We start from the raw sequence: 68,035 nt of genomic DNA, 5'->3' as shown, positions 1-68,035 counted from the left end.
TGGTGACCAGAAAATGTTCGGCGTTCTCATGATCTTCTTTCTGTAAGCCGTCGGCCTCGTTACGCCATAAATTGCAGATTAGCTGACCAATGGATAGGCTTTGGGTGCTCATTGCCGGCTGAGAGGCAATTATTGACGGCGGTTTGGGGAGTTAAGTTGAAAGAGCATTGGCTTCTGTAACACCACAGCGGATAGGGATACCGCTAATTGTACGATGACATTGATGTGGACATTGACATTGACCATGGGACGACGGCGCGGCGCAGCTATAGAGCTTCTTCCTTGCATATTAGATCTATTAATCACGAAAGAGGTTAACTTCGGCGAATAGTAAGAGCTGCCATCTGCGGTGTGTTAGCACCCCCTCTATGCATTTGGGGTGCTCCATGCATTTATGTAGACGCCTTGGCCAGATCCCTCAGCCAAAGATTGCTGAATACATGTGGTTGGGATCATCGTCGGGGTGGGTTCCCGTCGAGGACGGCTGCACCTCCAGATGAATGGCAGGGTACAGGTACAGAGTACATTTCACACTTGTTGGTTTGCTGGTTCATGGCATTCACACTGTGCTCAGGCAGCCGGTGCGAAGAGGCGTGGGCTCGGGGTTGGTCCCGGAATGTTTTCCCGCACTAGGTGGAGGGCCTCAAGCGGAAGCCAGCACCTACCGCAGAGAGGCAGCAAAAAAAAAAAAAGGCAACTATCAACGAGACCCGCCGGAAATCGGCCGCCGCCCCGCGGGCTTAACAACCACCTCACGGACCACGACATCGCCCACAGTGTCACAGTTGCACAGTCAGTTGCACTCACCAGGTGAGGTATGTACTGCATAGTAAAACCAAGCCAAATAGCGGGTCCTGTCTTCATGACTCGGCCCAAAACTGCCCGAGGCATACCCTCGTTGACTAACGAATTATCCATGAATGGAACTCCCATGGCCCACTGGAGACGAGGGGAACAGCACAAAGTTGGACAAACCGGGGAAGTCCACACCCCAGATACAGCTGCCAGAGTAGCTAGACCCGGTGGCCGTAGCATCCTAGCCCGAGTGTGACATGCAAATCGCGGCCCCTTCACGGGCACCTTGGCTGCGAGGAGACGATGCAGAGGGAGGGGCGTGTGGTGAGAGATAGCTCTCCTGTTTATCGAGCATTTACCCGGCTGTGGTCAAGCACCGCGACGCAGAACCCTGATTACATTTATTTCCAATTCGGGTTGCAGACGATATATATACCGAGAGTCCACGCCTTTTCCCGGACTGTGTGAGTGACGTCTCAAACCCCTCCTCCTCCCATTGACTGTCCTCCTCTCCCGCACTAGAAATACCATACACAAACTACCCCGCCCCCGCCCTTCGAACCACGATCATTTTGGTTAACCTCGATACCCATCATCCATCCGAACGCTCACCATGGCTGCGCAGACGTTCAAGCTCAACTCGGGACACGAGATCCCCGCCGTCGCTCTGGGTAAGACATGCAAACCTCTTCGTCCTCCTGCTCAATGGCTGATGTAGACCCCTCAAGGCACATGGCAATCTGCTCCCGGTGAGGTCAAGGAGGCCGTCTCATACTCTCTTAAGATCGGCTACAAGGCCATCGATGGTGCCTACTGCTACGCCAACGAGGACGAGGTTGGCCAGGGCCTCAAGGAGGCTTTTGCCAATGGCGTCAAACGTGAGGACATCTACGTTGTCACCAAGCTGTGGGCCACCTACACCACCAGCGACGAGAGAGTTAAGCTTGGCCTTGAGAAGAGCTTGAAGAGCCTGGGTCTCGACTACGTTGACCTCTTCCTTGTTGTAGGTTGCCGCCACCTGTATAATGCCTTGGTTGCGTTGAAACTGACAGGATGCGCAGCATTGGCCCGTTGCCATGAACCCCGAGGGTATGTTCGTTTTCTCAACCTCGTCGACGAATCGTCGACGAAGTTTCCGCAGCTATTGACCAACTAACATGAGCGCCTCACAGGAAACCACGACAGGTTCCCCACCAAGCCCGATGGCAGCCGTGACATCCTCCGCGACTTCTCCCACGTCGACACCTGGAAGTCCATGGAGAAGCTCCTTGATACCGGCAAGGTTCGCTCTATTGGTGTCTGCAACGTAAGTTTGTTTGCCCACGGCCTGACAAGAGGCCCATGGTTCAATGTACTGACGAACCATACAGTACAGCGTGAGATACCTCGAGGAGCTTCTCCCCCATGCCAAGGTCGTCCCCGCCGTCAATCAGATTGAGAACCACCCCAGCCTTCCCCAGCAGGAGATCGTCGACTTTTGCAAGGACAAGGGCATCCACATCATGGCTTACAGCCCGCTCGGCTCTACCGGCGGGCCTCTTATGAGCGCGGCTCCCGTTGTGAAGATTGCCGAGAAGCGCGGCGTCAGCGCCTCCACAGTTCTCCTCAGCTACCACGGTATGCCCACGAGTCCAGCTCCCGCTTTTAATCCAGTCTGCTAATATTTCTGTTCTGTTTAGTCGCCCGTGGCAGCACTGTTATCGCCAAATCCGTCACCCCCGCCCGTATCAAGGCCAACCTCGAAATTGTCAAGCTCGACGACGAGGACATGAAGGAGCTTCGCGCCTACTCGGATGATCTTACGGCCAAGAAGGAGCTGAAGCGTTACGTCTACCCGCCATTTGGCATTGACTTTGGATTCCCCGACAAGTCTTAGGATAATGCCCACAGTTTGCATATGAAATAAATGAATAGAATAATTGAGAGCGCAAACTGGAACAATAAACCCACAGAGACTGTGACGTCGAAAGTTCTAAGAAATTGCGCGCGCAGAAATTCGCGATGGCGTCAAGTCACAGTCTGGGTTACCACATGATACCAAGCGAGACCGCCTATTTTTCTTGAGCTAGGACTTCTTTTTCTGTAGTAATACACTCTACCTTACCATCGCGCTGTCGTCGTTGGTATTATTTTACTACTTCTACTTCCGTCTTCAATAGTGATAATTTAGTACGCACGAAATGTAGCCGCATAAATATGGGAAAATTTCGCGGTCTCTACCAAGCCATCAGCATAGACCTCTGTTACGGCAATCACTTTCCCACAGGCAATGGTGATTGCTTAACTTGTGTGATCAATGAGGTTACTCACTCGCCCTTGTGAATGCTATCAAGTGCAATACGCAAATCCAAAACTATACCTTTATTTCAGTCTCTAATTAGATGTATCCACAAGAACCTTCAATACCAAGTTGCCGCTTTCATCCTTCACCTTGGCCGCCATGTCAAACGCATCCTTGATGGTGCCCAGTCCCTTATAACGGTGTGTAAACAGCTTCTCCAACGCCGGCAGACCCTTTGGCTTCGTCGCAATCAGGTTGATGGCCTTGGGGTATGTGTTGGCGTAGCGGAAGACGCCCACAAAGTCAACCTCACGCAGAGCGGCGGCGGAAATGGGAAGAGTCTGGATTGGGGTGCCCATGCCGATAATGAGGATCTTTCCACCGGGACGAGTGGCCTGCATACATGGGTTAGCGCTGAAAAGCTGTGTGACCTAGACTGAGGATGCTCACATAGATGGATGTTTGCATGCAGGTCTCGACACCCGTGCACTCGTAAGTCGCGTTGACTTCGCCAACCTCGTTTCCGTTGATCTTGGCGGCCTTTACCAACCCTGCGACGTCCTGGGCGTAGGCCAGCTTGTCCTCGATCGTTTGAGGGCGCTTGGCCGGAACGACAATGCCAGCATCGGCGAAGCCGTTGTCAAGGGCAAACTTGACGCGGTCCTCTTGGATATCGGCAATAACGACCTTCTGCTGATCAGCCTTGCTGACGGCGGCACACAATAGACCAACAGCACCGGCGCCGAAGACAAGGACGGTCGACCCGCTAGGGAGGTTGCCCCGGTCCCGGGCGTGCATGGCAACAGAGAGAGGTTCGGCAAGAGCACCGAACTCGAGGGAAACTTCTTGCGGGAGCCTGCGCCGTCTCGTGTTAGCATGTAGCCCTCTAGACCTTTCAATGTCACGGGTTTTATATCTTACTTATGGCACCACTTGGCAGGGTGGTTGACGAGCTCCTGAAGAGTTCCCTGAGCGTGAGGGAAGGCCTTGGCAGAGCTGCGGAACTTCATGCCCTTGCAGATGTTGTATCGCCCAACGGCACACAGGTCACAGGCCTCACATGGCTGGCCGACCTCGAGCGCAACGTGATCTCCGACGGCAAGGTTTGTGACATCAGAGGCGACAGCAGTAACGATACCGCTAGATTCGTGGCCAAGAGTAAGGGGCTCCTTGACGAGAATGTCGCCGTTGCGGAAGTGGTTGTAGTAGTGCAAGTCGGAACCGCAGAGTCCCGTAGCCTTGACAGCGACTTGGACCTCGCCAGCTGCAAGAGCAGGCAGAGCTCTTTCTTCCTGCGCCAATTAGCCTTCAGAATGTCGATTGTCAGCTGAGACGGGGATGTCTGACAATCTTGAGATCCCTCGCGCCGTGGAGCACGGAGGTCTGAACTTGAACGCTGGACATGATGATTGCGCCCTTATGCGATGGCGGCGAGGATAGTAACTAGATTGAAGATGGATACGTGAAGCGGAGGCAACCAGGCTTAGAGAGACGACAGCAAGAAACAGCAGTAGCAGCACGTTGGAAAGGCACAGAAGTGCGAGGGTAGTGGGGGCAATTATCTGATTGTTTTGTTGAAAAGCCGAGGCGATGAGGGACTCAGGGAGCACGGCGACAGATCCGATGTCGACGGATCGGATAACACGATTGAAAAGAAGGGCACGACGCTAGGGGGCGATTGGAGGCGGACGCGACGAGCGGAGCGATGCAGGTCGGAAATGCGGGTTCGTGTCGAGAAGCTGAGGAGGCAATTCACTTGTCAGTGGGGGAGCAAGGCCGAGGGTTACGGGATTCCAAGGCCGAGTTGTGTCTGAAGCTCGAGTACAAGAACTGCCGCCGAATCGCTCCCCAACTTCTCAGACACAGCGTCGACCACGACACTACACTAGCCCCTCGGACGTGGGGAGTACGGCGACAGGCACAAGTACTGGGTACGAGTGGGCAACGAGTGTTGGGGAGAGCAGAGACGCAGACACACCGCAGTCATAAACCCAGTTTGTGTGGGGTGGTGGAGACGTGGAACTTGGTCAAGGCCAGTCGAACACTGGGCTAGGTAGGTGTGGTCATTGGCTCGGCATTCTGTCCGGCAGCGAAGACGAGGAAGCCATCGTGAATACCTGACCTTGCCTTACTTTGCAGTAAGTAGGTACCTATGTGCTGGGAGTCGGGACCTAGTGGAGGGGAAGAAGAGGGGGAGGGGTAAGTGCTCGTGGAGAACTGACCCCCATCCATTCCAGGCAATGCCCGCCGAAACATGAGGGTCTACGGATACTGCGTACCCTCAGGTAGCGGCGTTCGAGGAGACGCTTGAGCTGGAGAAAATGGCCGCGAAGACCCAAGAGGGCAATTATGTCCTAAAGCTTTGCGCCAGGTCAGTGTACATGCCTTCCATGTTGCGTTCCATTGCCTGCTTCAGGGCAGCCCAGAGCTCGTCGCGTCTTGGATTGATGCTGACAAGAATTAGACCGCCGGTGATTCGCACAAGACTCGGCTTCTGTTGGCTTTGCTGAAAAGCACAAAAGATTGTAACGGACCATGACCGACAGTTGCCGTTGACGGTTTCTTGTGTTTCCCCCGCTCTGAAGCTCCGATATGCGGGGAGCAGACCGGGCAGCCCGTCACATCCTTACGTGGGGGGCCGGAGAGCCATGCACCTGCCCTGGGGAAAAGAAAAAACAATTCCCACCTAACCAGAGCCGAGTCAATCGAGCCGTGTGATGGTGTTCGCGGGGCTTCGCACAATCTTTGGTATCAGGAGCAACCCAGCTCTGACAATTACCCCGACTCGTTCACTATGCCGCGTGCTCATGAGACATTCCCACAGTAAACAAATGTCGACGACAAGAAAAACTGCAAGCGCATTGTCCAAACCAAACGACGTCACAGGGCGACGTGGTTGGAGACGACCCCTGCTGTCGCGGATCCCCGCAGCTGAGGGGTAATGACTGTTGTAGTCTTGACTTCAACGTTTGCTGCCGCAAGCTGCTCATGTGCAGTGTACATGTTTCATGCCGTGTGGTTGAATCATGACCCATTCCGCGGGTTATGACCATCTCTAGCCGTCTCAGCCATTCACCGAGCTAATCCGTCGCCTTCAGCTCCTTCTAGAAATAAACGTCGCTTGAATCCGTTAACCACCCCGGCACAGGCGAGTAACCTTTCTTCCGTCCAAGCATGGCCCGTGAGGGGCACCTCGCGGCCATCGTCACAAGCTCATCCAAGCTTCCACTGTGAATCCCCATCAGTTACGGTCTGAATTAACTTGCCCGAAGACCATTGACCCTGCTGCCTACCTACACGACGCCGCCCCTTCGTCCAATAAAGTCGCATTCATCTTCTCCATCCCCCCACCCCAAGCTAGCTGAGTGTGCTGCGTAAAGCCTCTCATCACTCAAATACCCCTCGTTGGACACGCTCTCAGCACAATCTCCCTCCCTTCCCACCCATGTTTTCGTGATATCCGCAGAACGCCTACATCGTAATCTACACCATGGCCTCGCCATTCTTCTCCCTTGAGGGCCACACCGCCCTCGTCACTGGAGGCACTCGGGGCATTGGTGCCGCCGTCGCCATTGGTCTCGCCGAGGCCGGAGCAGACGTTCTTCTCGTTCAGCGCGACGAGTCTAACACCTCCACCAGAGACTCAATTCTGAAGCTAGGCCGAAAGGCTCAGATCTACACGGCAGATCTCAGCTCACAACAGAGCGTTGCTGCTCTCGTACCCAAAGTTCTCAAGGACGGCCACCAGATTCGAATCCTCGTCAACTGCGCCGGCATCCAGAAGCGCCATCCGTGCGAGAAGTTTCCTGATGATGATTTCAATGCCGTAGGTCAATTGAGCGAAGCAATCGCCTCGGTGCATGTCTGGAAGCTAATGGAGCTCGCCAACGCAGGTTATCCAAGTAAACCTCAACTCCGTCTTTACCCTGACCCGCGACGTCGGCGCCCACATGCTCACTCTCGAGCCTTCACCCGTTACCGGCCGCAAAGGCAGTGTAATCAACTACGCCTCCCTGCTTTCTTTCCAGGGCGGCTTCACTGTCCCGGCTTACGCCGCCTCCAAGGGCGCTGTTGCCCAGCTGACCAAGAGCTTCGCCAACGAGTGGACCTCCAAGGGTATCACAGTCAATGCCATCGCGCCCGGTTACATCGAGACCGAGATGAACACGGCCCTGCTCAATGACAAGGAGAGACTGGCCAGCATCAGTGCGAGAATCCCCGCTGGTCGCTGGGGCACGCCTGATGACTTCAAGGGCACTTCAGTCTACCTTTCCAGCAGGGCCAGCGGTTACGTGAGCGGCCACGTCTTGGTCGTTGACGGTGGCTGGATGGGCCGATAAGCGTGCGGCCACTGCACGAAAACAAGACTTTAATTAAAGGTGGTTGAAGAAAGGGAAAGAAGGAAAAACATCCAGAAAACACTCCGTTCACTTTCGCTTATGATCACCGTTCTCGCTGACGACAAGTTTCTGGTGTGCCCGCATAAAATTGAGTGTTCTTGTTGCAGCCACCGGTGCAGTAGCCGTATTTACATCTTGCTGTCCATGACGCTCTCCATCCAAGGATACACGGATGCATTGGCCATGGGGTATCCCATGTGCAAGGCTCCCGAGAAGAACCTGGCCTCCTTAGGCGTACCGTACTCAAATAGCATCATCGAGTCTTCAATAGGCATCAAGCCGTCAAGTGTACCCTGATTTTGTTAGTCGAAGAGATCTCTCCGGCAAGGTGTGTGGACGTACATTGATCAACAACAAACGGGTGGACGGCTTATCGATAATCCCGGTCTCGAGCAAAGAGAACTTCTTTTGCACACCCGCCTTGTATTCAGCAACCGTCTTGTAGCCATGTTTCATGGCCATCGCCGGAGTTAACCTATGCCTCGTCAGTCTCAACATTCGCAATGTTTGATACGTCTGTCCACTCACAAGAACGGGTATTCGTGTCCGTCAGCCTTCTCCAACCATTCCTGGTCGAAGAAATAATGGCAACCGGCCCCTTGCGCAATCGATCCGATCAGGCGGTCCTTGTGAGTGTGCGCGATGCGAATGGCGTAGTACCCGCCGGAGCTAAGGCCCCAAACCAGGACCCTGTCCATGTTGAAGCGGCCATCGGCAGCCATCCAGTCTAGGACGCTGCTCCACAAACGGTCAGGACTCTCCGGATCGGCGGAGTCAGCGGGGCAGTCGGCGGTTCCGGGGATCTCGACAATCACGCTTCCCCAGCCGCGCGCGAGGAATTCATTTGAGCGAACCGTATTGTCAGGACGGTAGCCGTCAAGACCAGTCATCAGAATGACGACTGGGCTAGGATTGCTCTTGGAGGCGCCGTGAGGAACTCTGACGTAGGACGGAATGGACTTTCGGTCACCACCCTTGGCATGCTTGTGCGGAATGGAGATATCAATGATGGGGCAATCCCATGACTGGGCCGCCTTCATGTAAACCTCTTTCTGAGCCTCCCACGCCTTCCACTTGACTGGGCAGCTGACTTCAGGGTACGCCGTGATGTATGGGAACCGCGCTATGCGGTACACGGTGCATGCTCGGAGGTACAGATCGCTGGCTTCGTCTTTCTTGCCTGCAGCCGCCGCCCTGTCGCCTTTGGCTGTCAGAGCCTCTGCGATCGGAAAGAAGGCCTCAGTGTATGCAGTAGAAGTTCCGTCATTGATGTTTTCCTAAAATCTCCGTCACAATTTGAAGGTCACGATATCTAGTAAACATACCTTGATCAAGTGCTCGAATATAGGCTCAAAGTCCTCATACTGCCCGTCATGGAAAGGGTAGACGCTCTTGGTGCACTATGATGGTCAACGGAAAATTTGTGACGATTTGCCACGGGAGCGTACCGGAAACTTCCATTTGGTTTCCCAGAGAGCCTTAATTCCCTGGTGGTGAGGCATCTTGCGCTCGAAGGCTTCAGTGCCCATCACCCATTGCCGCTTACCATCCATCTCAGGAAGCTTGTGCGGCGACATGTTGGATTACTTTCAAGATATTACGCGGACGGTTCTTTGCTTCGTGAAAAGTGGTGGTCGACCCTTGGCGATGAAGATGGGTTTCACTTTGTTGCTTCTTCGACGTACGACCTCGCGACTGGCCGATTTATTAATGACTCTATAATTCGTGAGTTACAACATCAGTGGGCCGGCCATGTCTGTCAGTAGCCGGGGTCGATTGCCGGCGTTGGATATACAGAAGACTTACTCTGACTGTAGTGAAGCAATTCGCACGCGAGCAATGGCACAATGCAAGTCTTCAATCATGACGAAAACCAGACCAGAAAGACGGGCGCAAAGAGCTAATTTAAGTAGGAAAACGTTCGATCCGCAGTCGCCTTTTCGGGATCCAATGAAAACGCGCTCGGAGTTTTAAGGGGTGGACTTGCAGGCTTGATATACTTCGGTAGTGGCTTCTCGGACTGTTGTAGTTGGGGATATCCGTTGTCCGATCGAGAGACCAATAAAGGGGACATGGAGACCGGCGCACGTCTTATACGAACGGGACGGGCGGCGCATCGATCAGGATGGGTTCTGTCAGCTCATCTGCGACGGACAGCGCTTTGGCCACGCATGTGAAGATCTGTGAGGCGCTTCATGTCCTGACTCTGACAATTGTGCAAGCCCAGAAGTGTCAGGTATGGTACGTCAGATTCTTCAGGCGTCCAAGGTGGTGGACAAAAGCACGGGAGCTCCGAAGGAAGCGGGAAAACTGGGTTGATGACGGAGATCCCCCGGACTGGTGCATTGTGTTTCTCAGCCGGATCCGGACCCTCCTTTGTCCTTGTGTCTTTGGATCTCACTGTCCTCGAATGAACTTTGAGTCAATGTTCTCAAACCACAACACACGAAGGAAAGAAAAAAGCAAGCGCAGTTGAGGTGCCGAGTGAACCATGTTCAACACGCTGTCTGCGCGACGCTGGTGTGCCTTCCTGTTTGTACATGGCATTTCTGGTGAGTCTGATCCGACTCATGGCAAGTGAAACGCGGGGCACAGCGCTCTTCGACCAAGACGCGATGGTGGACGCCCCGACCAGCTGCGACAGACAGACACAACGGCTAGACCCTGAAGGTGGTCTTGGTGCGTGGGTAGGCAACCTCATCCTTGGCGACGGTAGGACCAATCCTGTCTGAAGCAGCCAGTACTCAGCAGCGGTCTTGCTGATTGCGTATTACGACGGGCTGACCAGCCACTCATTGCGAGCAGCCATGTTGGTTCCTCACATAGAGTCACAGTGAGGCAGTGAGGCAGTGAGGCAGTGTGGCAGTCATCCGAAGGTAGGAACGGACGGGCTAGAAGCGCTTGAGGTAGCGCGGTCGGGACCAGCTGATGTGCGGTTTACCTTGTTTTGATCATTGCGCTGCAGCCAAGGGATTGCAACTAATAGTAGTATTAGGTAAACACACGAGGCTAAGGAAGGCATGATCCGTGAGCGAGCATCTATCGTTCCCATGTCTCTGTCGCTCTTACTTGTCGATCTCGTCATCCACCGAAGCAAGTTCGGTGCACTTCGGTGCTCGCATGATCTAGAGCTTCAGTCCTGCGGGAACCCATCATCAGCAGTCACCGATGCAATCCGAGTTCGCCTTGGCACAACGGGGTAATGAGCCGGGCTGCACTGACAAGGCGCGTCAAGTTGATTCGATCCCAGCGAAGAGACTGCACGGCGGGGAACGACGCAACATGACACCCCAAGATGTCGGCGATCGGAGTCATGAATAGGAAAGTGGCAGGCTACTGGGCCTTACTCTTGTCTCCCTCGTAGTAGTGGGCCATCTCCAGGCCGGCTCTCCTGAACCCACACTTGACATAGAAGCCTTCGTTTGCTTCGCTGCAATCGAGAATACTCTTGTAGCAGCCCACCTTTTCGGCTATGAAATCAAGGGCCTGGATGATACGCAGACCAAGCTTCTTCCCTTGCTGGTCCTTTGCCACGGCAATGTCCTCGATGTGGCCAACCAGACCCAGGCTGTGAATGCTACGCGGAGGGGAAATGTGCGGTCAGCAATCATCTTCTGCGGCAAGCGCGGAGCTGAGAGGCGGCGGCTACAACTCACAACTTGCGCTCGACAATCAAGGCACCGGTTCCAACAACGGCTTTCCTGCTTGTGTCTTCAATGACGAGGATGTAGTAACCGTCGCTTTTGGATAGCCAGTTGTAGCGCTCGGCGAATTGGGACTCGCTGATCTCACCGACGGTGGTCAGGACGCGGAGGCAGTCGAGAAAGCCAGCATTGTAGTCGGAGAGGCGAAGAGCGCGAACTACGTAGCCTTCGGGCAGCGCAGAGGCAACAGCGGGAGAGATGAGGTTATCGGAGAAGAGGCCCGTTTCAGCCATTGTGAAGGAGCTTCTGCGCGTTGCAACCTCCGGAGACTCGGCCTCGATAGCAGGGGGGCAGTGATCGGGTTGGATCGAAATCGAAGTTATGCTGCGCAAGTTGAGGGCTTGGTGGAAGACGAGTGAAGCGGTGACGAATTTCGTTGGGGGGAGGAACAGAGTCGAGAAGCAGACGTTCGTTGTTGGGTCAGCGAGGGAGAAAGACAGCGAAGCGGTGAAGGCCACGCGATGGAGGGGCTGTAAAAGAGGATGGGAGGAAAGTAGAAGGCGAAAGAAGCGAGAAGGGGGGAGATGTTGTGGTTTATTGACGCGATGTTTGCAGACTTAGTCCCCTCTCCGCCGGACTGGGCGACATCCACATTGGATCGCAGATCTCAGGCAACCTGGTCAGGTACGGTAACGTAACCATACCTTGGGTAAGGTACAAATACGGGGACTGGATGTTGAACCCTGGTGCTGTGCTGTGTCGTGCTGTGCTGTGTCGTGCTGTGCTGAGCTTCCAAGCTGGCGGGGAGGTGTGACGGGAGCCTGAATCCGTACCTCTAGGTGCCTAGGTGCCTCGCAGCTCGCTTTGCCGGGTCCTGAAATGGTCAACTGCGCCCCTTACCACAAAAGCCGACTGCAGACTGCAGATGTCTGCCATCCTCCGCCTTTGCAGGCCGGCAATTTGTGGCACCTCATTGGCTGTCAAGTGCCATGGCATACAATCAGCTGCAGCAGCTGCAGCTTATTTCCACCAAAGGTACGAGTACTAGAATATCCGTAGAGCAGCACAAAGCAATCCATGGAAAAGGGGGGCCCATCAGTGCTGATGGGCCCCCCCCCCTTGCCCCCAACCCTCACTGGACGGGATGATCTGGCGGCTTAGCCTGCGCGCATCTATTCATAGCACCGTTCCCGGCTCGTCGTGGACAGCAAGGTATTTGAAGATAAGAGGGCCTTCGAGAAAAGGATGACAGATTCACATGAAGGCAGAGAAATAATCAGGCCTAGCGTTTAGGCACTTACCCACTTATATAGGTACACAACGTGGAGGAACGCATGCTGGAGAGCATCAAGGCAGGTACTGCAATAATGGTTGCATGAGCCGCACAGATGATGCAAGGATGGGGAGAAGAATGGCCAGCCACAAACAGGAACTGCACCGCACTACAGGAAACAAAACATGGTGATCCGGATGGGCTGGGGAATGACGATGAATGCCACAGTTTCAGCTTGTTTTCTAGCGTCCAAGGTAGGAGTGTTTGGATGGCAGCCACACACAGTCTGGTGAGAAACCTCGCCTCGGGTTCCAAGTAAGGCACCGCCTCGGGCAGACGGACGTTCTGCAAGGCACCCAACACCCTGCCTGCAGAAAGAATAGGTCAACTCGGGCTTGGACGTCCATCTATGGTATGGTACCTTAGGTACCTTAGGTATCAAAGAAGCACAGCTAAGGTACTGTACCTTACAACGGCTTGTACTTTGCCATTGACGTTATCGAGGCTTTGTGCCACGCCATGGTCACGGCCGTCCCCTTAATCGAGATGCTTCCGCCAGGCTTGCCTAGGGTGTGCTAGCGTTGGTCGGCGAGCCTCTTGGGGCTGGGCGAATCCATCACGAACGAACTCGAGGAGGCCGCCGCCGTCCCATCCCATCTCATCCCATCCCATCCCATCCTGTACCATAGTAGGTGCATAGTAGGTAAGGTATCCCAACCCCATCCATCACGCTACGCTAAAGTAATGCCCTCCCCTCCCCTCACAACTGCCTCCTCTCCCCCTCCATTTCGCAAGTTCAAACAGTGGGAAGCCCCAATGGCCGCCGTCCCCAGCGCCGTCTCTGTCTTCGCCGCCGTCCTTGCGCATGAACATCCCCCACAAAATGCAATCACATGCTGCCACACCCAACCTAACGTCCCACCTGCTCCTATTGGAGCCCTGGCGCGGCAGCGGCTCAACACGTCAACCCAGCGATCGGGGACGCGCGCTGATCCGCGCAGCCCAGGTCAACACATTTTGCTCCGACTCCCCGTCTCTCCCAAGGAAGGTACCTACGCCAAAACATACCGGACAGGGTCCCTTCCTTGCCTCCTCCACGCCCACAAGGGCTCCCTTTCCTTCTCGCAATAGGTATTACCAATACCTACATACCTTACCTACCTACCGTGCTACCCTGCCCTGCCCTCCCATCTCCTCCATTCCCAGTGCCGCCGTCCGACCTTGTTCTACGCCCCCGCGGTCCTGTGCGCTGGGCTAGGTACTCACGTATGTACTCGACTCTTGTTTCCTGCTTTGCCTATTTGGGCCTGCTGGTTCTCCCAAGCACATTACTTAGTTTTGCTCTGCTCTCTTCTCCCGCCCGTCTGCACACTTGCGTTCGCTCGCATGTTGCCACTGTCCGCCAACCTGCCTCTTCCCTTTCTGCATGTCACATTATCTCGTCTAAACCCTACTGCCGCTTCTTCTATGCTTCTTCTCATTCTTCTTTTATTTATGCTTCCTGGTTGACGCCTGTGTCAAGGCTGACTGCGTTGCGAAGTCTCCCTCTTGCTTTACCTCTCTTTTCCTGACCACGCTTTCTTCGCCATCTTGGTCTATCAGATACCACGCAACGAAACATACTCTTTCAAACTAACCAGAGTTGTGGCAGGGTGCCAAGCATAACATGTCCGCAACATCTGTTCCAACCTGAACCAGCTTGACACCCAGAAACTATACGCCGTTGCCTGTCTTCGTTCGATGCTCATACCTCCGTATGCGAGCTGCAGCGCCCACATTCACATCCGCATTGGCGTCGCCAGCGGCATTGACACCACAAACAATGGACTCAGACGACGAGTTAGACGAAAACTCCCACTGCTTGGTCCATGTTCCTCTCGAGTCCCAGCAGGGCCGGACTGTGCTCCCAGCTCCTTTTGCGAAGGCCGTTAGCTTGGCTACCCGTTCGACGTGTCTTGCCATCCGAGTTGGCACTCTCCTCAGCTCCTATGGCTTTGATGCTGCCAAGTTTACGACCCTTTCCAGTCTGGAGCTAGGGCGCGGTCTCCTCGAAGGCATTCTCAGCAGGGCCGGGAGGGATATGCTCACCAGATCCAACAGCGACCTGGCCAGGGAGGACGCCGAGACCGTTCTGGAAAGAAGCTTAGAGCATCTCCACCATGCCATGTCACAGATCGTCTTCTGGACCACTACCGGCTTTCAGATGACTGGTACCACCTTCTCTGTTGTGTCCGAGATATCCCAGCTGCTGCTGTCATCTCTCGATCAGTTTTTCGGCTCCACCGACTCCTCTCGTGCCATAGCGAGTATCATCACTCTTATTCGTCGCGAGTTTCAGAATCCAGCAACCGGGGTCGAGGGCGAACAAGTAGGGGTTGTCGATCTGGTCATGGGCCTGTGTGCTCTGGCGTACTTGCAACGCAAATGCCGCCGTTTTCTGGAGGAGGAAACTCGCCGTCTGGGTTTTGAGGAGATTGTTTGGGACGTCGTCGTGCTGAACGATGGGGAACGGGTGGATGTACACGAGAACAGTCTATATGGCGTTCACAAGGGTCGTTATCAGAGCAAGGGCCCCGACATCCTGGTGTCAATGCCCAGCGACCAGTCCAATCCCAATGTTCTGGCCGCTCTCGAACGTCACGGGGGCCAAGACACAAGTGAAGATGAAGACGATGATCTCCCGGAAATACGCCTCAAGAACCAAATCATGCGAACCTTGCCGTCGGATACGAGCGTGTCCATATCCACCACGACTCTGACGAGAAAAATGATCACCGTCGACTTCACTGGTCCCGAACCCCCCATGGTCACACCCCCTCCAGGAGTTGAGGTCGTCGAGCGCGAAGTTCTCCCATCGTCCGAGCGCCAGGTGGAGCTGGCACGCCAGACCGACAACCCGACATATCGCGTGGTCTACCGCGTGGACAAGAACAAGCAACGAAGTACAACATACCGGGGCTTCGAAGAGCCAGAGCACGTTGCAGGGTCAGTGGAGTGCATGGACGATACTGAGGAGTCTGATGATCACGGCCGGGAGCTTGATTTCGAGGAGCCGCCACCGGTACCGCCCAAGTCTTTGCCATCACGGAGCCCTTCCTCTATGCCCGGACAGGAGGTGACGCCTAATCCTACTCCCCGACGTGCGAAGGCAGGACCAGGACTATCCTCGCCTACCTCGGCAAACCGAGCCTCGCAGATTCCCACCCCGAAACAGAACCCGGAGAACGCTCCCAACCAGAAGCGGCAACGTGCACCTCTAGCACCTCTCCCTGTCAAACCACGACAAGAAGTGACTGCCCCGTCGCAATCTGATAACAAATACACTCCCAAGAGGGCCAAGAGTGAAGCTGCCTCGTCTGGCAAGCCTTCTGAAAAACCTTCCGAGAAGAAGGGCGGTATCAGACAAGCATTGAAAAGGGGCACAAGTTCTAACATTTCCAATCTTTTCAGCCGGGACGGGCCAGGTCCTGGGAGCTCTCACTCATCCGGGAAGGTGAAGCCAGCAGCGAAAGCCCCTCTCCGAGAAAGGGCCACGCGTACGCCGGCGCCCACCAGCCATCCGTCTCAAAGCAGAGCGATGGGGCCTACTGCCGCGTCGAACTCGCGTGGCCGCAACTACGACGTGCCCTCTCCTGTTCCACGCAGCTCGTCACGGGCTAGTTACATCTCTGTGCACGAGCGTCGGCGCGACTCGGTAGTCTCGCAAACAGATACATATTCTTTTCATACGTTTGACGGATACCGGCCGCATTCTCCAGCCTACGGCCGTCGGGATGGTCAAGGTCAGAATGGCATTCCCAAGTCTAGATCAGAACGGGATATGAATGAGAAGCCCTCTTCCCCCATGAAGTCCCGTAGAGCTCGCTCCCATGTCAACACTCCGAGTTTATACAGCATCGCGACAACGGGCTCGCAAACGTCTTTGGTTTTATCTTCATACTACCAAAAGAGTGCTTACACGGATTCGGAGGCCATCGACACCCTGAGAAGGGCTGGCATTGTGGATGGAGTTTTCCCAGCATTCCATCTCCTTCGCAACGTCACACGGTATATGCGGTTCTCATCAGCATCATATGGATCCAATTTTCTGAAGTTCATGGGTATCTCTAAAGAGATGCCCATTCTGAGAGCTTTAGATGACACCCATCACGAGATACGATCTTTTGCCCACCATACCGAATCCGAAGCCGCGAGCATTCTGCTTGCTTCATTTGTTGATCCCCAAGGTGGCTCTGACACGACTGGCTCGACAGGAACCGGAGTTCCTTTGGTGCACTATATCTCTCTAGACCATGAGTCTAAGGCAGTCGTACTGGCATGTCGTGGCACACTTGGCTTTGAAGATGTCTTGGCTGACATGGCGTGCGATTACGACAACTTGTACTGGAGGGGCAAGTCGTACAAGGTTCATAAGGGCATCCACGCGTCTGCCCGGCGTTTGCTGTACGGTGGCGATGGCCGCGTCTTGTATACGCTGAAGGAAGCACTTGACGAATTCAGTGACTACGGGCTGGTCCTTTGCGGCCATTCACTCGGCGGCGGAGTCACCGCACTCCTCGGAACGATGCTTGCAGAGCCTTCTGCCACCGGCACAGGCTTCGTCACATCGTCCGAGCCTCACCGCCGCCTCCTTGGAGATGGCCGCTTCTTGCAAACCGATACAACGCATGTGTGCTTGCCGTCAGGTCGTCCCATTCATGTATATGCATACGGGCCGCCGGGGACCATGTCGCCATCGCTGCGCAAGGCCACCAGAGGGCTCGTTACAAGTGTCGTCCACGGCAGCGACTTGGTTCCCTTTCTGTCATTGGGTGTGCTCCACGACTTTCAAGCTGTCGCTCTCGCATTCAAGAGCGACAACCACGAGGCAAAGGGCGAGGTGAGACAGCGGATCTGGCAGGCTTTCCAGTCCGGTCTGGCCGACAAGTGGTACACAAATAGCAGCCGCTCAAGCTCTGCCGAAGAGGATAAGTGGAGTGTATCGGCGCTGACGACTCTGCGCTCTAACATGATGAGTCTCAAGCTTTTGCCCCCCGGCGAAGTCTTCCTAGTGGAGTCGACGCGAGTCTTGAGGCGGGACGCTTTTCTTTTGTCCGATGAAGAAGACATAGGCAGGCCGGCTCAAAGAATTGTTCTCAAATACGTCCGAAATGTTGAGTCTAGGTTTAGAGAGGTGCGATTTGGTACGAGCATGCTGATCGACCACAGCCCCGCAAAGTACGAAGAGGCTTTGAATAAGCTGCGTTTTGGCGTTGTTGAGACAGCCTAACGAACCCAAGCGGCTATCGGCCTACCTATCTCATACGGGTTTCTTTCATTTTCCTGTCTTCTTCTCTTCCCTTTGTCATAGGTATTTGCCTAGCTTTCCTATTTACCCCCATATACCCCCCGCAACCCCTTGCTATTAGTATACTATTTCATAATGCCTCGCTGCAAACACCACTTTATGTACTCGAAGTCTGTCAGCATGAGCGACGGGAAATAGGAATTGGAGTCAAATCGCCGTAGCCAATTCTTGGTTCTCTACTGTAAGCCCTTAAGGATATCAGGGTCAAGTAGTCATTTTGGTTGGAGGATTATTACAAGTACTACCTGTTGAGACGGTACAAAAACAAGTATGGTCAAGAGAGAGATCAGAAATTGAAAATCCATTTTGCTTCACGCCACATCTATCAAGGCTTCTCCGTTATGATCCTTCCCTCCGCATCATAAAATATCTCCTTGACCTTGACGGATCGCAGGTGGTTCACGCCATTGCTCAGCTCACAGTCGTGATGAAATAACCACCACTGGCCCTTGAACTCCACGATCGAGTGATGTGTCGTCCAGCCAAGAACAGGCTCAAGAATGCGTCCTCCGTAGGTGAAGGGACCAAAAGGGCTTTCGCTTGTTCCGTAACAGAGGTAGTGAGAGTCACCCGTCGAGTAGGAGAAGTAGTAGAGGTTATCCTTCTTGTGCATCCACGCAGCCTCGAAGAAGCGACGTTCGTGGTCATCACCCAGAATAGGCCTTTTCGTCTCGGGGTCAAGGATGAGGATTTCTTGGACCTCGCCATCAAACTGGTGCATGTCCTCTGTGAGCTTGGCGACACGGGGACCTAAAGCAAAAACCCCCTTGCCGCTGGGCTCCTTAGGGCCTAGCCATTCGGGGTCAAACACATCGTTACCCTTCTGGTAGCATTGCAGCTGACCGCCCCACAGACCACCAAAGTAGAGATATGCCTGCCCGTCATCATCGACGAAGCTGGCCGGGTCGATACTGTAACTACCCTTGATAGGCTCAGGGTCAGGGGTGAAAGGGCCCTCAGGCTTGTCCGACACCGCGACGCCAATGCGGAAGATGTCTTGCTTGTCGCGAGCAGGGAAGTACAGGTAGTATTTTCCATTCTTGAAGGCAGCGTCGGGGGCCCAGAGTTGCTTCGAAACCCACGGAACGTCCTCTGTCTTCAGCACGACACCGTGATCTACGACGGGCTCGAGAGGATCCAGCGACGAGGTGCTAAAGACGTGGTAGTCGGCCATGTCATATTGGTCGCCATTATCGTTGAACTGAATATCCGTCTCACGGTCATGAGAGGGGTAGATGTAAATTTTGCCATTGAAGACATGAGCTGAGGGGTCGGCCGTGTAAATGTGATCGATGAGGGGTGCCATCGTGGAGGATGGGGACTGACACAACAAGGGGACAAGAGGGAGAGGGGAAGTAGCGATCTACTGCGGGGTTGAATGCGGGGGTTTGGGCGGTCGAAGTTTGGGGTTAGTTGTACCCTCTGGTGGCTGGTTCTCTTTTCGAAAGCACAACTTGCCGACGACAGAGATATCCGAAGGACGTTTTCTTCACACGATATCAGCACTAGAGAGAGAGGAAGGGAGGCTCTTAAATATGTTCGTAGGAATCTCGCTCCCCACCCATGGATATTGGGACTGCGGTTGTGGAAGATATGGCCGACACAAGCTGGCCCGGTAAGGTGGAATTTGCGGGACGGCTAGCCAGCGTCCTTTGAATTTATCCAGCGCATTTTCCCGGTTTATCCCATCCTGGACCTTGTCCAGGACGCGCCCCAACTTCACAGCGGGGTCACCGCCAAGCCTGACGGGAGTCGCCCCGACGTCGTGGGATTTGCTCAGCTAGCATACTGCACGCCGTCTATAAGCATATGAAGAGATGAGCAAATTTCCATCACGGCGACAACGCCCAATCCGGGGTGACGCCCATTCGCTCAGCGTAGCATGTGAGTTCTGTCGAGGATTTGAAGATGGTGGACGGGAGGCTACGGCCCGCGTCACGGCAAGACGAGTTTAGCCGAGCTGAATAAGATGAGAATGGAAAGAACGATGGCGCGACGAGATGTCGAATCGGGAGCGGAGACTGTGAAATACGAAAATCTCAAAGTGAATCGCTCGTGGCGGCTTCATCACCCAGTTCAGAAGTCTTGGATACCAGTTTCTCCTCGCTTTTGCGTGCCATGACTGACACGGCCATTTTGGTCGTCTTCCGCGTCGCTAGCCCAACTCGGATCTTCCGCATCAAACCATGCGTCCTCGGCGTCGCGTCTCTCCATGTCGTCGTATTCGTCGTTGTTATCGACTTGTGTGTAGTCGAAATCGTCATCATGACCGTGAACAAAACGTTCAGTCAGAAACTCAGTCCATCTATCCAGCCCATCCTGCTTATTCTGTGTTTTGGAAAGATCAGATTCTGTGGTGAAGCTTTTGGCGCAGTCAATCTTTTCAGCATCACCGCCAATAGCTGAAGACTTGTTGAGGTCGGCAAGGCGGGCCTCTCCCCTTAGCAACGACTCCTCTAAAACACGGGAGTAGCTTTTGGCTCGGCCATCTGCCTCTCGCTCTGCGGGCGTCTGAAACCTGCGGACCAGGGTGTCGTAGAGAAGAGGATCTAGAATGATGTTCTTATGAGCGTCTCGAAACGTAGATGATATGTGGCCGTGTGAACAACGCGATAGACCGACCTGCTAGCTGGTGTTCTGAGTTTTGGAAGTATTGGGGATTTCTGGTGAGAAATTCGCGGCGGCGGTTGTGGGAGCGGATATGGTTGGATTTGGTGGGCGGCCTTGGAGGGCGTGGGACAGGCCTATCATACCGTTGTTCTGTCTCTTGCGGTTCGACGCACATGATGGGCAACACTTGCTGAGCTCCAACGATGGGCTATTGGGATACGAGGCTGAACTTGCAGAACCGATGGATATGTCATTATTTAGTTCAGTATTACCTATGTCGAAGGTGAAGTGGGTCATGTCGGGTAGGTAGGAACCTTAGTGTACCGACAGCTGTGAGCGTAGGTACCTTACCTACCTTACCTTAGGTACATTATACCTTGGCCGCCCAGGTGCTAGGACACTCACTACAAGGTAAAGTACGAACGCTTGTTGTTCGTCTTGGCCAGGAAGTTGTCCTCGAATTTCACATGGCATTCAATCATCGACAAACTCACGAAGTGGTCACATTCAGTGTGGCATGTCGGAACGCCGTTTGGGGATTCGCAAGCACGGGCGCGCTGGCGTGCAAGATCTCGATGAACAACAGCTGGGCAAGTCGGAACTGAGGCGACCAGGGATAAGAGCGCCAATGAGGATAAGGGGGGAAAAGGGGTGGGTCGACTGCAGCACGAAAGATGGCGGCCAGGTGTGGGAAATGAACGAGGAAAGCAGGCTTTTTGCCATTGTATTGACTGTGTCCGTACCGTTCCTATTCGTGAGTATGGCCTAGGGTGCTACTGTTGTCACCTCACCTATGGTTTGCGATTTTCCCCAGTTGCCAACGATAGACCTTGCGTTACTGGCAGATTTGGCATCGTCGACTCGTCTAGGTACCTTAGCAAACTGGGCTACCTAAGGTTAGGTGCCTCGAATTCGTTACCCACGTACGTTGTCTGTCGGGGGTGCCTCGTCCTGGACCTGCTCGCCTTACCTTTGGCCTACCTATTGAATCCAAGGCTTCTGCTTCATGGCTGAAGGCTCTAGTCGAGGTCCAGGAAGGTAATCATCATTTATCCCTTCATATGCCATCCACGCCGTCCTGTTCTCTCCGCTACCCCCAGTGTAAGGCCTGCCATTTCTCCAACTGCATCGTATCGATCCATATTCATTCGCCTCTTTCATTCTTCCTTTTTTTTTTTTTTTTGTCCCTACCAACCCAACAACCCAGCTTTGCGTGTTCCACGCATACGTAGCATTTACATTTCTTTTGTGTCTGTCTCATTGCTACCGCGGTCCTGGACGAAGCGTCACCGAGACCAAAGTCACAAAAGATCCAACCTTGTAACGATTATTATCAATCCATCAATCCACCTGATCACCACCAAACAAGAGTATATCACCCGCCACCGCCACACGCCGCGACGCGACACGACACGACACGTACGGTTTACGGACCCCAGCTGTGCCGCACCTGCTCAACTGCTCACCTGCTCTGCTCATCCGCCATTTCCTATTCTTTGCAGCCCAACGCGACTTCAGCTCTCTCGCCTGGGAGTTGCGCCCTCCCTCGCACTGGATGTGAGCTTCTATGGGTGCTGCTGGTGATATCAGAGCTCGCCTTAGGGCCAAATTCATCCGAAGAAACTCGGCCGCCCCCTCGCTAGCATCCACAAACGGCACCAACGGCGATACTCACAGCTCGCTCACGCGGCAATCCTCGGCCGCTGGAACCGCCTCCAGCTCCCAACATCTGCACCAGCCCCATCACCAGCCCCAGTCTCAGTCCCAGCCGCACACTCCATGTCCTGGCAGCCCTGAACCTGGCGCAGACCACCCGCTGCTGCAGAGATTGAAGGCGGCAATTACGCTTACCACTGCCCACGAACCACATGATAAAGACGGCCATGAGCAGCCGCCACCACAACCATCGCCTTCGCAGCAACAACAAACTGAACACCTACATCATGTCCATCACCTCGGCCAGGACGAGAGCGTTCATGCGCCTGAGAGCAGCCCATCTTTGGTGACGGAGGGTTCCGCTGACAGTACGGACGAGCAGCAGCCCAAAGAAACTGGAGACAACTCGGGTATGGGTGCCCACAAGCCACACACCAACGCTGACTCGGCCGCGCTGGTGTTACCTGCACCTGCACCTGCTGCTGCCGCTGCCGCTTTTGACCGACGTTCAGCTAGCGGCGACCTTGGACCGACAGGAAACGATCTGCGCCCATCAACGAACACTACCGTGACCACCGCTGCCAACACCATCAATCTCCCAAGCATTAATGAAAATCAGGCCTTGCCTGCCGCTGCCTTGTCGGAACCTCACGCCGTCGACGAACATAAGCAAGACCAAAAGCCATTTTCCCTGCCGCCGCAATCCCCACCCCCTCCAACTGTAGTCGTCGAGGCTGACCCTGCCCTTCACCACAACATCGACCGTCTTGGCCCCCTCAGCTATGCCATCGGCACCTCGACGCCACTTGTTGCCGCCGTCCTACCGACTTCACCATCGTCGCCCAGGCCAGACGGTCCTCCTCGCCGCCAGAGCCTCCTGCCCAATCGCCAGACTACTCTAATCCGCACCTTGCTCGACGCCGCGCAGACGAACCACGAAGTCGATCCCTCCGCAGTCGAAGCGTTGCTTCCTATCAACGGAAACATGGTCACCCGAAAGGTTTGGGTGAGGCGCCCTGGTGCCTCTCCTACTCTCATTACCATCAATGAGGATGATTTGGTCGACGACGTGCGCGATATGATTTTGAGAAAATACGCCAACTCTCTGGGCAGACACTTCGACTCTCCCGACCTCACATTGCGCATCTGCCCACGGGAGCAGAGGCAGGACCGCCTACTAGGCCCCGAAGAACCCATGGGTCGTACCCTCGATGCGTATTTTCCGGGCGGTCAAACGGTCGACGAGGCTCTGGTCATCGATATACCCAGCAGACGTACACCGAGACCTTCTCCTCGGGCCCCAACCCATGCCACCGCTGTCTATTACGCCGATGAGGGTAGGCCATCTGAGGCTGGCGAGGGTTATTTTCCTCCTGTAGGCGCGCTTCCGTCACCCAATTTACCCGTTCCGGTCGTTGCTCCTGCCACCGTCCCGGCACATCCTCTCCATCCCGCCCATCCCGTACACCCACACCTACCCCACGCACATTCTATTGCCGTGCTCGGCACTGGCCAAATACCACCTATCCCTTCTCCAGGAGGCACACGTTCTCGCGCATACAGAGAAAGACCCGAACGCCCGCGATTGGGGAGAACCCATACGTCCTCTCCGACCATACTAAACGTCGCTAATGCCCAATCCATGACTGCTGCCGCTACTGCGGCGAACCACGCCTCACACGCATTTCACCCAAGATTGCCGCCTTCAAGGACGCACTCGAACGCATCGGAGCAATCGGCTACAGCACCGGTGGCACCGCCACTTCCAACACCACCTGCTCCAGAAGTTCAGCAGGTGCAGAGAGTGGCAACTCCTCCGCCAAGAACAGCGTCGCCTCGTCCGGCAAGTTCTCGGCCGAAGAAGACGAAGAAGAATATGGATCATCCAACTCTGCCAGCCGGCATACTGAACGGCGGGGTGCCGCCTATTAACGTTCTAATTGTTGAAGACAATCCAATCAACCTCAAACTGCTTGAAGCATTCGTCAAGCGTCTGAAGGTGAGGTGGAAGACGGCCGTCAATGGCCGGGACGCCGTCTCCATGTGGAGAACTGGCGGTTTCCATCTCGTCTTGATGGATATTCAGCTTCCCATAATGAGTGGGTTGGATGCTACCAGAGAAATTCGGAGGCTAGAACGAGTCAATTCCATTGGCGTCTTCTCCTCCTCTGCTTCCAGTGTACCGGAATTGACGAATGGAGAGCTGGAAGAGAAGGATCGTTTGACGAACATGGAGCTCTTCAAGAGCCCGGTCATCATCGTTGCCCTAACTGCCAGTTCCCTTCAAAGCGACAGGCATGAGGCGCTGGCTGCTGGTTGCAACGATTTCCTTACCAAGGTATGCATTCGCCATTTGGTTTTCGCACTCGTTTCAAGCTAATGCTGATACTTTACTCAGCCAGTCAACTTTGTTTGGCTCGAGAGGAAAGTCATGGAGTGGGGTTGCATGCAAGCTTTGATCGATTTTGATGGCTGGAGAAGGTGGAAAGACTTCAGTCAACAAAATGACGACACTGAAGCGGCGAAGAAATCTGCCGTCTTGAAAACGAAGGCAAAAAAGAATCGGCTCTCGATGACATCAGTTCCAGCATAATGGCTTTTTAGGTTTTGTGTGGCACAGATATCCAGCAAGAGTTCCGCAGCGTACTACCGAAGTAGCCAACAGAATCTTGGACTGGGGCCAGATGGTATTGGAAGTAAAGACACAATTCCAAGGGAACCAACAGAAGGAACACACCGCTCGTAGCGTTTCCATGGCGCATGGGTTGGGCTTAACGTCTACGCAGCTAAATACGAGGGCTACACGACAGATCCGCAGGCCATCCCCTTGATGAGGGGTGACGGAATAAGGGAATACGCGGGAATTATTTACAGGGTGAGACCGGATGGTGCAAGCACTCAGGAAATAATGATAATAAGCAAACAAACGAAGCACTCTGTATATTGGAATATGATCAAAAGCATCGGAAGAGTTGAAGGCACGCAGTTTACGATCGGTCTATGGCGTTCCTCTGCACTCGTTCGAACGGAAATGGCCAGCTGACTAAGGGGATAGGGGGCGGGCATTGGCTGGATGACTAAGGCAACATAGCTTTTCCCCCAGGCCTGGTCCGTGCCCCAGCTCCGAAGAAAACGAGGGAAAATTTGGACACGAACCGACTTTTTCTTTCCCCCATCACAATTCTCATGTCTCGACACCGTCTGCACTCCAATGATCTCACCATAATTGGCGAATCTAGGTGCGCATCTGCGGCCAGACGACTTTGATCACAATGCCTCCACGAACCGGCTCGTCATTGTCGCCACTGACCGTTGGCGCCAAGTGGTGCGATGCTCAACTGAGCAGAGCGTCACGATCATGTCCTGCTGCGCAAGTCTCTTGCCAGTTTTCCACAACGTCGCAGCAGCTCAGAAGGTCAAAGGCGCAGCACAGTCTTTACCGATGGCTGAAGGATCCTAAAGGTGGCATGCTGTTTCGCGACGCTCCTCAGAATGGTCCGAAATACGTGGGATCGCTGCCAGACCAGCCTTTTCCTCTGAACCCTCTTTTCAGAAGCCAGTCTGTGTTGAGCGAGGAACTGAGGGAAGAGATTTACCGTCGAGTCAAGACGAGCAAACACTCGCTCAAGACGGTATCATCTTCTCTGGGTGTCGATGTTCGCCGAGTTGCTGCGGTGGTGCGCATGAAGGAGATGGAGAAGCAATGGGTTGCCGAGGTAAGCTGTCCCTTTTTTTTGGTCTTTACCCAGTTCCCCCGGGATCAACAAGCATTCTATGATGATCAACTTTCCAAAATTCGATTAGTCTTGAAGACGCACTACATGGTTACACCTTTGGCACTGCGAGCCTCTCTGATTAGCTACACTATCTCTCTTCGCAACATTTCTGGAATCTGCGCAGACAACCTGCTGACAACAATCAAACAATAGAAGAAGCAGCTAGCTACACCCTATGCTAAAGCGGTTCTGGGCATGCTTCCCCAGACCATCTTGAGGAAGGAGGCTCAAATTCCCCATGAACCAATCAATGAGATTCACGTACACAAGCTCACGATGCAGCAACTATTCGTCCCCGTGTCCGAGTCACGTCAATTCAACAGAGAGGACGCGGCCAAGGCATTCCACAGGAACATGTTATCCGCCGACCAGCGATCACCTTTAAAGGAGCTTGTGACAATGAGGAAATCAATAGACAGCGGCGTGAAGCCAGCTGAGGCGTTCGAGAAGTTTCAGGAGACAACTCGAGCTGAAGAAGACAGGCTCATTGAGAAGGAGAGGCGGCGTCTGGAAAAGGCGGAGGATGAAACGACACGCGTGGACACTGGTCGCTTTGAGTTCAGATTCAAGGAGATGAACGTCGAAGCCGCTGGCAAGGACGGCCGTGGCCGCAAGGCTGTGGGCTGGAGATATGGTGTGCCTTTCTATGACCGCAAGAAGGGAGAGTTTAAGCTCCCCACATCGGTACCATGAACACTCAATTTCAATATGATCTGAGTAGTCTCCGATACCAAGGCACGATGTGCTGGCGAATGGCTATTCGTTACAAGAACGAGGGAGCCACAAAGGCCTGGTTAGTGCCATTTCCAACATTGGCGTCGGTCTGACAGGGTACCGACGGCTGTAACTACCTACTGTATGTATACATGTAACCGTATGACGTTGATTCAGCGAACGGGCAGCTCGAAGAAGGAGTTCTCAAGCCCAAAAAAGACTATCATATTCATCAAAGCAAGTACTTGGTGTGCGAAACCCAGTCTACAACACGGTGACCATCTGCAACATCCACGATGAGGTTCTTGCGAATCTGCTCTATAGCCTTTGACGAGAGGCGACATCTTGTCTGCACAAATGACTCGACCGACCCGTACTCATGGCGAATCAGTTTGAGAGTGGAAAGCATGTTTTCCTTGCTGAGGGTTTTCAGAAGTATCAGTGGCGGTTTGGCATAGCTGGGGTAACAAATGATCTATCGCATACCGGGACCCGATCATGCGGCGGGCGCCTTCGGGATTTCCCTTCATGGCCTCCGTGGCCAGCAAGTGGTTGACCAGTTCTTCTTTACGGTCCTGCAATCCAATGTCGGTCAGGCTGTACTCGTGGGCCACAACATCGTCTGAGACGCCGCAGAGGCTGAGAATGAGTGCGCAGATAACGCCCGTCCTATCCTTCCCAGCCGTGCAATGGATAAGCAACGGCGTCGGAATCTCCGGGGTGGCGAGGTGAGACAGAATAGTCCGAAAGGGGTCTTGAGGATGATCCGGCCCTGAAGCAGCGCGCAGAATGTCGGCGTAGGCTTTGGTGAAGCCCTGTGGCCACGTTTTAGGTTATCAACTTGGACGAGGTGAAGATGGCCAGGGAAGAAGTCGAGCGGGTGGTGGGGGGTCCGACGGCCTTCCAGACGTAGACTTGGGACTCTTTACTCACCTCGGTGCCGTTACTGGAATAGTTCTGGTAGCGGAGGGCGATAGCCTCGGGGCCGTAGTCCTGGTCCTGGAAAACGGGGACGAAAACACGGGTGGCGCCCGGCCATTCGCGGACGTCGCAATTGGCGCCTGCTTGCGCGAGGCGCTTGAGCTCGACGGCGGAACGCAAGTCGTAGACGTGGGTGATACCGATGTCCTGGAGAAGGGCGACGCCTTGGTCCGTTAGGCGCGAAGGCTCTGCGGAGCGGAAGACAATGCCCGGTCTCAGGATGCGGCCCGGCTGAGAGTCAATCGGGTAGCCGCCAGCATCGCGAAAGTTTGGGAGACCAGGAACGGGTATAAAGGGCGGCTTGGGCAACTCAGCCGCTTGGAAGTCGGATGTGGCCCCGTCAGACATTGTGCGACATAGGCAAGATATCTGCTAGGCGGTGACAGGTCGTTGATGTGATACAAAGCCACTAGTGTGACAGAAGTGTCAACATGGCGATGGCAGCACCGCTGAGCTGGAGAGATGACATGGACGACGGAAAGAGGCTCCGGACCGGGCCGAGCGTTGGAGCGCTCACCGGTCAGGCCCATATGTCCCGAGGTCCAGTGTGTAGGCGTATGTGCGTCGGATCCCCCAGCGCTGGAAGGGGGGGCCGGGGGTGTCGCGCGCGGGCATCCGAAGCCTGTTGGTATTTTCTTCGACAGAGCTTCCGAAGCTCGGCAGGACCCTGGGATCCGACCCTGCCTGCGAGTCTTGAATACCGGGCGGCTGTTGTGTTGTCACTGGAGGCTCGACCGCATCTCCATGGCTTGACGAGGGTTAGATAATAGTGCGTCCAATGATTTACTGCCACAAGGAGTGCTTTCCCAGGTGTTCTGCATCGTGGCCAGGTCTACGTGCTACTTGCCCAGCTTACGGTGCTGTACTAGGTGGCAGAGAGCGAATCACTCACTCAAGTCGGTTCCTGAGTTACCCAGGTTAGAGAGACTTTGAACTGACGGAGCCGGATGAGCTTCTGCCATCTGCCCATGCCACTCGGGTATTAGAAAGATCAACCGGTTTTTGAGCGTACCTTTTTGCGCCTAGTACACCAGCGTAGCCCACCTTCTAACTACGATAATTATTAGTATTAAATTAATCTTTAGAGAGTAAGTTGTTTTCTGAATATTCTTTTATTATTTTTCTGTTTTATCTGAGGGAGGCCTAAGGGTTGAAGCGAGGGGTGGTCCAGAAAGCGGTCGTTTATTCTGATTAGTACTATGTGACCTGAAAGCTTGAGCTTGGGCCAACAGATGACAGTCCCCCTGTCATCCGTGTGCTGCTCTTGCGTCTTCCATTGGCTCACAATGCACAAGGGGCACGCCAAGTGCGTCATAGGGGACCATCTGAGAGGCGCCATCCAAAATTGCTTACCTTGAAGTCACCAACCAACCCAGGCCTAGGTCTGGGCCTGAGACCTTCGAAATGCCAGGGCACTGGGCACCGACACTCAGGGCGTCAAAGCAAGGACGACATCAAGACGCCGATCAACCTGTTTGGTGTTGGCTAGCGTTGAATGGCACGATAACTCACCACATGAGGTAACCTGGCATCGCCTTGGAGAGGTCACGACCCGTTCGCGACCTCCCCTTAGCGCCTGCAAGACAAGACACCCTCTGCATTGCCCTAAAAGCCCTCCCTAACCCAGCCAGTCCCCTTTGTCCACTTCCGCAATTCTCCTCCTTCATCGTCATCCCCAGCCACCGTTGAATCGCCAGCAGTCATACGCTTCTAGCGCCGCCTCCGTCGAAACTCCGTCAAGCATCCGTTGAACCTCCTCCAAACCCCGTTCCGTAACCGGCGGCCCACCCCGAATCCTCCACCAGCATTCAAAATGGGCCTTTTTGGCATGGCCGCGAGCTATCTCGCCTTCACCGTCCTGCACTTCTTCCAATTCGTCCTGGCCATCACCGTCTGTGGTCTGTACGCCGTCGATCTGCAGCGCGCCAGAAACGAGGGGGTATATGTCGACTCTAAATGGGTACGAATTTCCCAGCATCTCTGGGGGAGGAACGGATGAATGCTTACACACGCCCGATAGGTTTTCGCTGAAGTGGTCGGTGCCCTCTCCGCCGTGACGGCCCTTCTTTACTGCGTCCCCTTTATCCTACGATTTGCCGCCACCTTCGTCTGGGACTTCATTCTTTTCGTCCTTTGGATTGCTCTCTTCGGACTCTTTGGTAATGTACGTTGCCTGACTAGCTAAACTGCCAGACATTGCCTCTGTCTGCTCTTGTTTCGTGTATACTTACCTCGATCGATAGATGTATATCAAGGAAAATGCCGAGGGCGATAAAGATATTCAGCGGATGAAGAATGCAGTATGGGTTGACTTAGCCAACGCACTGCTCTGGCTCATCAGTACCCTCGCTTCCGCTGCCTACTGGTGGAGTCATCGGGAACGTCGTACGCGCTTCACTGGCCGTGGCAAAGTCTAGCGGCCGCGCAGGGAAACCTCCCGTGCGAGCATTTCCAATTGGCGCATCTTGTGAATGTCTGTACTTGGACGGACGGTTGCGCTGATGTTTTTTTTTCAGTCCTCCCTCCATCAGCCTTTGTCCAATCACAAAAGCAGCTGCAAATGCTGGCGTTTGGAGTTGTTTTTATTGCAGATACGATACCAGAACCTCAATGAGGCTCAGCAGGCTTAGATAAATAACCAGCCCGGGCGTTGCCACATTGATGGCGAACGGGTTTCTATCAGCTTCTAGTAAGGAGTCTAAGTTCCATCGAACGCGCTCGATGCTCGTGACAGAAACACTCAGGCATGTAAACGCGGACGAAGTCAACGTAGTGCAGGTGCGGAAAAGCAGAGGGTGATTTGAAGATCCGCAGAAACGGAATGGTAGCGATATGTGTTGGACCCGTCGCCGAATGTTCACCGCGCAGCTCTGGAGGGGTCCAGAGAACCCCGGAGCCATGGACGAAGATTAGGCGTGACAACGAACACCGCTGCATAGTATGCAGTACATCGAGGAATCGCACTGATGCCAGTGCGAAGTCGCATGCTTATTGCGTCTCATCGTCGGCAACGAGACTCGTTCGATATCATCAGGCAAATTTATTGACACTGATCTGAGTAGGTACGTCATGCCCGCCCGGAGATGTTCCTCCTGGCTCTCCGGGGAACGTCCCCTAGCACGCCGTAGTGAGGTCGATGAGTTCTGCCCACATGCCGCATTGGTCACTGGCGACCTGCAACTTTCTATCAGGGGCTGCCAACCTAGTGGTGTCGCTGGTCGTTATCCCCGTTCTGTCCTCTCGACTGCATGGAAGCCCCACAACTCCGCTTCGAGCAGGGCAACCCCATGCCACTCGAGTGACGTAATGGCCGCAAAGCCGTGGTCAATATTTGAGCGTACGAATACTTAGCACACGACGCTCATTGACGCCCTGTGGTGAAAGATTAGCAATAGCAAGCATGGCGCGGTTCAGGAAAATACAATTGAAGCTATCGTCAACGTCTACAATCGACAATTACAGCACGGCAATCTCCATTTGTAGGCACAGGAAAGTACCGTATAATCTCAGAAGAAGGAAAATCCCCATCCCCCCTGTATACAAGGGTCTAATTGGGAGGTTCAGTGTTAAACCAGCGAGCGGAACTCACGCGAAAAGCTGGATTAGTCTGACAGGGGGGGTGCGGATTCTCCTTTTTCTGAGATTATACGGTAGAAGAGCTGGACGTGAGCGCCACACATGGACCCCAATATGCTCCGAACGTGCGAACCTGGCGGACAAGCCTCGCAGTCCGAAGTCACCGTGTGCATGTTTCAAGTCGGCAGAGCTTTGCTGTGCTAGCAAGAGTCGCAGCCAGGTTCCGTGCTGCTTGACTTAGCCGACAAAAACCAGCAGCACAGTACAGAATAGTGATACTGACTTCTTGGCTGAGGTACCGTACCTACCTCAGGATACGAACCTCTAATCCCACCAGCCGCACGCTGCATTAGCAGCCTTGGAGGAGATGGGCGTTGTACCTATCCGTAGAACGCCCACGTATTCTGCCCCCTCAACCCCAAAACCCCTCCCGCTGATGGGGGAAGAATAAGCAAGAGGAATTCCGACTCTTACCCAACCTGTTGAAATTGGTAGCGATCGGCCAAGAGATCAGCGCTCAGCATCTTGTTCCGGCCTCCAATGCGCACCGAAGCTTGGATGTACGAGTGGGTTGGCTGGCCACAATTTATAAAGGAGCCAAGCTCTACCTAGTGATGCGATGGTACGGATAAAGGGTCCTTCCTTCGTTGTAAGGTAAGGTGTCTTACCTACTTGACTGACCTTAAGTAGTGTACTTCCTGGACCCGCACCATTCCACTCAACAACCTCCTAGGTACACTTCAGAGGTGGTGTTGCTATCTATCCTCTAGCCATTCAGTTAATTGAAGCCCCACATGAACGTCCACCGGCTTGGGCCGAGAAAACGTGAAGCAGTCAAAGGGTATGGCAGAATACCTCGGAAGACACAGAGATTGAGGTGCGCCTCGGGAGTGAAAGAGAAAACTGCTACTGTGCTATAGTGTGGCCGGTCATCAGAACTGCGGTCCCGGGATGCAAACCCTTGTATGGCCAGCCACAAGTATTTGGTGGTTAAGGGCCCTCTCACTTGCAGTACCCTGCGCAAAGCAGCAGAATCAGCGGCTCCGGCGGCTACCATTAACGGGCCTTGGGAGAACTGCAGATGTTTCATCTCTCAAAGGGTCAGAAGGCTTTGAGTATTCTACAACAAGGTATGATTACGGGACATGGGAGGTTACGTGCGGGGTACACACGGGGGAGAACCTCAGTCGCTGGCTGACCTTTCGGGGCAGACATCCTGTGGCTGGAAAGAGTGCAGGCCTCCAATCATGGCGCTACGATAGTACTGCCTATAGAGCTCCAGCATGGTTTTGTTGCTGTCCATACTCAGGCAAGCTTGGCCGCCACGCCGCTTGCACGCTCAGTGACGATCAACGCCAGAGATCGACAGCGGCATTTCCAGACGAGACACCAGGATGAAATGGATGGGAACGTGGGTGAAGGATTTGCTGGTTCAGACGCAAAAAAAAAACTTCTTTCGAAATCAATCAAGGCTGTGCTGTGATATCCGACGCTGATGCGAGTTTGCGCTGCTGTGAACGGATGAGGTGATGCCGAGTGCGATCAAATGTCAGCTAGGCCAGCTTCACCGATACTTCGCGAGGCTCCTTCTCACAGATAGGTACCCAATCATCTTGGACGACAATGTCGCAGCCCGATCAAGAAGTACGCAGTAAGTACCTAGCTCCTCTCTTTTGGAAAATCGGGCACCTTGTTTTCCCCAATGCAGCAAGTAGTCAGTGAAGCAAGCCACCGACAAGAACCCTAAGGTGGACCCCTTCTTTTCCATGACTTTGATGTATCGGATCACCACCCACACCGCCGCATAAGTACCTTGTGGTAGGGAGGGTTGGAGGTAGATACCATGGAAAGTACCTAATCAGGTTATGTGCCGCCACTCTAGTGTTTGTTGAGGCAGTATCGACTTCAGGGAGGAAAAGAAGAAGGCTGCAGAGGCTGTTGTCAGAATGGAGTCGATAGAGCCAGCATTCAGTGCCATCTCTCAAGTCGTGATGCTCTGGCTCTGGTCCAAAGTGAAAAGAGGCCAGGAACAGTGCAAATGACAGTGGAGGACATCACCACCACGTCCTTGCTCTTCAAATTCCATCCTACGCATCTTTCCAGGCGAAAAATCAATATCCAATCCTCCCGGCATCTCGGCTCCGACTCCAAGACCAGACCAGACCAGACCAGACCAAAGCGCTTGCGCTACAGGCGACTTGGCATTAATTCCAACTTCTCCACGCATGCAAGATCGACCGCCAGAAGGACCACCGGACGACAGGCAAGACAGGGTGAAAGGATGACTGGGACCCATTTGCCGCAACGCCCAAGTCGACGCTGCCAACATCCACATATCCACATAAGCCATTTACACTACCTCTCTACCTCGCCCGCCCATATTTTGCCCTTCCTGGTCTCACTCCAATTTCTCCAATGACATCGTGATAAGAGCACAGCATCCTCGATAACGGCGACGAGTCGGCCCCGTTTGCCAATCCGATTTTCAAACGCATCTTCTTCGACCGCGATCGAACCTGGCAGCCCGACAGGAACGTTAAAATACAGCGTCGGCCGTCGTGGACAAGCATCTAGTACGCCTTCGTGCCTTTCCTGAGGGGCATGGGCAAGCCGTTTGAAGAAGGTCCACGATCAGGTTCCGAGAGGGAGGAGCAGGACGGACGGGGACAAGCATCAACAATGGCGAACCTGGGCCGTTCATTCAAGCCGCCAGCCTATTTCTCACGGACCAGACGGCCAGCAATGCCTGGACGGACCTTGTCCAATTCTTCAGACGTGTCGGTGGCCTCTGCCAGCTCTCGATCTGACGACCACTGCGACCTGCTGATGTCTGGACTCAACACGCCGGCGCAAGAGAAGACGGGATTTGATAGTCTCAAGTTGACGTCGGCGCCAGAAGTACGCTCCTCGAGAGGCAAGTCGCAGCGTTTTGTTTCGTCTACATTCTCCCACTTGATTTCCACCATTTATTTGCTATTCTTGGGCTCAAATTATTGATCCATCTATGTTCGACTTCTCCGGCACACCATTCCCCTCGTCTTTGCAGCCCCGCCTGTCATGTCCCCAGGTTGACCTTGGTCGCAACGCTCCCATATGCCATCTTCTAGTCTGTATCATGTTCATTCTGTTTCTAATCCCAATCGACCTATTTCGGGGCCGATGCACTGACTGGCGGGGCTGGCCGTTGGTCATTGCAAACCACCCGCGCAGGGGTTGGAAGCCCCTCCTCGACGGGACGCCACCGAGTCAGCTCGTGCACGGTTCCGGCGGCTCGGGCGCAGGCCCTCGGAGGGCATTGGGAATCGCAGTGCAGGGTACCTTACCTTACCTTACCTTACCATGAGGGCGCGCTCTAAGGTAGTTTGTCGCCACCTCAGATACATAACCCTTTACCCTTAATTCCATCCTCCAAAGTCTCCTTGCTAGCTCGCATTACCCCAATACCGTTGTGCCTCCTTTTCCCGTCCTACAAGTGTTGTACGGTATCTTGGGAGCTGGCGCAAGTCAGCCGCCAGTCGCGGTCCAGCGCGGGGTTGACTCCGAACACCATTCAAGCAGTTGTCAGTGGTTGGCGGGTTGTGACTGGTGACCACCTACATTGCCTACCTTACCTTACTTAAGGTAAGGTATTCATCAGTCCGAGCAACGTGATACTGTGGCACGGTGGACACGGCAGAGCACCTCAGGGTGGTAGCGCTTACTTGATGGACGCCGTCCCGTCAGACCGATCCAGCTGGCCGATACCCGCTCGTTGCGTTACTTGCCGCGTGGGCCTTTGGGAAAAAATCGTGTCTCGTGCCTTTGTCAAGGCACGATCAAGTTACAACCTGAGCGTCCGGGGTATCGCAGAGTGCGAGCTCCTTGGGGGCAATGACAACTGGGCCTTCTAACAAGAGCGCTTCATTTACTTCAGGGCACCGCCGCCTGGTGTACAATGGCATTGCGTGCAGAGGCCAATGGCTGAGGGCTGAGGGTGCTGCGCTGGGTTGGCTGCGTTATTCTATAACGCTCGCGGAGGGGGGCTCTCGCGCTGCTTGGGCCGGCATGCGACCCCTCACAGGCCCTGTGCCAAGTGCAGCTTCCACACATATGCGGTACATATTTTTGGCCATTGCAAATTCCATGGCTGGACCCTGCACCCATCGTCATCATTCGCGGTCATTCTGCGCTATGGACGGGTCATCCCCGGGCCTAAGCCCTTTTCTACATCCTTCTCGTCTGTCTCGCATGGCTTCTGGGGGACCCTTCAACGTTGCGTCATGTTTTTTTGCCCTTCACGCAGTATTATGCTTTCCTCTTTTTTTCAATTTTATTTAAATTTTTTCTTTTCCCTTTCGCCCCCATTCGATCCAAAATCCCACGTTTCCCTGCCCCGCCGAGGACTAACTTGTCGATTACTTAATAGGCGAAAGATCCGCGCCTTCCCAACTTGATCTTACATCCCTTCAAGCCATCAGACATACCAGCAGCCGCCCAATTACTATTGAGCTGCCGCACTCCCCTCGGAAGACCAATTCAGCACCTACGCACACACCGCCTGAACCTTTGTCGGCCCGCGGAGACGTTCCTGGGTATGTGCATACACCGCCTTGTCCATTCTGAAATCCGGCCATCGAACGGGTGTAAATGAGGACCAAAACAACTGATTGCTTGTTCGTAGTGGCTACTTTCCGCTGCACGAAGATCCGAAAGCCCGAATCCATCGTACTCATCCTTTTCATGCCGACGGCGGTCCGCTCCGACACCGCTCTGTCTGCCTGACACGCGATTCCTCCTCACACGTCGAGCCTCACGGCACACCTTTGCCCACACTCATGGCGCCATCATCCCATCTATCGCCCTCGATGGCTCTTGAATCCGATCCGTCACGTTCCAACACTCCCGTCGCCTCGTATCTACCCAGCGGCATACACGACACTCCACTGCCAATGGGCAAGTATTATCCATCCAACTACGAGAGCCGCGGAAGCCAAGATCCGACGAGAATAGGCCCATCTGCGCCTCCCACTCGGGCATCATCCACGAGATCTGAAGGCCACATCCCGACTCGTGAGGGCTTCAGGTCCTCGAGACAAGATTCTGAGGTCCGCCGCAAGCTTCAGCAATACCAACGAGACATGATTGCGCAAGCGAGGTTGGCTGCGAGCGAAGTGCTGGGTGGCGCGGCAAGCCAGAGCAATGTAACCTCTAGCTCCACTGTGACTTTGAATGGGGTACCCTTGACAAATCTGCACCAAATCGGAACGGCCGGCTCTCACAAACCAATTTCTCCAAGACTACTGCCCCTTGGAAGTCCCGGCCCCGTCACGCCCATGAATCTCGAGGGCGAGGATGTTGGTTATCTGGATCGGGGCCGCGATAATGAAATTGCCCGTGTCCTGCGGGCAGAAGAGGAGCGCATTCGTAGGGAAGGGGCGACTTCTCCGGCAGTGGAGACAGGTCCTCAGGCTTTTTAAGTGGCGAACAGCCGATCGGAGGGCAGAAAGTCCACGTCGGACCGGAAGAGCAGATGGCGTCGCCAAAAAAAGAAAAGAAGAAGAAAAAACAGTGGAGAAGTCAAAGGCGAATAGCGTGGCCGGACACGATCGTTTTATGGTTTATGATACCCTTATGGTTGCTAGGTACAGCTGGGCTTGCATCAGACCAAGTTGGTCTTCATCGCGGGTGTGGCTTATATTGCTTCATTCGTATCATGTTTGGGCAGTGTGCCTTTGTGCACATTCCTATTTGGAGTTGGTGGTTGGTTATCTTGTACAGAAAGGATAGACGGGCATTGTATTTAGACACTGACACAACACAAGATCCGAGGTGCGTGGTTTTCAACTTGCCACCAGTCACGTGTGAGTTGACTTTACGCTTGCTCCTCTACCACTTCATCCCCTTAGTTGCGGGGTCAATTTGATTAAACACGGAGACGTCCTAAATTTCCTGTGCCTGATACGTTACCTCTGTACATATACTCATATCACGAATGACGGCGACGATAACAACGACAATAGTAGTCTCAGAACGGCGACGTTAGTAGAGCGCTGTAAAGGAAAAGTAGTCGTTCTCCAAATACAAATGTAGCTGCCAATATGATAGGTAAGTCTACCCTCGGAATAAGAAAGCCAGTTGAGCGATTACTACATCGTTCCGTAGATGCCATCCAGGACCATTTCAGATATACCCAATGGGCACGATCTGTCCAGATGACATGCATCGCGCAGCCTCAGCAGTCGCAAGTTCTCTTAATCAACAAGATATCGGAGGAAACATGGCTATTGGCATTTTCGTTCAACTACCATGTAGGCATGTTTTGACATGAAACGTAAGACATAGTCCCTCAAGCCGCCTTGCAGTAGTTGGCAGGAAAGCTGCCCTTAATTCCCCCAAGTTCCCCAATCCACCAATCTTGATCGGTCTGCGTCTTCTTGACAATTTTAATCCTATCCCCTTCCCTAAAACTCAAGTCGCCCGGACCACCGGCAAAATCATACTGTGCCACTACGAAATCATCGGGCACCTGAACTCGCTTAGCCGGCGGCGGTGGCGGTGGTTTCTTCTTGCCTGCAGCGATGCTACCATTGCCTGCCGAAATTCCTGACTGGTGACCAAAGTGTTCTGATTTGGAAGTCGTGTATGCCGGTGATACTCGAGAGGCACCTTGAGGGCTTCCAAGTGCTGTGGCCGTTGTGAAGTCAGTTGGCAAGCCGAGCTGAACACGGGATGCACTTGTGCTCCTTGGCTGGGGACTCGGCTGAGGAGGCGGGTCGCGACGGGGCGCAGGCCGCCCAACCGAATTAGATGAAGGAATTCGCACAATTCGAGGTGTGGGGGTGGTGGCCTCGCCGCTCGACGTCATGCCTGATGGGGTCCGCGAGTGAGGACTGCGAGCTGACGATGTTGGGTTGGGTTGACGCCAGGCCCTGCCGTGGGCTATGCAGCTTATGGATTCTACTTCCTTCCTAATGGGCATGAACGCAGAGGACCACGTCGAAACCACCTGCTCCATTGGAGGCGGTGGAGACGGAAAATCGTGGTCCTCGCAGTAATTGTGCAGTACTGTGTAGTACAAGCCAAGAAGCCTGTTTTGTATGCAAACATGGGATGCCAGAAGGTGGGGGATCAATGTGAAAGTGGCTTCGACAATGGGCGGGAGAGCTTCGCGAAGGTGGGTATCTGCGACATTGAACTCCTGCAAGAGTGAATTATTAGCGGTTGTGACATCGCCTGTGCAAGTTTGGTCATGAGGTAGCTCACCTCCGAAGCACAAGACATGTCGAACTCTGCTTTGGACAGCGCTGCATCCTCCTTGGGCGTTCTTCCAGTCTTCTTCTGTAGCTTCTTCACCTTGTCCTCTGCTTTTTCATAATCAAGCCTCTTGTTCTCACGCTTCTTAATGGTCTTCCGGATGGGTTGCAGATAGTCGCGGGCCTCGGTAGCAGGACGGATGACTTGGGCGTCGATGGCTGCGACTTCTTCAATCAACTCGTCTTTGAGATCAGAGTAAGCTTCACGGAGCTTGAAAGTTCGGTCGAGTTGCTGTTGAGGGGTAGCAATGCTAGGTCGGCCATGACCTTCGGTAGCACCGAGAATGGGATCGTACAACCCTTCGTATTCTTTGACGATGGCCCACTGAGTAGTTCCGACAGCCACCCAAGAGTCACGAAGCTGCTTGGTATTTTCGATGATCTGTAGCCCGGTGACAAGACGTTAGTTGACTGGGTGGCCAAAGAGGAGGGCAATGAAGTTTTTGTGAGGCAGTTGGCGTCTGTATGTCAGTGTGACGAATATGAATGAAAAACATGGTGGCAAGAGTACCTTCCCCAGCAGATTGTCTGCGTCTTCGTAGTCATGAAGAATTGCGGCGATTTTGGCGTTGTCACCAGGGCTCTTGTTCATGAGCTTTCCGAATTGTCTATGCATGGACTGCATTTTGCTCGGGGGAGCGAGGAGGACGGGAGCGAGAGGGTAGATGTGATCAGGCGGGGTATTTCACACGTAGGAATGAACATATGAGTTGGTCTGGTGCTTGTCTCTCAAGCCAGCACCACCTGCAGTATGGCAGGAGGAGTAGGAGCAGGAGCAGACAACAACACGGGCGCAGCTGTAGTCGGGGAAGCGCGTGGGTGTCGCGCACAGGCGGTGGTGCGACGGCGGCGGTGTATAAATTGAGGTAGAGGGGTTTGAAGGAGGGGACGTTGAATAATATTTGAGGAGTTTGCCGTGCGATACGATGCCTACCCGGACCTGACAGTGACACTGAGGTGAAGGTGGGCGGGACATGGGGAGAGGACAGGCCACAGGAACAGGGACAGGGGCAGGGACAAGCGGACACCCAGCAGAGCAGCAGCTCGGTTGAGATTGTCTAGAGCGTAATCGCACGGGCACGGCGTGCCTTACGTCCAACAGATGAACATCCGTACTTTGCTAGGTAAGGTATCAGGTATGAAGATGCATCAACCAACAAGACTTGGAGCTGAGGAAGGATGTTTACGCAACCCCCGGCGGTGTGAGCCAGCCTTGGAACCTTGTCAGGCGCGGAAGCCAACCAAAAATAACGTAGCGTCCCAACCCTCTGCCCTGAGGGGGTGCTTAGCAGGCCCTGCCCGGCAGCCGGCACAAGTACAGTCCTGGGCGGTTTGAGGCTTGCCCAGGTGATGGATTTCCACCCTGACAAGACACTTTCATAAAATGAGTCCAGCCACCTCCTTCAAGGGCGCTGCGACCGGAACAAGATGGGACTTTATGTTTGCCGTCAACCAGATTTATGGTCCTGGCGCATCGCAAATCTCAGGGTTCCTCTTCTCCCTTAGAGCTGCATGGAGTAGCGAGCACAGGAAGGCCCTTGCGGGGCGGCCATGTTCGTCTTAAGGTTCCTTAGTGCGCCTAGGTGCCGTGTGTATTACCCTGGCACCTTACAGAGTACATTCAGCCGCAAGGCACACCTAGGTACCTACGGTAAGGTTTACCTACGTTTGGTGGGTAGGCACTCTGGGTCACCTGACCTGGCGTGCCTATCTGCCGTCTCATGTCGCGTCGCGTCCTACCTATGTTTCGTAGGCCCCGTCACTTCTCATCACGGCCCAACACTCAGTATTCGCCGTAAAGACAATCATGTTCCAATCACGGATATGGCGACCAGGATGCCTCTTATCAAACGTCATAGCCAGCCCTCGGGTCTACCGGCCTCTGCTCCGGTCCACGAGTTCATCTGCCTATTCACCCATGATCTGAAGCGCAAGCAAAAGCGTTGGCAAGATGGTCGCCTCAAGTTCCACACCTTTAACAAACGCATCATGGTGTATGATGAGAGGGGCAACTTCATCGGCGACATGCACTGGAACGAGGACTTCGCATTCGGCGAGGGCGAGGAGTTCAACCTGGAACGCGGCGCCGTCATTGTACAGGTCGCTGAATGCATTGGCACCAAAGACCAGGATCTTACCGACCTCCTCGACAAGAGAGCTCGAGACGTGGAGCAGCGTCATTCTCACTTCTCTGCTGCCAGCTCACCCCTCTCTGCTGCTCGTCCTTCGCTGCTTCCCCTACAACAACAACAACAACAACAGCAGCAGCAGCAGCAGCAGCAGCGGCGGCGGCGGCGGCAACAACAACACCAAGCACAGCAACAACCGCATCCCCACTTCAAGCAACGCCACTTGGCCGATGTTTTCAACACCCCGCGTGGACCGCAAGGAAGAGCGGCGATACCTACCACATCTCCCTACGAGGATCGCATAGCGGCCCAGGCTCCAAGCTCCCAGGACGAGGACGCGAGGCCAGCAAAGAGGAGGAAGAGGGACGTGTCGCCTCCGAGCAAGTCTGGCTATGCTCAGAATCTTTTCGGCACCACCTTGACTCTATCATCGTGGTCGGCTAGTGCATCCATCCGCAGCCAGCCACTGATAACACCCATCAACGAAGGAAGTCGTTCTGCTCGCCCCGTCCGAGCAGCAAACATTGCCCATGAACCGTTGCCTGCTGCGGTGGATCTCACGATTGATGCGCATACGCCTTCGAAGACCTCCAGCACCAGGGCATTCCAAAAACATCAGGCTGCTTCTGGTCAGCCCAGCGGAATTCGCAAGACCAAAGCTATCGCAGTCGTGAAACCCTGCGAAGTGTCGCAAGCAGACCCAGTACAGCGGGTTGATCAATTGCCCCGCAGCTCCGACGAGTTTCCCATATCAACAGAGCATCCACGGGAGAAGGGCACCCAATCTCAAAAACCAGATCGTTTCACTATAGACGAGGTTTCTTTCTTAGCGTCGACAATGACAGGCGATATGGCGCCGTCCCTGCGCGAAACCCAGAAGCCCAAGAACAAAAAGGCCCATCACAGCGGCCTCTGCTCTGGCAAGAGCAGCACGGATTCAAAACCATCACAACGATCCACCGAGGATGCAGTCAGAGAAGGCGAGTGGACGAAGTGCGATGTTGTTTCCACAATTGCTATCCAACCTGATACCCCAGACGAGCCCAAAGCAAAGCTACGAATCAAGTCCAGGCAGAAGCGCGGCTTGTTGATGGTATCAAACATGTCAAATAGAGCTACATCAAGAAGCCCCGCCGACTATGACAGAATGTCGGAACTTGATGCGACAACGGACAGAATGACGGTGGCGTGTGAAGATACTTCATTGGTCATTCCCAGAGTCAGTTGCAGTCCTAATATCGAACAAGGTGATGACCTTCCAGTCACTGCAAAAGATCAGACGACACGGCGCAATGATAGAATGTCGATCGACTTAACTAGGAGTGGCGATGGGAATGATGGGCTGCAGCAACGGTGTGAGGGCCAGAATGACAACCAGTGGCTGCAGACATCTCGCGACATGGATACGACGACCTTGCCCGACGCAGGTATGGACTGTCGACACTCTCGGGGGCAAGGGGGCCAGTCTATGCGTGATGCGCATCAGGATACAGAAGCCTGGAGTGTTCATGTTGGGCCTCGACTGGCATCTCTTGGCCGGAGGAGCGTTAAGAGCAAGGAGATAATTGGTTCATTTGACCAAAGACAATCGCTATCGCGTGACCAATCTTCTGAGCCAGAGTTGGGCTTCTTCCAGGAGGTCAACAAACGAAAAAATGAAAGGGCACCCAGATTCTCAAACAACGAAGGAATCAACATCTTACAAAGTGAAGTACCGAAATCAACGAAAGGAGCTCGACTCGTCAACCCGGCTACCAGAGGGCGTAAGGCGGCTACAAAATCTGACGCCGCCGGTGCCGTCCCACAATCTTTCATTTCAGCAAACTCGAGCTTGACACTCCCCAGTGCCACTGCGTCAAAGCCCGACTCGGACAAGGATACCGGTCCCGAAGAGGCGGACACGTCTACCGTACATTTACCAGGATTCTCCAAAGCGAATGGCGGACCGTGGAGCAGAGAGGCATACGATCTGTTGGGGTGTGCAAGGCCTGGCTAAGTGGAAATAGCGCTGAATGCGGACTGATATTCCAACCGAGCCTACACCGCCGACAGCGTACGGTCTTGACGGAAAATTCATGGATAGAATGATATCAACGCAATACAGCCAGCATACGAGTCCAATTCACTGTCAGCGTCTTAATTTGTTTTGACTGCTCTCTCTCCAAGGATTGCAACTTTGCCATGTGCAAGCTAACGAGGCATTGTTACTTTCCCACCTCGCACTCGAAGCGTCGTTTGTCGGCCGTTCTCAGTTGCTCTCGACATCATGGTTCGCAACTTGGGCAGCCATGGTAGGCTTGGGAAGGGGTGGCCGGCTTCAGCCTCTAAGTTCAGTCTTACACTTTGAGCCACCGCTTTCAACAGACCAGAAAGGTGCGAGCCCCCACCCAAGCTACGCTCCATGTTAGGAATCGACAAGTTCACCTGGCAAAGTGGCTATCCTCATGGTGACGTTCCGGTATCACAACCGCAAGGTGAAAACCCCGTTAATTTCAGCCACATCTCTACTTGCTACTTCAGTGCAACATGGCAACTAGGCCCACTGCCTTTCGTTCCAGGGATCGACAGGCGCGGGGCTGCGTCCCTACAGAATCACCACTCGTCTTAGTTAGCAAGATATGCCCTTGGCTATTGGGAGACAGGTCAAGAAGAATCATAGGGATGTCAAGGTAGCTGTGAAAACTGGGACGGAACCTTCCTTGCGATTGAGCAGCTACGATCGCACCATACTACCCGGTATAGAAACCTCGAAGAACTCGGCCCACTGGAGGTACGAAGGCGTGAACGATCAAACGAATGAACACTTGCACTGCGAAATGCCTAGTTCAGCTTCCAAACAGCTACGAAGGCTCAGGAGTTCAGCGAACGCCCTCTTAAAGGTTCTTTCATCCCCAACATGCGAGGGTCCCGACAGAAACAACTTGGTCAGGCGCCTTCTATCCTAACGTAGAAATCGGACAGATGCAGTCTTAGGTTTGGAACTGAACACACCTTTGTCTGTTGAACGTACTACTCTGTCAGGCTTAGTCGATTTCGACACCGTCAACCATCCCTTCGCTACTAGCTCAGCAATGAGGACGATGAGGATAGGCATGGTGACGAGGGTAAGAAGGGCAACATTAACAATGGGACAGTACATTTTGTAGGAATGATAATAGTAATTGAAACCTATAGAGAATATAGTAGTAATGAGGTCAATAGAGAACCTCTATTATGTTCGTGCCCCTTGCAGCCTGCGTATATCTAGACCTTCGGCTGGCGGGTGGGCTCAACGCGCGGCAGAGTCATCTTTCTTAATATTGCCTCGTGAAGTTCACGATTGCGACTGGGAGGGCCAGACCTTCAAATTGCGAATCCTCTTTTCTGGGCAACGAGAGAAGCGCTCGGGAAGAACATAACACTCATCATAGTCATAAAGACCGGTGACGCGGTGGAATAGGCCTGTAATGTGGGAACCAACGACCTAGCTGACATCAGCCTGGGCAGCTCCTGTCTTGTCCCAAAAAGTGCGCGCAGTGCAAAGGAGGACTGTTGATGCCCGCTACACCTAAGCATTTGCTGTATTGCAAGCCGTAGTCTTCCAGTATCCTGCTTTCCTTCGGTCCTTTCCATGATTTGAGCTGGAAACCAGATCGCTGTGAGTCTAGGGCGTGGATTACGAGCAGGGGGTTTGAAAGACGAAAGAACGATAGTGCAGGGTGTGGCATCTTGCTGACATTCAGAAAAGGCATCGAAAGTAGTCAGAACAATGTTCTTGCATAGACGCGGTACGTATCCCAAAAGTCGCCTGTCAGCATTGCAGCATTTTAGCCCGCCCCCGCCTAAAGCTGCATGGCTGGTGCGAACGTCCAGGAGCGGCCGCTATTGGCTTCGAGGCTGACTCACAGTCACGTGATGAGAGCCAATTCGGTCGCCGAAAATCTGATGTCTGGCGCGCTGGAGGTGGGTCTGGGCAACCAATTAGAGAATTTATAATGGATCCTTCGGCCTCAATTTGCGGCTATGATTGGCTGTGCTACGAAACGGCGTCGCGAGGGCGCTAGTCCATTTTCATCTCGCCGACGAGTTCAATCAAAACCACGGACAGGCTGCGCCTTGCCGGGTATACAAGGTACCAGACGATGCTGCTGTGCACATGAGCTGCCTCAACCTGAAATACCTTCCATGACTCCCGCCCGCCCATCCCGCCCAAGCCTTTCCACTTCTTCCTTTTCTCGCTACTCTCTTCGTCGACTTTGATACGCCGAGTGATAGACTCGCTGAAGCTACTCCTAAGTTGGAGACCTTCCCCCTTCCTCAGGCTTACCTCCCTTCCCACTGGAAATTATCAATACCCAATCTCATCCATCTGAGTCAAAAGACGATCCTACAGTAACACGCTCTGAAGCTTCTATCGTCAAAAACGTAAGAGTCTCTTGCCGCATCGAATTTGTTCCAGGTACGCAAGTCTTTCCGGTCATGTCTGCCTGGCCCGAACCCCCCCACACACCGGCCGGCGGATACCCCCCTACCTAGGTAGTGCCAAGCCATTGCACGCGGGGAACTGGGATGGTTTGAATTAGATGCCCGGCAGGGACGGGCTGCAAGAACCATACCGTAGAGGCTTACAATCTCTCAGACGAATCGATTCAGCCAGCTCTGCAATAAAGAATCGACCTCTATCTCAAGGACTTGATTGTCCATCACAATATCGTCCACGTTTCGCCGCTTCCTGTCCGTAGCTTCCGCCGTCAATCAAATGGCGGCCATGTCTCGCAACAACTCCGTCGGCGCTCTCCAGGGCTTCTCAATCTGCCAACCGTTCCTTGGCGCCTCCCTGCAGTTCTACCCTGCTTTGGGTACCCAGCAACTTGACGACCTCATCAATGCCTATTTTCCTGGACCCGCCTCCATCAAAGAGAAGAGGGCCACCGTTTCGATGGACTTCTTTGAGTACTCCCAACTTACAGGAGAAACCTTTAAATATTATCCCGTTGTGACACAGGCAGCGTCTGCCGGGTCTAGCCCCGTGCAGGATTCCGGCTACGACTCCAACTTCGTTTCACCTGTCATTTCGGACTGGAGCTGGTCCCATTCGACGCCAAGCACTGTGTCCGTGTCAACTCCTACTTCGGTAGCCCAGGAGACGAAGCCCACAAAGATCACAAAGAAGAGTGCTTCTGCTGCCGCCAAGTCACAAGCCAGCGACTTCTCTCATCTCCCAGGAATGAAGATCATGACCAAGGATGGCCGCGATGTCACCAATTCTGCTTCTCGCGGCTGCAAGACGAAGGAGCAACGGGATCACGCACACCTCATGCGCATCATCAAGGCCTGTGATGCTTGCAAGAAGAAGAAGGTCCGGTGCGACCCAAGCCACAAGAAGCGTACCGCAGCTGCGCAGGCGCAACCCGCCACCCCAGCTCGGCTAGCGAAGAAAGCCAGAACCTCGACTGCACCAGGTACTAGTACTGTCAAAGACCGACAATCGCAGCATAACATATCTCCGTCCTTGTTTACTGAGCCGATCTTACCTGCTCTTGAGGTTGCCGACACATCTTTCGACTTTTCCGAATCCTGGGAGTCCTTCGTGCGGTACGACGACGAGGCCGTCAATGTCACCCCCTTCGACTACGACTTCTTCTTCGACCCCGCGGGCCATCTCTCTCCACAGTCAAGCCGTTCGCCCGCGACGCCCTCGGCCATTTTCAATCAACTACAAGCCAACCGCGACATCCTCCAAACTGTCTCTGTCGCCGATTCGTTCGAGAATGCCGCACTACGTCCACCGACGCTACCGTACCTGGATGCTTCAGGACCGGCCAACAACTACGTCGATTTCAGCTTGTACTCCCCTGAGCCGAGCTTCTTGGACGACGACTCTGCTTTGGTCAACGAAATTGGTGCCTCCAACTTTGGTCAGGCTTCGTCTTTGCGCCCAAGCTTGACCCAAGATCGCCGGCCTGTAAGCCTACACGATGCCGAGACAGGCAACCTGGCCCAAAGAGCTGCGGTCAGCACAGCTGATTCCGGCGCCTTGACATCACCGCAACTCCTCGAAACTGCATATGTGGATCATGGGCATATCTTACCATCAGGTGGAAGAGCACTCCCCTCATTTTCAGAGATTGAAAATGTCTCACTGGTGCGCACTTCTGACTGCCTAACTTCAATGTTCACGCTGACAGTGGAACAGAACCTTGGCGCCTCCTCCACCATCCATCCAGATGCCTGCCGAAGCCGGTCAGCACAATCACCGCTGGTGACATATGGCAGTCATGATGGAGCCCTATCGCACCAGTCCGCCAGCGACGTTACTACGAGACTGACTTCCTCTGCCCGCGCTGCGCTGGCCAATAGTTCCAACACGTCACTAGCAATCGCACAAGGCGGAAGCTTCAACGCGTCTCCGGTTCGAGCAGTGCCCAGCCAAGTACCGCTACCCACCATTGCTTCTTCAGATCGCTTCTCGACACTGTTCGAGGAGCAGTCTTATTACGCGACTACCACGGCGACAATTTCTGGTGAGAGCGTTGGCGAGACCACGGCCACGCCAGCACGTGGCGCGCGGGTTGCCAGCACATCGTCGGCGATTAGTCGTGGCACGTCTGCGCCGCTCAGCTCCCGGTCTTCGCTCACGAAGGTGACTGGAGTGCAGAGCGCGATTGAGGCCATGGTCGGCGATCATGTAGTAATCGCATGCCGCGCTCTTGTCGATCAGCTGTCCATGACACAGGCACTATTGTCTGCAGTACTGATTGTGGCAGTTTTTGGCAAGATTGGCACTTCACTGGAAGCCCGAGCACTTGCTGGTGGCCTTGTCCAGATCCTCTTTGGCCTCGTTATGTATAAGGCCTACTACCCTTACTCAAGTCTCCATGGCTTGAGACCGCAACAGAGCCGTCTCAGTACCACGCCAAAGCCGCAAGGCTTCAGCGACAGCGCGAGGCTACTCTCCTGCGTCAGCACGAGACTACGACACACCCGTCGCCAGATTGCCGCGGCAAACCCCCGGGCGAGCCCGGCAGTTGGGCCCAGGCTTCTGCGCTTCGCGCAAGTGCTCTAATAGGCACTTCGTTGACCAGTGGCTTGGATGGATGTTCCTGGCTTCTATGGACAAGGAATGAGTTGTAGCGTTTGCTGATGTTTATGGGAGCGTTGGTTTCTGAGATACCCCTCTGTTTTGATGAGATATGGTTGCCCAGCGAGGGCTGCCATGTCAGCTTAATCATCGGGCAAGACAGTCTTGCTGATTGCGCAGGTTGGAAAGGGAACGTGTATATCCTGCTAGTTTGTGTGATTAACAATATACTGTCTTGCTCACATTTCTATCTATGATAACAAGAGATGACGTGACATGATGGGTGTAACCAGCAGTCGCTTGTTGCACTTACTCACTTCTTGCAAGCCTCCTTTGTCGACTCCTGTGTGGCATATATGTATTTACTGCAAGATCGGTAAGCCGAGTTGAACTGTTGGCAGTATAATTTGGCATTTTCAGATGGTCAGTGCACTGCTTAACAGCTCGTATCACGTGATCGAACACGTTCCCACTTCATTCCTGCAAAGTTCATCTCACGATGTGACTGATGGGTTGTTTGTGCATTCTGAACTTGGTTTCTCGGTATCGACCACGACGAACAGACTTCACCATAGGTAGGCTTGGGCAGAAGACTTTCCGGTTGAGGCCTGTTTCTCGCCATAGGGGGAAGTCATTGCAACTGAAAACTGAACTCCTGGGCTTACCCGCTTCCCACCTGTTTCAGTCCCCTTCTTTTCTACCTTTTTTTTTTCTGCCGGCAGGTTTGAGTCGCCATCGGTTTTCAAGTCTGTCGCCTTAGACACTACCCTTTATCTTGTACTTGTCTAGAGACTTTTATCTAAAGACCAACAAAGACCTTTTGACTGGGAAGCTTAGGGACTAGGTATTTGGTGCTGTATTCTCGTGCCCGATCTCTGCCTTGAAAGGTCGGTGCTGACCTCTCCTAACCTTAAGGCTTTGATGAGGAGGAACGCTGAATCAGATGACCTAGACAAGCTGCGGACTTGAGAGCAGTCAAAAGAAGATTGTGTCAGGTAGTGTTGATTTCATCAGCAGACCACTTGTTTGCACAAAAGAGGTGCCTGAAACCTGGAGCCTGCCTGCTCTTCTGCTCTACAAAGAGGGAGATAACCCAGACCTTCAGGCCTAGGCCCAGGCCCACGGAGGCTGCTCCTGCACCTGCAAGTGCGCATCTAGGTATTGTTGTTGCTGTCTGGGATCTTTGCGGTACCTGCCCAGCCTGTCCAGAAGAAGTCTTGGTTACTGGCAGGCATCGACGAGCCTGCCAAGATGGGCAATATGACGAAGGCGCCTTCCACAATGGGATCGACCCCAGATGACTCCGAGTCACAGGAAAGAAGGATGCAGCGGTTTTCAACGACTGGGAAATTCCTACAGACAGTCTTCGCCCGTCTCAAATCCCCCTTCTCTCCCAACACCAAATCTGCTCCACCCTTGACCTCACCATCACATTCACCTTCACCTCCATCCGCCTCAGCAGCGTCTTCCCAGTCACAATCATCTCCCCCAAGAGAACAAAACTTGCCACCATCATTGGAACAATCGAAAATGGCCGATGTCGCACCTCGAACCATCGTGTCCCATACTCGAGACTCAGCCGGAAACCCAGATTCTCCGAAGACCATGGCCGCTCCTGCTTTGACCAGCGACAAGGAGAATCAAGTTCCCCCAACTGCAGTTGTCGCTCCCACTGCCGTCTTGACCCGCCTCTCCGTCGATGACGCAGCCTCTCGACCTCGGTCGTCCGGCTCCATCAACCGTGACCCCTACACTCCTACCGGGGAAAAGCGCATCCATCAGGTCTTCATGGACCAGGCTCTGGATATGGTAGGTTGTGGTTATTCTTGAATGCCACGTGATGATGAGGTTGTTCAACGCAATGGCTGACTTTTCCTGCAGGCCCGTCTGGCTTTGAGGACGAACGAGACACCCGTTGGCTGTGTTCTCGTCCACAAGGAAGCCGTCGTGGCCAGAGGCATGAATGCAACAAATGTTACTCGGAACGGTACCCGGCATGCTGAGTTCATGGCACTGTCTGCCCTTCTCTCCTACGGAGCGGGCAAGTCTGAGAAGCCGGCCGATAAACAATTCGACTCGTCGGCCGACCAGCGTTCTAAGTCTGACACTCAAGATAACGACGACTCGGACTTGTTCCCTATGGACGATGACTACATCAGAAACGGTCACCTGTACCCCTACGGTCAGAAGCTGCACCGAGATACTCAAGTCGCCCGCTCCATTGTCCGGGAGTGTGTTCTGTACGTTACAGTCGAACCCTGCGTCATGTGTGCTGGCCTTCTGCGACAGCTTGGCATCAACAAGGTCTATTTCGGCGCTGTCAACGACAAGTTTGGCGGCACCGGTGGCGTGTTCAGCATTCACAAGAACTCAACCAGCTCGTCCAATCCTACCCCTGCAACAAAGCCTCTCCAGGTCTCCACTAACGCTAGCAACATCTCCCGACCATCTAGCTCTTCGTCGAACAAGAGCATGCTGATGGGCAACCGCCAAGCAACAGACCAACCCGGCGATGGTGGCAACGTTGAGCGTGGATTCGAAGCAGAGGGCGGATGGGGCCGTGACGAAGCTGTCAGTCTTCTCCGGCGTTTCTACGTCCAGGAAAATGGCCGCGGTAAGTTCTCGTTGCCATTGAAAATCTGTGGCAATGATTCGTCTACTAATACATCCCACAGCACCGGTACCGCGAAAGAAGGAAGGCAGGGCTGCGCGACTTGCTGCCATGGAACAAGCTGGAAGCGAAGCCGTCACAACGGCACCAGCCGTATCCACCGACGCTGAAGCTGCAAGCCCCCACGATACTCAGGACGGCATTGTTGAGTCTGCAATTGGCACGATTGCTACTCTCGGCAATGGCGAGGATGTCAGGGCCTGAACCAGTTCGTACGTCATGAGAGCCACTCGCAGTATGTCCGGCAAAAACACCCTACCAAGCCAGTAGCAAGCACCACGGGTGGGAATATTCACCTTTCTCATTACTGCTGCTGTTGTAAATTTAAAGCAAATAATGCTGGACACATAGTCCATGGTCGGGTATCCTGTCCAAGTAACAAGCAAGACATTCGTACTTTATGTTTATAATTTCCAAGATCCTCCCTTACTGATACCACTCAAGATGACCTGTCACCCCGCGGTGAGATGGTCTCGCCAACGTCCTTGTCTTTCCCGTTCACCGAGCCACCCTGGTCAGAACTGGCCGTCTTCTCCAGAGGCTGAGGCTCCTCGGCGACGTTGCCACCATCTTGGTGGTCTGCACGCCAGAAGTCCTTCTTGCCCTTGATGAGACGTCTAACCCACGGCGGAAGGATGCCACCAGGAATGCGCCACGTCCAAGGATCCTTCTCGTCCTTATTAGGGGGAACTATGCGGCCAAAAGAGGCCTTCTCGATCACCCAGACTAGGGTGTTGATCAAGATGTAGCTGCAGACACCACCAATGAGGCCATCGGCGATGGAATATGTGAAGGGCATAAGAGCCATAGTAATGAACGCAGGGACAGCATCGCCCATGTATCTCCAATTGATCTCGGTCACGGCCCGGACCATCATGGATCCAACAAGAACCAAGACGCAGCCGGTAGCCCAGGATGGAATAGAAGCGAAGATAGGAGCAAAGAAGACTGATATAAAGAAGCAAAGTCCAGTCATCATTGCAGTGATGCCAGTCTTTCCGCCCTCAGAGATGCCGGCGCCTGACTCGACAAAAGCAGTGACTGGGGGAGTGCCGAAGAGGGCGCCAATCGAAATGCTAAGGGCGTCAACCATGTAAGCGACAGAAGAGCCCTCGAAATCCTGCGTCTCCTCGTCGATGAGGTTTGCGAATCGAGCCATTGAGTACAGCGTGCCGGTACAGTCAAGAATATCGACATATAAAAAGGTGATGAGGGCAAGGCCGAAGGCGCCACTGTAACCGGCAACATTCCATTCCTGGACATTGAGGGTATGCTGAATGGGGTGAAAATCGACAACCTTTTTGAAGAAGTCGAAGTTCGAGTCCCCGACAGCAGTGTAGGGAAAGTAGGTAACGTCGGTCCCGCGGGGCCAGGAGATGATGCTGACAAGGATGATGCCAGCGAGGATGGCGCCCTTGAAGCGGTACATCATGAGCATGACGGTCAGTATGCCACCGCAGAAGATGCCAATCCACATGGTTGGGCTGCGCATCTTGGTTGAAGAGGGGCAAAGGCCGTCCACCATGAGGCCTTGCTCACATCCAGCCAACTCTAAGGGGGTGGAGGTGGCACCGACGATCAGGCCGATACCTTCGCTGTAAGTAAGACCGATCAGGGTGAGGAAGAAGCCGATGCCGACACCGGTGGCGAGCTTGATAGAGCGGGGAATGGCACGGGCAAGCCACTGGCGCATCCCAAGCAGAGCGAGGCCGAAGAATATGAAGCCCTCAATGAAGATGGCAGTGAGGGCGACCTGGTAGGGAACGGCGCCGGTCCCGTGGTAGCCGACGACAGAGTAAGCGAAGTAGGCGTTCAGACCCATACCTGGGGCGCAGCCAACGGGCATGTTGGCAAGCAGACCCATGAAAAAGGTGGCCAGAGCAGAGATGGCGGCGGTAGCAGTGACGATGTCGCGCTTCACCTCAGCCACACACAGCAGATAATCTTCGTCCTTGTCGCAAGTAAAGTCATCGGCTGTACGAGGGCAAACACAGGTGCCGCCGGTATCAGACACGATGGACGAGTTGACGGCAATGATGTAAGCCATGGCGAAAAAGGCGACAAGACCGGCACGGATCTCGGTGAAGAAGTACGAGCCCTTACGCTCTCGGGGCTGCAGTTGTTTCGGTTAGTAACCGCAGTCAGATATTGGGCAAGAAAACCATCCAGTCCTGCCATCCTCGCGTCTGACGGCGACCTGCGACCATGAGAAGCAGGCGAGCCGAGCTCAACGCCAATTGGGATAGTCAAGGAATGATCTAGGGGCACTGCGACTTACATGACCGGAGCCTTCAAGTTGGAACCACCGACCGACCGGGCTAGCGGCGATCTTGGCATTGGCGTTATGAATCCACCCCATCTTGCACAAAATTTTCCCCCCTCCCTCTTCAGCGTTGGTGTCCGAGGAGAGATCAGACGGCCCAGTCTACAGGCCAGGGGAAAGAAAGAAAGAAAATGGAAGCGAAGAAGAAAATATGACCAGGTGTGGCGATCAAAAGCCGATAGAGTCTGATCAAAGTGAGAAAGGTGGCAGCGTAGATTTTGGTCGCCGGAAAAGCAAGCGTGAAAAGCAAGACCGGGAAAGCTTCAGTCAACTTGACACCAGCGATAGGTAGTTTGCGAGGACGGCAGGAGGTTCCAGTGCAGCAGATCTCGTTCGAGATCGCACTGCCGACGAAGACCGGACAAGGACAACGGTGATAAGTGGGTAGGAGGAGGACAAGCCTAGAGAAGCAGCAAGCTGTCCGAGAGAGCGGCAAGACGTCAGGTTTTTATCAACCTGCCGCGTAGAATGCGCGGCAGCAAATTCGGAGGAGGCAAGGCCGATGGACAACATCCAGCCAGTCAGTCCCGTTATCAAAGAAAACTCGAGCCATTATTTAATAGCGCGAAAATGATTATCATTTGCTGGATCGCCGGGGCGGGGGGGTCCAGCCTGTGATGGGGCATGGCGTGGATCACTGGCGCAGGCCGTAGGCGGGCAGGTGGGCAAGGATACGGATGCTGGAACGATGGAATTTGATGCGATGGAGGTGGATGGCATGGCACCCACGTTCTAACTTTGGCTTCCATAGTTCTATGTCAAGAGAATGGTGTGGCATCCGTACATGTATCGCAAAGACTAGTAAGGTATGTGAGGCAAGGCGGACAAGCCCTTTAGCGCGGGAAGGTACTTGCATCCGGCCCGGATACATAGCCATGGCATCGCACCGCATGCATGGCAGCGTCCTGGGCGCTATACGTCGACGTCGCCGTGGTAAGGTATCCAAGTGAAGGCTGGACCGGACCACCTCCTACCAAGGCAGAGGGCGTCGCTGCGCTTTTGTGCGACGCGGTCGCGTCAACGGGCTAGAAGTCAAGCTGAACTCAATTCACTCATGGACGGGAGTGAAAAAGTATTGATGGATTCTACGGGGAGGGGAAGGGGCGACGAGGGGGGAGGGGAGAAGAAACAAAGGAAGCGTCCCGACCGCTGTCTTTTTTCTTTCGCGGCTACCGATTAAGGTATGGCTAAGCCGATATCTAAGGCAGGTCATCAGAGATAGGACCCATGATTAGTATGGCCGTTTACTCACTTGGCCACACGAATGGATACCCTCCCGTCCTCACCACATGGTATGGAGGCGCCACCGCCAGCAGCTAGGTCTCCATTCGGTGTGGCTTCGTTCGGGAATGGAACTCCCTCACTTTTATCGTCCAATTTCAGGTGCCATGTCACGTCAGAAACCTGCCGTATCGAGCGCCACACGGCGCCATTCAAATGCAGAACAGCATAGTTGCTGGGAGGAAGGAGAGAGGCCCGTGAGTATGTGTGCTCAAGCGGGAAAAGGTAATGGTCAGGGTCAGGACGAGAGCATCGTTGCCGCAAATGGCGGGTTGCAGAAGTCGAGAAGTAGAATTGGATGTTACGGAAATTTGAACTAGCGACCCACAAAAGAGGCGGAAAGGTTTTCGGGTTTGGAAAACAGCGTCCAGTCGCACAAAAGTGCGGCCTACCCGACCTTACCTTACCTTAGGTACCTCGCCTTGCCTGGCGTTAGGGCAGGGGCATGAAGTGCAGGTAAAAAGTCCCCATTGAAGTCGAGGAGCTCTCTGTTTGACTGCACGGTTCGGACCCATCTTGAGCTAAGGTGGTTTAAGGTACGGGAAATGCACACTAAGGCAAGGAACCTTGGGTCGGTGAGCACTTGGTCTTGATTAAGGGTTCTCCGACGTTGAATCATGCTGTGCCCCGGCTGATGGTGGTATCGCGCCGACTGCCTCTGTCACTGCTACCGCAGCCAGGCAAAGATGGCAGGAAGCCTAGAACGGAGGGGACTTGTTGCACGCATGATAGTCACTTTCATTGTTCTGGCATCTATGCCTCCCTCTTCCCTCCCGCCCTGGTTTTCGGGATGAAGTCTCCTTCGGGGACTGACTTAGCACACTCAGGTACATTGGGCTTTGGACGCTCAGCAATAAACCAACCATTGCCATCGGTGCCGTGCCGGAACCTCCGTGGGATGAGATGTACGCATACTGTGTTCGATTGTACGAGGCGGAGCCTCGCGGCCGATGACCGGCAGCACAGTACATTGCAGCCCGCCTGGTGCCTCCACATGGGGGCAGCTGTCTCGGCCGGGGTAGCTATCTCTACTTGCCGCAGCCGCCCATTGACCGCGGGATTAACACCCCATTTCTCAGCTTCGAAGAGGGGCGATTGCCACGCTTGATTGGGCTCACAGGCCCGGTGCTATGCTGTTCTTGGACGAGGCCCGCCGTGGCCGGGCGGGGCCGTAGTGAGAGAGCCCAAAAGACGTCCGGTACCATAACAGGCAATGAGGTAAGGTATAGGTAGCTGAGGACAGCCTCGCGTGTGGACTTCAACGCCGTCCGTTGCTTTCTTTTTCCAGCTTGACACCGCAGCAGTGCGTCTTGACAGCGCCATCAGACCGCCGGATACCGGACAGCGCCACCTCGTGGAACTCTTCAGATGGCGCGGTATGGTGCGCTGGCGACGGGAGGGCGACATGTCCTAATCAGTCTTCATGTCGTTCGTTCTTGGCATCAGCATCGTCAGCTCCTCCGCAGTAGGTAGCTAGCACATACATAGTAGTTGTCGCCCTGGTATTGGTAATACAAGCTCATCTGGTAAACCAGCCATGCGAGACACAAGTCGGCGAAGGCCACGTCCCGGTTGTCGCCAAGCCGGCCATGTCCACCATATCCACTGCTGCGATGTAATGTTGCCCTGGGCGCTTCCGTTTCTTGGGTGCCTACTTGATGTTGAGATTCCAGCCTCTGGTACAGTACAATCAGTAGATACGTACAGATACCCTTTCTGACTTTGTTGTCTCTGCGCCACCAGCTGTCGATGGATGGATTAATTGGCGGCCGGAGAAAACCACCCTTCCCTTTTCTACAACTGCTTTGCCCGAACGGCGTCGCCCGGACTACGTCCCCCGTCATTCGTTATCGTGCTCGGATGCCAGGCGACGACTTTTGGACGAAACCGGGCGAAGAACGGTCGTCGGCGGACCACTCCACCGACGGCAAAGAGTGTACGCATGTTTGGTCCAGTTCACGTCTAATCTGTCACCTGCCATTCGTCTGAGCGATAGGAGCCCCCCGACATGCACCCCGGCTGCTGATTACGATTTCGATTGTGATTGCCAGCTCACTCCAGCAAGGGCCCGGCCCACCCCCACGAATTGCAAGTTGGGAAACCGAGGGAGGGCACACCGCAGCACTAGCGCATCGCCGACAAACGCCTTCACCACCACCACCAGACTGCATGAGTGAGGATGTGCAGGAAGGAAGGAATCATGCCCTCGCCTGACGGCCACGCCGTTTCCGCCCGTGGATCATCTTATGAGTCCCAGAGATTCGAAAGATGGGGAAGGATTTCTTGGGTCGAATTAAATGGGATATGTGATTCTGGTGTGGTCATGATAGATAGCTTTTTGGCGATCCTGCTGACGTCGCTCGGTTCTGAGTATGCAAGAACAAGTGTTTGCAGATTCCATTGGGTTATAGTCACTGACTCGCTGTCGTGACACATACCGCTGCAAGCCTGGCCACACTTTCTTTAGCCGCGGCTCCAGACTAGGTATTTCATCACCAGTGGCTACCGGCTAAGCGTGATGCGTTCTACAATGTGTGTTCATTGCAGAGTTTCACGGCCAGCCTTGAAGCGTCGTAGACAGTGCAGCCTCGATCTAATGTCCCAAGTTTCCGGGGTGGATATTCCATCCTTTTCAGTGACATTCACTTGGTTCATGCACGAAGCGAAGGAACGAACCGAATTTTCGGGATCAGATGGCATGTCAATGCACTGTCATCTTGGCCTAGCTTCGTCCAAGGTGGGCAACCCAACTCATTCTCGGTTGTGGAGAATACGGCGGCATGTTCAGATGGACAACAGCCGACCGTTATCCTAGGACAACTTCGCGGCACGGGACATATAACCCAAACGAGACATCTCTTATCTTTGGCCCCGCTTTCTTTTTGGATATCGCTGAAAATACGACAGACCAGCACTAATCAGAAACCAGCGCACTTCGCCGGGATTGCACCGCGGGATCCGAGAGCTCGGGAGGAAAAGCGCCCACAGAATAACGTATTCGTACACGACCGTAGGACTGTTTGGCTGATGTTGGAGTCTCAAAATCGCGATGCCCGAAGACCGGAGTGGCAATTTTTGAACAGCAGCGTTGTATGTTAATCAGGGTCCTGGCTCCCACGGCACATGTGCGCAGCCCGCTTGTGATATGGAACGGTGCCACGGGTTTGGGACCGACCCAACCTCGGCGATGCCTTGTCCGACTTGCTTGAGGCTTGTGTGAGATTTTAGAACGGGACCGCCTATTTCTCCTGTGCTATGCCGACTACTTTTCCTGTGGCTATTATACTTATCGTCGTGCTTCAATCGTCGTCGTCGCTGCTCCTATCGTCTCTGAACAGGAGTGATTAAGTACGCAGGAAATATAGCCGCGCAGACACAGGAAGGATAGGCGATCTCTTTAGAACTTTGTGCTCAGAGAGAAACCACAGCACGCATCGAAATGCGGGCGGTATTGCTGAGTCAAACCAGGCCAGCGGCGGGAAAGTAGGAAAAGTCCCAGGGGCCTGCTTTGCTAAGGTAATCATCCATCCCACACCGCGCTAGCCCTGGCTCAATAATAGGGCCTGTGCATAGCATCTAAGGTAGGAAGTTTGGTCTTGCGCAACGGATGGCTTCTGGTCAAGTCGAAAGTTGGCCAGCAAACCCATGCGAGTCTCAGGAACGCCGATGCTAGCACCTGCACCTCTAGACTCGATTATCGAGGTTTCCATCCATGCCAGTACTCATCATAAGGATTCTGCCTTCGCCAGATAAGTAGTTGAATGTCATCCGAACTTGATAACCTTTGAAGGGGGACGTGTCCAACTCGGCGTCTAACGCTCCCAGAATTCAGGGCCGATCTGAAGCGACACCCGAAATGCAATTGCCCCTCTCTTTCCTTTCACGTCGCGTGATGTGATGAATGCTGGCCTACCTAGGTAGTGTGCCGCCTCAGGTTGAGCGATTGGACTTCATTGCCATGTCAAGTAATCTCACGACGTCACCCGCAGCGAATCTTCAGCAGGAGTACCGTCTGATCAAAGGAGCAGTACCATGCAGACTGGGCCGAAGTAAGTGTTGACCGCCCTGCATTCTTTCTCCTTCCCTACAGGATGCATTGGTTTGGCTGTGAGTGTGCAGTCAAGCGGTGTCGAGGACACTGACTAGTGAAAAGTCAGGTGTTGGGTAGTTCGACTAGTAGAAAGCTGAACTAACGACACCTGGAGTGGAAGTGCTGTGATGCCACGGAGTTGCTTGCACCTCGGGATTCAGGGGGGCTTGATAGGCAGATTAGCCATGAATTTGTGGACAAGCTGACTTCATGATGTTGGATCGTGATGCAGGTGTGCGGATGCAATGCGTTTGGGATTGCAAACTCCAACAGCATTTGTCTGGATGGTGGCTTGAAGACGCACCTTGACCTCATGTGACGTCATATGTTGGACCCTGCATGTCGTTGGCACGGGGGGTCGAGGTCTAGATGTGGGTTTCCAGCCGGCCACAACCAACGATAGGCTGGTTCAGGGCAGGTTCCGCTCTTCGAATTCTGCAGCACTCCAGATGCCGCCACAACACAACCGCCCTGCAGCGAATTCCTCCGGAGCCCATGTCGTGATAATGTAACAAGGTGACCTTGAGACGCCAAGTTATGCTTGCTTGGTTAGATAATTGGGTACGAATATTGGAATAACGGGCGACTAGAGCCATGAAATCAGATTGAAGGAAGGGGCAAAAGAAGAAAAGGGGAGGGAATAGAGGTCAGACTCAATATTGGTGAGGAGAGTACACGACGTGGCAGGCCGGGCCCTTGGAGAAAGACTTATTACCAAACGACCTACGGCTAAGTATGGTGCAGAGTTCGAGGTTGCCTCACTGGTTCCACCAGGTGAGGCGAAGGAAGACTAAGACCGCACTTGTGGGAAGCAAGAAAGAGCCCCAACATTACCCCGAGCCACTGAGCGAACGCACGCGACTGCAGTGGAGTCCTCCGACCCGTAAACCCCCGCAAAACCACAGCGGTCAGCCGATCGCCTACGTGTGACGCTATCCTCGTTAAACAACTCCCGTCTGATCTCGGTTTTTGGCTGGTCAGGCCTGGTTTCCATGACAGACAGGCAGTCATTCAGACCAGAGGGAAGAGGGATGTGTGCCTGCAATCGTATTGGCTTCATCTTCCGGCCTGTCGACACTGCCTAGACTAGTCTCTCCATCAATCCACCCAGACTTTTTCATTTTTGCACCCATCATCCTGACCCAACCAACCAACCCAAACCCACTCCACACCCCTCCCCACCCCCAAACGACGACAACATGGACTCCCGTGTGATATACGCACTGTTATATACGCAACCCCCAGGTTTCTTCCCCCTCTCATAGTCTTCGTCTCTTTGCTCACCATGCTCGTCTCTAGAATCAATCCTCCCAAAAGCCACTAGGATTCTCGCTACAAATCTGCCTGTCTGACCATCCTTTACCTCCCTCGCCTCCTCTCATCAGCTGGATACACAACCGACCATCCTGACTAAGGATGGGACGCCCTCACCGTCGAGCACCCGACATCGATTTGGATGGCTCTTACCCGCCGCATGCATATCAGTATCGCCGTCCGGCAGCCGCCCCATACGACGACCCATATCCTCCCAGGGGTCGCAGCCCGGGACCCCGCCGTCGCCACAGATCTGAGCCTGCAGCCGCACCTGTTGCCTCTTACGATGATAACCCGCGAGAACATGCTCAAAAGAAAGATCCTCGCGAAACCCGCAGGCACCGCAAAGAGCGCAAGGACATCGTACTGGACGACCACATAGCTCCAGTAGATACAAGGCGTGATCGCAAAGCTCCTAAGGAAAACTACCACGACGACTACGATGAAGCCCTCCCTCGGCGAGCGCGAAGCCATGGGCCCTCCGCGGGGGACTCGTATCGGCCCACCAATGATCGAGAAGGCTTCGACATATACGCGCCCGCATCTCGTCGGGGTCGTGAGCGACAACATGCCTACCACCCGCCCCGAACAAGCGAGACAAGACGCGCCAAATACCCTGACTATGACCCAGAAATGCGTCCCAGTAATACGCGCCGCTCCCGTTATGCCGACTACGATCCAGAGCCTCAGATCAGCGATAGGAGAAGGTCACGTCACGCAGAGGATGACGGCGCTGTTCCGCGTAGGGCTAGCGCGACATATCGTGCTCGCCATTCAGACTACCAGACCGAACCCCATAGACGCTCTGCAGAACATGCGGCCCCGGGCCGCGGTAGTGGGAAAAATGACTCGCCAGGCCGCTTTGTCCAACCAGGGCAGGAACGCTCCACAAGGGGTCGGTCTGTGCCCAGGAATCCTGCCATAGGAAACGCCGCGCGAGGAGCTCGGCCACGGGCGAAGTCTGCCGTTGGGTACGCAGCTCTCGGTGAAGCTGCCCAGACCGCATTTCGTGTCGGCAGCCAAGCGGCCTATCAGATGCGTAATGAGCCCGGGCCCTGGATTGGCGAGAAGGGCACCAAAGTAGCTACAGCTGCCCTGGGTGCTGCTTTGGTGGACACCTTTGTTGGCCATAAGGCTTCTGGTATGAAAGGCGGCATGCGGCATCAAGCATTGCGTCAGGCATGCGAGATGGGCATACGTAACTTTGTGATGCAGCCCGCGGTCAACAGTGCCAATAGCTACGGCGGAAGTGGGGGTGGCAGTGGACGCAGACGTCGGTGATATACCATATTGGTGTTTTGGCGTCGATATACTGATGATTACTCTCTGCTACTGTTTGTAGGTGTTCTCAACGTAAGTGCTTTGTTTCGGAGTGCCTCTGAGCCCACTCCTTTGGTGTTGGAATCGGTGAGGGCAGCCCTATTTTCCCATCGAATTTACAACAGCAATGTCAATTAGGAAATATCATGTTGCATGAGAAATAATGGCAATTCCTGACAACATGCTATTATTGTTGTGATCCTAAGTTACTCGCCCTGCAGGCGTCTACCCTGCATTGCACCAGACTTCACTACACTCTTCACATTTGCGTCTGCATTCAGCATTTAGCATCCTAAACACCAGTCCTTCCCGCAGGACTAACATTGGTTCCCAGAGCTGCTGCGTCAATTGAGCTATAGAAAACATTACTGGAGCATAATGTGCAACTGCCAAACGCGTCTGAGTACCACATTTCACTTCATTCCTGTACCGCAAGTGGCTAGTGGATCATTCCGCTGTACATCGTCTCAGCGGCAACATACACAATGTCAAATGCTGAACTGGTACACTGCACAAGCGAATCCTTGGCATTGCAACGCGCCCGTGACTTATGTGAAAAACACAATGTTCCATTACTATTCGCTGACTATGCTCCTCAACAATCACGCCGACCCGGCTTTAGCTTGTACAACCAACATATCTGCTTTCACCTCGGACGAAATGAGGGCCGCAGCCGCCGAACCCAAACACTCTCTGGCCTCGGTCGATACTTTAACAGAGTTTTTACCCTCCTTGGACAAAGCAGAAGTACGTCGACCAAGGACGATGAGGTTATGCCAAGCAATGCCCCGTGAGTCAGCCCGAATGGCGGAGGTAGCCTGGCTTACGGCAGCCTCGATGGGATTGCTGGCAGATGAAACCTCAAATTTTACTCGGGACCCTGTGGCAGCTGGGGCGTGTGTCGAAATGAAGCCGAAGAAGTCACTGGCATCCTGGTCAGCTTCGGCCGATGAAGCGAAGTGCACAACAGTGGCTGTGGCGCTCTGCTTCTCGCAGAGCTGCAAAACTAGGATGAGGGCTAGTTTATCATCGCGGCCACCGAAGTAAGGCATGAAGATGTGATGGGACTTGTTCGTAACAGGAATCGATGGAATATCGTGGTGAATGTCGCTAAACGAGTAAGTTCGCATAAGCTTGGCCTTCTCGCCGGATGAGGTTGTTGGCCGAGAGCCATCGTGAGAGAAGAAAAGTCCGATGTTATGCTCAGAAGAAGCAAGTATTGATTTGGCGAATGATGTGTATGCCGTTGCAAATTTGTTTGCGGCACCATCTGCGGGTGAAACTTGAGAGTCGACCAGACTACCGCTCTCGCTCCAAGGAACCAGGAGAAGGTCCGATGAAATATCCGACGACTTGGAGAGCAGCGCTTCGGCAAAGCGTGCCTCGGGCATGATTGACACTTCGCCAGACACGGCGACCTTGAGAAACTGGCCGACTGTACGGAAGATGTTGACCACCGGGTCATTTTGGCTCCACTCGGCTACTTGCGACACTGTCATCACAGATGAGTCGCGGTCAGTAAGATGCAGTAGACGAAATCCATGAGCTCGCACAGCCTGAGTGTTGGGAGAAGCCTGCAGGTTGGCTGTCTCTGAGTGGACGCCGCCCTTCTCATCCTGTGCCACGTATTGGTTGTTAGATGCAGATTGCTTTCCGAATAACGACACCAAGTTCAGCATTGCCGGCATGTTGTCCAGCCGAAGGTATACCAAGAGGCGTCGGACGCGGGTGCTAGCATGTTTGGCGGAGTCTGTGTCGTTGCCCGTATTGTATTCGGGATGAAGATCACCAGTATCCCAGTCAATCTCCCCGCGCCTCCAAGCTTCGATCTTCTTCTGATACCACGGAGGGTATAGGACCGATGTGAGGGGCGTTGTGACGAAAGTTGTCAGCAAAGCCATAACGACGAAGATGGTAAAAGTGCGTGTGCTCAGGATCTTGGCTTGCAAGCCGATGTTCTAGTACGTCAGTCAGTCTTAGCTCCTAATATCGACAGTCACCTCACGCGCAGCTCGCGCGGGCAAAGGTAATACTAACCAACACAATCAGCTCAACCAGTCCCTTACAACTCATCAAGGCTCCAATGGAGAAGGATTCCCGCCAGACCATTCCGTTTAACTTGGCAGCAAGAGTGGCACCAATGACTTTGGTGAAGAACGCGGTGAATGTAACGGCAAAGACGTAGCCCCATGTGATGCCAGAATTCAGCAGTCCCAAGTTGGTGTTGAGGCCGGACAGTGTAAAGTATAGAGGCAGGAATAATGCGCCGATCAAATCCTCCAACTTTTCGGTGACTTTGATGGCAAAGCCGTTTTCACGAGGAAGAATGAGGCCAACCATGAAGCCACCGAAGATAGCGTGAACACCAATGATGCCCGTGAAGAATGCCGAAGTAAGTGCGATCAACAAAATGAGCGAGATCATGCCCTGGGAAGGCCCATTTTCGATATTACCCGATCGACGCAAAAGCCATGTGATGGTCGGCTTGACGGCAAATAGCAGAAAGAGCATGTAGCCGATGCACGCCAACAGAATCCACAAAGCAGATAGACCAGTGCCTGCATTGGCGAGAGCGACACAGAGAGCAAGCAAGATCCAACCTTTAAATCGGGCAGGTTAGATCAAGAGTTCACACCAAGTAGTGAATACCGGGACAACGTACCAACTACGTCATTGGCTACGCCAGCCGAAAGCACAATGACACCAACCTTCGTATCAAGAAGCTTCAGCTCCGTCAGGATTCGACACAAAACGGGGAAGGCCTAGATTCGGCGCGTGAGCTTGAGTCAGATTCAAGTTGGGTTTTGCCCATGGAATGGAGCCGGAATACCGTGATGGCGATTGCAACGCCAATAAACAACATGTACACACTAAAATTGATGTGGACGAGGCCCTCATCCCCGGAGAATTGATTATACAGGCCCCATGCGAGAGCGCAACCTAGAGCAAACGGGAGGGCCAACCCAGCGAACGCGACCGAGGTGGCAATCCGCCAATTGCTGACTAGGAAGCGAACATCGGTTTCAAGGCCGATGAGAAAGAGATAGAGCACCAGTCCGACATTGGCAACGAGGGTGAGGTTTGGGATTGACTCGGTTGGAAAGATGGCGTTGCGGAAGCCGGGGATGCGTCCCATGACCGATGGACCGAGAACAATGCCACCAATGACCTCGGCGATGACTCGAGGTTGTCGGATCTTGGAGAGTGGCCAATGAAGGAGATGGCAGACAATGATGATCAACCCAGCCTGCACAGAGCGACAGTCAGTCAGACGTCCAAGCATGCTTTCGAACAAACTGGCGGGTCTGAAGAGCTAGTCCACCTACCTGAATGATGAACATCGTGATGGGATCCTTCGGATTGTACACCGAAGGGTTCGCGCCTTCGATGACACCACCCTGAGGAGCAGCTCTATTTCCGCCGGTGGACGTCGGAGCAGCCGCCGAAGTTGCCGTCGCCGACAACAGCGAGGTCACGGACGACATGATGGTTGGCTTCGGCACCACTGTTCTTGTTCAGGTTGCGAATGAAACAATGATCAGGACGTTCAGCGCGGGCTTTCGGGGAGGACGACGGATTCTTTGTACCGGAAGCCGATCGGGATCACAAGGCCGTGCCTCGATGTCGCGAAAGTCGTGCAACCTTTCTGCTGAGTGGTAGCACCAGAGGAGGATCGGCGGGCAGCTTCCTTTATGAACAAGAAACAGCGCCGTCGACGATTTGGTTCCAGCCAGTCGGTACAGACGTTGGCATAGAGGATGCGAGGGCGAGTGGTCTAAGATGATCTAGATCGTCCTCGACACCAGGCAATAGTGAGAGAGGTAGATAACTGGTTGATAACGGCTTGGCATAATGCAGATAGCGTTGGACTTGGCGCTATATTTTGGTCACTTGCCCATTTTCGCGGTGGACCAACAGCGACACGTGAAGGTGGTTCGTGAGGGGTTCGTAGGTTGAATCAGGGATCTGGCGGCCTCAGTTAACGAGTTCTGGAAAGTCACCGTGTCCCTCACGTCTTACGTCTATCAAAGTGAGAAAGTCTGTCAGCAATTGATAGACGCGACGCTAAAATAACAGCCTGGGCAACACAAACAGGGCACATGCCTGGGGGCACATGGCACTATCAGTGGCGGTATCGATAACGATGGCGCTGCGAGCGTTACCGAAGGACTTTTCAGGTGACACACATGTTATTGCGCAATTCAAAAGTCAATTAATCAATCCTGTACGACGATGCAGGCAGCGATTTAGAACGCCGGGGCCGCTAGCCCAGGGTCCTTGAGTCAAGCCTCAGCCCCGTTTGTTAGAGAAAGCACTCCCAGCCGCCTTATTTATTCACCGCCCTCTCTTCGTGGTGTCTTCTGGCCGCTTGGTGAAAAGCACGTCTCCTGCGGGGAAATGCGGGGGAACCACTTGCATTAGTTTTTGTACAGAATGCGGCTTAGTAAAAAGGTAAGGTGACCAGCTTGTAGATCACGTTGGCGCGCTTTTTTTTTTTTGTCTACCTGGGGGCGTTAGTTAGCCACGTCAAGCGCAAAACTTCCCCTACTTATATAGGGGGCGAAAAACTAGGGTTTCTATGCAAAAAAGGGGGTTTCTAGCTAGTTATATAAAAGTTATGTTTTTCTCGTTTTGTGTACTAAAAAACGTCTTTTTTAAAACTATATTATAACTTAAAATTATACTTTTTCAAATTACTTTTTTTAATTCTAGTTATTAAAATGCTTTACTAAAGTAATATTAATTTGATACTTATTAAATAAGCTATATAAATATTATATACTATATAATATTAAGCTTTTTACTTTAGCTATTTTAGTAAGCTTTTATCTATAGTACTAATAATTTAAGCTATTACTAAGAGCTATAGAATATCTTATATAATAGTAAAGAAATATCTAAAAACTTTTTAAATCAACTATAATATCTTTATACTACTTAAAGAAAATAGCTAGCTAAAGTTATTAATAAAAGCTAAAGATTTAGCTTTAGTAGTATTTATTATATAGTTTAATATTATTAGGTTTTTAGTAATTTTACTTATTATTAAAGAAATAGCTAAGAGTTTTTAAGCTAACTAAAGTATAAGCTTTATTATAATGTGTTTTATAAAGTTTTAGAAAGCTAATCACTTAAAGTTGTTAAAAAGGTTAAAAATTAAACTTATTAAAGTTTACTAAAAAAAGTTTTAAGTTTAACTTAATATTAATCTAAAACTTCTTTAATTAGTATAAAGTTATAATTTAAAATTATAAACTACTAAGAGCTAGTAATTAGAACAGACTAAAGATTTTATAAAAAAAGTATATATTACTTAAGAGGAAGTTGCCCTCCTAAGTATCCTTAAATTATAAGTTTATAAAGCTTATATTAGTTATATAACCTAATCTTTTGGTAAACTTTACTAAAAGAGCTATATAAAGTAGAAGATATATTATAAAATAAACTATTATATACCTCTTTAACTCTAAAAATAACTAAAAGTATTTTATATATATAAAAATACTTATAAATTAAAAATATTATATAAAAACTAATTATATATAAAAAAATTAAAAGTATTTTTTGAAAAAGAATAGTTTAAGAGCTTATTCTCTATAATATAAGTGAAAAGACCTTAATAAGCATTTTTAATTTATAATATATTTACTTAGTTTTATAAATATATAAAATATATTAATTTATATATATACTTATGGATAAAAATACTTAACTAATTAAAAAGTGAATAAAGTAGAAGATCTTTCTTGAAGTATATATAAGATTTTTCTTTTTTTTATAACTTTTTATATCTTTATAAGGTTTTACTTTTTTATTTATAATATTATAATAACTTTTATAATTTGATATATTATACTAAATAATATTTTATAAATTATTATTATACAGCTATTTAAAATAATTTATTTTTCTACTTATAAATATTATTTTTAATTTTAAGCTAAATAAAATATTCTCTTAAGAGATTAAACTACTTATATACCTAATATTACTTAAGAGCTTTCTAATAAACTTAATAAGTATTTTATATCTAATATTTTTATTACTATTTATTAGTTCTTATTATAATTTTAAATTTTATTAAAGAAGTTTATAAAAATTATTTTATATCTATTTATTTATATTAATGTTCTTATTAATATACTTTTAATATTATTTTGAATAAACTTACTAAAAGTATTACTTTCATTTTTTAAAATTATATTATTATAAAGCTTATTTATATTTATAAATAGAATAAAAAAATAAAAGTTATTTTTAAGTAGTTTATTCTTATTAATAAGAAATATAAAAATAAAAAGAGTAATTTCTTTATTATTATTATTGTTTTTGTAACTAAAAATCTTGATATCTTCAAGTAATATAAAATTAAAGTTATTTTTATGTTAAAAAAAAATTAACTCAAGTTTTTACTTAGAAATATAAATTAATTAATTAAAGTTTAAGAAAATAAAAACCTTTTTAAAGAGGAAAATAACAATAAGCTTTTTATAAGTATTAGAAGTATTTTTCTTATTCGATTAAGATATTTTATTAATATTTCTCTGAAATATATCCTATATACTTTTATTAAAACTAAATTTTATTAAAATAGTAATAATAATACTAACCTTACTTAATATAATAAAAAGAATAATATATCTCTTTAGTTCTTTTTCTCTTTTTATAGGTTAATATTTCTTTAAAGTTTATATTACTTTTCTTAATAATAATAAGTATAATAATTAAGTTTAATAAAAATAATAAAATAAAATACTTTAAATATATTACTAATAATTTTTATAATTAAGAGCTTTATTTTTATAAATACTCTTCAACTTAAGATACTATAATTAGTATTTCTATTTTAATTATAATAAATATATAAATATTTTATTTAAAGTTTCTTAAAAAAGTAATAAGTTAAATATTATTATGATAAAATATAATACTATTTATACTTATATTAAGATTAAAGCTTTAAAAAATATATTACTAAGAGCTAGTAATTAGAAGAGACTGAGGAGTTTATAAGAAGGCGTGTCTTGCTTAGGAGGAAGTTACCCTCCTAAGCGTCCTTAAATCATAAGCTCACGAGGCCTATGCTAGTCATATAACCTGCTCCCTCAGTAAGGCTCACTAAGGGGGCTACATAAGGTAGAAGACATATCACAAGATAAACCGTTATATATATATTGTTCTTTTATTTATAAAACTATTTTCTAGTTAATAAGTAATAATACGTTTTAAAAACTTATAACACTTAATAAGATATTTAGTAGAAATATAAAGCTTCTTTACTTCTATCTAAATATTATAGAACTAAGGCTGCTAGCCTTATATTATGAGACTTAATTAGTATTAACTATAAAAGCTAGATTAATCCTTTTACTTTCTACTAATAACCTTTAAGTTAACGTGGTTCATCAGTGAGTGGGCCACCATCAGTGACCGGGCCACTTTTCCCACCTTCATCACCTTCTAGCTTTAATACGTCCTTTCTTCCACAAAACAATGTCTAA

At 52.4% G+C, this 68,035-nt stretch overlaps 19 protein-coding genes across 19 annotated transcripts in view; 10 read left to right on the top strand and 9 right to left on the bottom strand.

The window, feature by feature from the left end:
* Positions 1-122, top strand: part of COL26b_001547 (uncharacterized protein) — a gene marked incomplete at both ends in the record, with an annotated part of 1,316 nt that extends 1,194 nt beyond the window's left edge. The window contains 2 exons of the mRNA XM_053174495.1: positions 11-42; positions 98-122. Of these exons, the coding sequence (XP_053041426.1) occupies positions 11-42; positions 98-122 (57 nt within the window). The remainder of the gene's footprint in view (positions 1-10; positions 43-97) is intronic.
* A 1,286-nt stretch (positions 123-1,408) lies between these two features.
* On the top strand, positions 1,409-2,671 carry GAR1 (H/ACA snoRNP pseudouridylase subunit; the record flags this gene model as incomplete). Its single annotated transcript, XM_053174494.1, has 6 exons — positions 1,409-1,466; positions 1,524-1,798; positions 1,857-1,884; positions 1,968-2,101; positions 2,166-2,412; positions 2,475-2,671. 6 exons carry the CDS (start codon positions 1,409-1,411, stop codon positions 2,669-2,671), a joined length of 939 nt encoding a protein of 312 aa, XP_053041425.1.
* A 497-nt stretch (positions 2,672-3,168) lies between these two features.
* On the bottom strand, positions 3,169-4,480 carry COL26b_001545 (uncharacterized protein; the record flags this gene model as incomplete). Its single annotated transcript, XM_053174493.1, has 4 exons — positions 3,169-3,471; positions 3,527-3,932; positions 3,998-4,368; positions 4,424-4,480. The coding sequence occupies 4 exons, from the start codon at positions 4,478-4,480 to the stop codon at positions 3,169-3,171; spliced, it is 1,137 nt and encodes a 378-aa protein (XP_053041424.1).
* Positions 4,481-6,566: 2,086 nt separating this feature from the next.
* On the top strand, positions 6,567-7,416 carry COL26b_001544 (uncharacterized protein; the record flags this gene model as incomplete). The annotated part of the gene is made up of 2 exons (XM_053174492.1): positions 6,567-6,902; positions 6,970-7,416. 2 exons carry the CDS (start codon positions 6,567-6,569, stop codon positions 7,414-7,416), a joined length of 783 nt encoding a protein of 260 aa, XP_053041423.1.
* A 188-nt stretch (positions 7,417-7,604) lies between these two features.
* Positions 7,605-9,053, bottom strand: COL26b_001543 (uncharacterized protein; the record flags this gene model as incomplete). The annotated part of the gene is made up of 5 exons (XM_053174491.1): positions 7,605-7,769; positions 7,819-7,951; positions 8,005-8,753; positions 8,802-8,876; positions 8,925-9,053. 5 exons carry the CDS (start codon positions 9,051-9,053, stop codon positions 7,605-7,607), a joined length of 1,251 nt encoding a protein of 416 aa, XP_053041422.1.
* A 1,756-nt stretch (positions 9,054-10,809) lies between these two features.
* On the bottom strand, positions 10,810-11,413 carry COL26b_001542 (uncharacterized protein; the record flags this gene model as incomplete). Its single annotated transcript, XM_053174490.1, has 2 exons — positions 10,810-11,053; positions 11,133-11,413. 2 exons carry the CDS (start codon positions 11,411-11,413, stop codon positions 10,810-10,812), a joined length of 525 nt encoding a protein of 174 aa, XP_053041421.1.
* Positions 11,414-14,215: 2,802 nt separating this feature from the next.
* On the top strand, positions 14,216-17,662 carry COL26b_001541 (uncharacterized protein; the record flags this gene model as incomplete). The annotated part of the gene is made up of 1 exon (XM_053174489.1): positions 14,216-17,662. The coding sequence occupies one exon, from the start codon at positions 14,216-14,218 to the stop codon at positions 17,660-17,662; it is 3,447 nt and encodes a 1,148-aa protein (XP_053041420.1).
* Positions 17,663-18,065: 403 nt separating this feature from the next.
* COL26b_001540 (uncharacterized protein) lies at positions 18,066-19,046 on the bottom strand (the record flags this gene model as incomplete). The annotated part of the gene is made up of 1 exon (XM_053174488.1): positions 18,066-19,046. One exon carries the CDS (start codon positions 19,044-19,046, stop codon positions 18,066-18,068), a length of 981 nt encoding a protein of 326 aa, XP_053041419.1.
* Positions 19,047-19,816: 770 nt separating this feature from the next.
* Positions 19,817-20,647, bottom strand: COL26b_001539 (uncharacterized protein; the record flags this gene model as incomplete). The annotated part of the gene is made up of 2 exons (XM_053174487.1): positions 19,817-20,289; positions 20,623-20,647. The coding sequence occupies 2 exons, from the start codon at positions 20,645-20,647 to the stop codon at positions 19,817-19,819; spliced, it is 498 nt and encodes a 165-aa protein (XP_053041418.1).
* A 1,646-nt stretch (positions 20,648-22,293) lies between these two features.
* Positions 22,294-23,938, top strand: COL26b_001538 (uncharacterized protein; the record flags this gene model as incomplete). Its single annotated transcript, XM_053174486.1, has 3 exons — positions 22,294-22,322; positions 22,376-23,381; positions 23,702-23,938. 3 exons carry the CDS (start codon positions 22,294-22,296, stop codon positions 23,936-23,938), a joined length of 1,272 nt encoding a protein of 423 aa, XP_053041417.1.
* Positions 23,939-25,278: 1,340 nt separating this feature from the next.
* COL26b_001537 (uncharacterized protein) lies at positions 25,279-26,475 on the top strand (the record flags this gene model as incomplete). The annotated part of the gene is made up of 2 exons (XM_053174485.1): positions 25,279-25,722; positions 25,936-26,475. The coding sequence occupies 2 exons, from the start codon at positions 25,279-25,281 to the stop codon at positions 26,473-26,475; spliced, it is 984 nt and encodes a 327-aa protein (XP_053041416.1).
* Positions 26,476-26,728: 253 nt separating this feature from the next.
* Positions 26,729-27,825, bottom strand: COL26b_001536 (uncharacterized protein; the record flags this gene model as incomplete). Its single annotated transcript, XM_053174484.1, has 3 exons — positions 26,729-26,915; positions 26,983-27,311; positions 27,430-27,825. 3 exons carry the CDS (start codon positions 27,823-27,825, stop codon positions 26,729-26,731), a joined length of 912 nt encoding a protein of 303 aa, XP_053041415.1.
* Positions 27,826-29,290: 1,465 nt separating this feature from the next.
* On the top strand, positions 29,291-29,894 carry COL26b_001535 (uncharacterized protein; the record flags this gene model as incomplete). The annotated part of the gene is made up of 3 exons (XM_053174483.1): positions 29,291-29,437; positions 29,498-29,641; positions 29,721-29,894. 3 exons carry the CDS (start codon positions 29,291-29,293, stop codon positions 29,892-29,894), a joined length of 465 nt encoding a protein of 154 aa, XP_053041414.1.
* Positions 29,895-37,835: 7,941 nt separating this feature from the next.
* On the bottom strand, positions 37,836-38,970 carry COL26b_001534 (uncharacterized protein; the record flags this gene model as incomplete). The annotated part of the gene is made up of 3 exons (XM_053174482.1): positions 37,836-37,922; positions 38,296-38,727; positions 38,857-38,970. 3 exons carry the CDS (start codon positions 38,968-38,970, stop codon positions 37,836-37,838), a joined length of 633 nt encoding a protein of 210 aa, XP_053041413.1.
* Positions 38,971-40,181: 1,211 nt separating this feature from the next.
* COL26b_001533 (uncharacterized protein) lies at positions 40,182-41,794 on the top strand (the record flags this gene model as incomplete). Its single annotated transcript, XM_053174481.1, has 2 exons — positions 40,182-41,693; positions 41,774-41,794. The coding sequence occupies 2 exons, from the start codon at positions 40,182-40,184 to the stop codon at positions 41,792-41,794; spliced, it is 1,533 nt and encodes a 510-aa protein (XP_053041412.1).
* Positions 41,795-45,221: 3,427 nt separating this feature from the next.
* On the top strand, positions 45,222-47,519 carry COL26b_001532 (uncharacterized protein; the record flags this gene model as incomplete). Its single annotated transcript, XM_053174480.1, has 2 exons — positions 45,222-46,418; positions 46,650-47,519. The coding sequence occupies 2 exons, from the start codon at positions 45,222-45,224 to the stop codon at positions 47,517-47,519; spliced, it is 2,067 nt and encodes a 688-aa protein (XP_053041411.1).
* A 1,545-nt stretch (positions 47,520-49,064) lies between these two features.
* Positions 49,065-50,409, top strand: COL26b_001531 (uncharacterized protein; the record flags this gene model as incomplete). The annotated part of the gene is made up of 3 exons (XM_053174479.1): positions 49,065-49,343; positions 49,416-50,148; positions 50,210-50,409. The coding sequence occupies 3 exons, from the start codon at positions 49,065-49,067 to the stop codon at positions 50,407-50,409; spliced, it is 1,212 nt and encodes a 403-aa protein (XP_053041410.1).
* A 235-nt stretch (positions 50,410-50,644) lies between these two features.
* Positions 50,645-52,564, bottom strand: COL26b_001530 (uncharacterized protein; the record flags this gene model as incomplete). The annotated part of the gene is made up of 2 exons (XM_053174478.1): positions 50,645-52,318; positions 52,484-52,564. 2 exons carry the CDS (start codon positions 52,562-52,564, stop codon positions 50,645-50,647), a joined length of 1,755 nt encoding a protein of 584 aa, XP_053041409.1.
* Positions 52,565-61,135: 8,571 nt separating this feature from the next.
* Positions 61,136-64,018, bottom strand: COL26b_001529 (uncharacterized protein; the record flags this gene model as incomplete). The annotated part of the gene is made up of 5 exons (XM_053174477.1): positions 61,136-62,491; positions 62,571-63,133; positions 63,196-63,295; positions 63,550-63,780; positions 63,860-64,018. 5 exons carry the CDS (start codon positions 64,016-64,018, stop codon positions 61,136-61,138), a joined length of 2,409 nt encoding a protein of 802 aa, XP_053041408.1.
* Positions 64,019-68,035: the final 4,017 nt, after the last annotated feature.

The sequence above is a fragment of the Colletotrichum chrysophilum genome (assembly GCF_026319265.1).
Source record: "Colletotrichum chrysophilum strain AFK26 chromosome Unknown scaffold_7, whole genome shotgun sequence".
NCBI classification, from domain to species: Eukaryota; Fungi; Ascomycota; class Sordariomycetes; order Glomerellales; family Glomerellaceae; genus Colletotrichum; species Colletotrichum chrysophilum.
The sequence above is the reverse complement of the archived record's forward strand: the minus strand, read 5'-3'. Positions and strand labels throughout refer to the sequence as shown.